Source organism: Panthera onca, chromosome F2 (assembly GCF_046562875.1).
Source record: "Panthera onca isolate mPanOnc1 chromosome F2, mPanOnc1 haplotype 2, whole genome shotgun sequence".
In the NCBI taxonomy this organism is placed as follows: Eukaryota; Metazoa; Chordata; class Mammalia; order Carnivora; family Felidae; genus Panthera; species Panthera onca.
Window position 1 is genome coordinate 75,071,252 of NC_138356.1, and position 71,347 is coordinate 75,142,598.

The 71,347-nt window shown below is 50.8% G+C and overlaps 1 long non-coding RNA gene across 1 annotated transcript; it reads left to right on the forward strand.

Annotated features, from left to right (window-relative positions):
• Positions 1-16,411: 16,411 nt before the first annotated feature.
• LOC132664560 (uncharacterized) lies at positions 16,412-52,691 on the forward strand. The gene is made up of 4 exons (XR_009603785.3): positions 16,412-17,023; positions 17,928-18,045; positions 50,709-50,916; positions 51,334-52,691. It is a non-coding gene; the product is annotated as an uncharacterized LOC132664560 (long non-coding RNA).
• The last annotated feature ends 18,656 nt before the right edge of the window (positions 52,692-71,347 follow it).

The window sequence follows — 71,347 nt, forward strand, 5'->3', positions numbered from 1 at the left end:
CTCTGCCCCTCCCCTGCTCACGCTCTGTCTCTCTCCGTCTCTGAAAAATGAATAAACGTTAAATTTTTTTTTTTTTAAGTTGTAAGACATATACAAAAGAATCTCTTTGAAACACTCAACTTAACAGGCCACCCCGCCCCCGGTCAACTCTTCGTGACCTCTCGGGTAAAACCCAAACCCTGAGACAGCAAACATGGCCTCCTGACAGCTGGCCCCTGCCCTTTGGCCCTGCCTCCTCCTGAAACCCTAGGTGAATTCTTCATTGATTCATTTACTTACTTATTCATCCATCACAGTTACTAAGATAGGCACTGGAGATACAGAAATGAGTAAGGCACCTTCTCTTGGCTCAGGGAGCTTACCGCCTAGCAGCAGGGGAGAATGAGTAATCAGGAAATATCTACAGGACGGTAAATGCCGCGATAAAGCGACGCCCCACGGGCCTGCGGCACAGTCTTAACAGCCGGGTGGATTTTTACAGGGCAACAGTGGGGAAGGCCGGTTGAGACTTGATTTGGGTCACAGAGCCAAGAGCTGCTAAACTCCAGCCTCTTCCTATTCCGATCTTTCCAGGAAACTGGCACCGAGGACTCGGGTCCCTGCTCCCCTTTGCTGTCCACGGCTTTAGACTCCTCCGGCTCCAGAAGAGAAAGCGGCGTGGAAGGAGGAATGGCCTCATGGCCACGTCCACCCCCTGCCCCCCTGCACCTGTTCCGGCTCGTGCTGCCCACAGGGCCGGCACCCACCCCCATTTCCTGCGGCCCCTCCCCTCCACGTCGTTGCCCACTAACGTCACTAGGGTTGATGAGACAGTCCTGCTTGCGAACGCTCCTGGGCCGTAATGCCATTGTCAAATTGACATCTCACTTTCCCGGTGGTTGAGTTGCCTTCTGCGTGTGTAATTGCAAAAAGGATCTTTTTCCTGTTGCGTCCACTGCTTATTAAATAATGGAGCCACGGTAGGAAAATGTGTCTAGTCAGTGAAATTAATTACGGAGAGCACTTAATGCCTCTGCCGAGGTGTCTGTGCCCAGGTCGCTCTGATTGTAGCAGAGAAAAGAGGCGTCTGATCCTCAGAAGGACAAGGCGGGGGGGAGAGGGGGGGTGGGGGGGTAGATGATCAGGTTGGGAGTCAGGCAGGTCCCCGGAATCTAGCCAGCATTCGATGGGAGCGTATGTGTGTATACGCATGTGTACGTGTGCGTGCGTCCCTGTCTGGATGCGTGCTCATCTGTGTATCCTCGCCTGCGTGTGTACATCCGTTTACACAGATACTTGTGAGCCCGAGGATGTGCCTGCATGAAGGTGATCGTGCGTCACAGATGTTTAGGCGGGCAAGAATTCATTCATTCATACCTCTGTTCACCAATAGCAAAGTATATTGGATTCCGGCTCTGCCAGGTTCTGAGCTAGCCCTGGGGATTAAAAATGAGGAAGCTGAGATTTCTGCCCTCAAGCAGCCAAGAACAAGGTTTCCCAACTTTGATACAATTGACGTTTGGGGCCAGTTAATTCTTTGTTGGAGGGTGGAGATGTCTGGGATAGTATCAGGTGTTTAGCCACATTCCTGGCCTCACCCAGTAGATGCCAGTAGAAACCCCCACTCCCAGCAGGGACAATGAAAACTGTCTCCCAGCCCACGGCAAATGTCAACTCGGGGGCAAAATCGCCCCCCTGCTGAGAAACACTGTTCTAAAAAACGAAGCAGGTACTTTTGCCAGAGTAAAAGGAGTCTGGAATCGAGATTTACAGCGATGCTTTGGAGCAGGGGAGGGAATGAAATGCTCCCTTCTTGTCTCTGAGGGGGTGAGGAAGGGCGAGGAGAAGGACAGGGGGTTGAGATCCCAGGTGACTTTGACTGGCAAGCTGTGCTCGGGTTACAGACTTTTCCCTAGAAGGCGACCCTGGATGGCCTGTGGAGACCCTGGGTACAAACCCAGCTCCCAGCCAGCTCACTACTTGGTGCCAAGTGCAGGGAGAATCTCATGAGTGACTCAAAGAACCAGTGCTCCCTGCTAGGGCAGGGCCCGGGGCGGGGGTCCGGGGCAGGGGGAGAGAAGATCAACATCACCGGGGTCCTGGGAGAGGGAGCTAGGGAGGAAGGTCACGGAGGGGAGGAAAGCTTGGGTGGCCTGAAACGGATTCAAATACGGATGACTTCGCAGGAAGGGGAGGGCTGCTTTGGGCCATGGTCTGGACGGTGTTTTCAGATAGTGGACTGAGCCCGTGCCCCCTCCTGTAAATTGCAGACGAGTGGAAAACGCGAGGCTCGTAGCAGGTGGCCGTTAAATCAAAGGAGGGCCGCGTACATCCCAACCCTCTCAAGCCCGCTCTGGGACTGGTGGAGGCTCTCCACTTCTGTGAACCCTGAGATGAAGTTGCCCGATGACGGCCATACCTGCCCTCCATTCCTTCTATTCTAGGCTCTCTGTCTGCCTCACATCCGGTTTCCACCATTAAGGCCCGGGCGGCTTCCCCTCCCCGCCGTTCCTTTGCTCTGGTGACTCCCATTTTCTGAATGCTTTGCTAATGATGTCGCACCAGGAAAGGCCTCTCAGGCCAGGAGAGGGAAGGTCACCCACTGGCAGACCTGGTCTGTGCCTGGCAGGAGATCGTGGCTTCCTGTCTGTGCCCCGCAGGGACCAGCACCCTGTCGGCCACCCACCAGGTGCTCAGATAACACCGCCATAAACGGACCAAGCTCATCTAGCCCGCCTCATGCCCCTGACTCCCTTCGTGATCTTGGGAACAGCCCACGGCTCCCATCTCCGAAATGGGGGTCTTAATATCAACCTTGGAGCGTTGTGAAGAGTCAGACTTTAAAGGGACACACAAACGAAAGAAGGGAAGGAAGGTTAGGAGGCTGCCTCTCTGTTGCTGCTTCTCGAATATTCCAGACGTGAATGCGGAGGCCCCGAGTGCCAGTTTTCCCTCGGGCATGGTTTGGTTCTAATCGTCAGCTACGCTGCACAAACACGCATGGTCCCCCCTGGGGCCCAGGAGACCTATTTGCATCTTGAGTGAAACAAAAAATGCAGCTTGTAAATAAAATATCTTAATTTTCCCTGAACGGGCCTTTGTGTCAGGGAAGGTTGTTCAGAACTTCCTGGGATGTCGGGACTTGGAGACGGTATTGGGAAAGAGGACACACTGGCCGTGGAACAGAACTTTGTCCTTTGCAAATCAGGTGTTTCCCGACATCTTGTTTTCCGGGCCCGGCCTCCGTGTCCCGGGATGGTTCTCAGCGACCAGGCCCCTCTCATCCCACCCGTCTGGGTGGGGGTCATGCACAGGCCTAATTTGGAATCTTGGGACTGGCTACTCTCATTCTCCACCCCTGCCTGTCCCCCCCACCCCCGCCTGGCCCTTGGCAGTTTCCCATATACTCATCTATTCATATATTTATTCAATGAATATTTAGGACGTGCACTGTTTTGGGGGGAGTACGTTAGTCAACAGAGCAGGTGAATGATAAAAATCTCTACAAGGAGTGTGAATATTGGTGACAGGCCACCCGGAGAGTCCTTCATTCTCCATAATTTCTTTCCCACGGGGCCACACATCCTCTCCTGCACAAACTCAGCTGTCTCCCGTCTAGCCTGCCCACAGAGCTGGCGGAGAGCTCCTTCTGGACCATTAATCTGACCCCCCCCGGGCCTTGCTTCCCATATTCCAAAAGCTCCCCATAGGGGATGATACACAGTCTGCGTTCCTGGTGTGCCATTCAGGGTCACGCATCCCTGGATCTCTGGGTCCGTCCTTATCTCCTCAGTCACGGCTCCTTCCTCTCTGTTCCCGAGACACCCCACAGGCGTCTCTGTTCCTGGGTCCACTCCCAACCAGTGATCTATACAGAGGGCTCCGGGATTGATACGAGTATCTTTGCTGACTTCTGGAGGCAGGTCTCTCCTACCCAGCTGCTGGGCTGTGGGAGGTCTGTTGGGGTTCCGGAACTACATCATGGGCTGGGTTTGTTGGGGAGAAGTAACTGATGCGGTGGGGTCTGGAGGCAGCGACCTGGTACGTAGGACAGATTCCATCGCTTAGTAGCTCTGGTGTGACTACGGAAAAGTCACTTCAACTCCTTCATCTAGAACAAGGGGCTAACGAGTCCCCCAGCCCCTGGAATGAACCTCAGGGACACCGAATCCAATGACTTGGCAAAAGGGCTCAGTTTCGTCATCACTTCAAAGAAAATTTAGTAGGGTTTTGGGGATACGTAGAGTCAATATGTGGTCTTTGGCTCACGGAAGGTGCTCGAAAAATAGGAATTAGCGTTGCATAGCTTTATGTGTTGGTCTCATTAACATGTTGTATTCTGCTATTAGTCTGAGCCTCTACAAGCAACAGGACTCTTTGGGGATCTTCCAGTGTGTCTGACACTCACAAGATCTACCCCGAAAATTGTGTCTGAGGTAACAAGTCTTGGTCCTCATATGCCACAAGTCAGCCCGGGTCGGAGCTAGGCACGTGCGTCTTCTTATATTCTGCAAACTTTGGGTAAAGGGCTGCATTGCTTTCTCTGGCTATATCGAAACCACCACATGGCCCCCAGAATTCGCCCCATCCGAGCTCCTTCCGTAAACGCATCAATCCTCAAGTTCCATTTTGATGTGAACTCAGCTGTGACTCATGGACCCCTCCAGGGCCCTGGGCTCCGTGGGGGGCTTTGCATGCCGTGTGGCTGTAGCGGTCCCGGTCCCGGTCACGACCACTCGCTCACGATCACCCGTGGGTCAGATGTTACCGTCCTCGGCTGAGAAGAAATGCGGCCCCCACCAAGCCGCGCTCCTCAGGGAGGATGCGGGGCCGACACAAGTCGTGGGGACAGTGTGGCGGCCAATCTCTGGGGCAGTCCTGCCCCTGCCCTTGGTCCACAAGCCAGGAGCACACAGAAGGCTGGAGCAGGAGGCAAACTGAGCGTATTTTCTGGGTGGGAATGACTTGGGTCTCTTCATTTCTGTAACCGAATAAAATGCATTGGGTTCCTCAGCCTGGTGATCACGGTTTTCATTTTTTCTTTGAAAATGCTTCTGGAGCAGTAGGCACTTGAAAAGATTTATTGCCTGAAATGAAAACTCCAAGAAGGTGAAATGAGAAAATATCTGTTGAGGAGGAACAGAGTTTCTTGCCGCGGAGCAGGTCTGCTGTTGGGGGGTCGCAGGGGCTGGTGGGTAGAGATGTGGAAGGAGGCGTGGTGCAGACCCCAGCTCCAATGACCCCAGTTTTTGGCAGAGTCTTGGGGCTTTTCCCGGCCTCTCGCACCGCCTTCTACGCACACACGTGGCAGGTGACCCATTTTCTTACCCCTCTCCTCACGTCTTGTCTTGAGAGGGAATGGAAGGCTTGTACAAAACCAGCAGCTGTCTTGAAACAGATACGCCGTATAATCCTGAAAGGAGGAATGTGGTTGACCTGTAGGAGAAGGGGAAAGGCATGAGCAGAGAGAAGCTTCTGGAAAGCGGGGGGGTGGGGGGGGTGGATTGGTGAGTAGGAAACAAGGATGGGGGATGTGGTCTCGAGGTGAAAGGTTCAGGCTCTGGAACCAGGCTACCAGATGGGAGTGCTCTCCCCTCCTTCCTGGAGGCCTGGCCTCAGGAATGTCACCTTCCGGGCCTCGGTTGACGTACCTGTGAAATGGGGAAGCCATAATAGGCTCCGGTTCACCGAGTCATTCTGAGGACTCAGGAAGAAGATGTTTCAAAAACATAACCTGTTAGAGAGAGAGAGAGAGGGGTGGGGGAAGGAGAGAGAGAATCCCAAGCAGGCTCCTCACTGTCAGCTCAGAGCCCAATGCGGGGCTCAAACTCACGACGTGTGAGATCATGACATGAGCCAAAACCAAGCGTCAGACACTGAGTCTGTTGACTGAGCCACCCAGGTGCCCTGAAGTTGGGGGGGGTTTAACTACCAGGATTGTGCTTTATTACACAACCCCACCTAGTCTATGCTGACTGACACCCAGATTCCAGTCGGTCATTTTGTGTGTCTGGCTCTCGACCACATCTTCATTGACCTTGATGATGTCTCTCCTTCTCTCCCTCCCAGGGAACAGTCCCAGCTCAGGGCCTTAAGGTGCTTTACGCACATTTTCCTCCTGTTGCCATCCTAGACGCTGAGGAGAAGCAGGCCCTAAGCTTGGATGTGCTTCCCGTCAGTTCCTTGCCAAGGTCATTGCAAATATCTCTGCTCCGATCCCGTCAGCCCAGACCTCAGTCGCTCCATGGTTATTGCTGACAGTTTTATAGGTGTTGTAAGCATATTCCTGTCGATACACTTGACCTCTAGCATTGAACACAGAGAAGTAACGGTGCATACATTATAATTTCCCACATGGGAGGTTGCGTTTGTAAAGGGATTACTGTGGTTTTTTAACTTCCCGGACACGTGGATTTTCCAGGGACGTGTTGTGTTTCCATAGGCAAGGGTATTCACGTATCTTTTTCAGCATCAAGGTTGCTCTGGTTGAGTCTGGGGCATAGAGAGTTAGCCCAGACAGTGCAGGAAGGGTTAGACCAACACCCGGGACCTTTTTTTTTTTTTTTTTTTAAGTTTTTTTAATGTTTATTTATTTTTGAGAGACAGAGAGAAACAGAGCATGAGCGGGGGAAGGGAAGAGAGAGAGGGAGACACAGAATCCGAGGTAGGCTCCAGGCTCTGAGCTGTCAGCACAGAGCCCGACTTGTGGGGCTCAAACCCACGAGTTGTGAGATCATGACCTGAGCCGAACTGAGACGCTTAACCCATTGAGCCACCCAGGCGCCCCAACACTCGGGACCTTTAACGAGAGGACCTTTAACGAGTTGGTTCTAGAGAGGCTGTCCTAGCTAGGATCCCCCTGAAAGCAGAAGGAGCTGGGATGCGGTTTCTTCAGAAGGTGATCTCAGGGAGCACTCAAGGAGTGAGCACACAGTGGGTAGTGAGACAGGTCGGAAGGAAAAGCCGCTGTGAGGGTGTTCAGAGGTTGCTCCGTGGGCAAAGGGGGCCCCATTCCTCCAGGGCCTTTTGAAGACATACAGGGAGGGCAGGAGTGTTTTGCTTCCCACCTCTCCCCTACCCGAAGGTGCCCCTCAGGGCTGCTCACATGTCCTGTACTCCAGCCAGGGGAGGGTCACTGTGGGCAAAGTGCTCCGACAAAGCAGGGACTGTACGTGTTCGAGGCCAGATCCCGCTCCTTGGAGCGAGCCGAAGGCCCCCAGAAACGACCACGCCAGCTGCAGCGGAGATCTGGGGCGGAGGGGGGTTGAGACTGAGAGTCAGAGTGACAGCTGTGTCTGCGACAACGCTTGGATGTCATTCGCAATAAAAACATAGTGTGCCTCGTATTTTTGTTAATGTTTCTTTTTGAGAGGGAGAGAGAGAGCGAGCAGGGGAGGGGCGGCGAGGGGGCGGGAACAGAGGGTCTGAAGTAGGGTTCCCGCTGACAGCAGAGAGCCTGACACGGGGCTTGAACTCGCGACCCATGAGATCATGACCCGAGCCCAAGTCAGACACTCAACCAGTTGAGCTGCCCAGGTGCCCCCAGTGCCCAGTATTTTTATCCAACGCTGTCTTCCTGGAAAGGCAGGCTCATTGCCAGCCCTGTCTCTGATGGGGCCGAATGTGGGTGACGAGGGCAGTGCGCATACGGCCTAGAAGCTGACAACTCATCAGATCCCAGCCGTTCTCCACGACTGGGGAAACTGAGGCAATATGGCAGCCTTCCCAGGCACTATCTCCCCGTCCTTTTCCTACCTCCTCACTCCAGCCCCCTCAGACCAATGCCAGCATCTGGTTTCACCCTGGCTTGAAGCCCCTTGCTCCCGCACGACCCCCCGCAGACCGCGTTCTCGCCCAGCACAACCTGGAGGTGAGACCCAGAGGGAGACGGTCTGCTCAAGGGACGCCCCTGGGGCCCTGGGGCCCAAGTCCTCAGGCTCCCTGAGATGCGCACGCGCTCCCGCGGAATGTGCCGCAGCCACGCGGAGACGGATGATCACGACCGCCGCTGGCAGGGGTGACGCTGTGTTCTCGTTTCTTCTCGCAATATGCCATCTGTAGGAGAGAAATTGATTTTTAAAGCAAACAGGCTTTGTGTAAAATGTGTACGTATGTAAGGTGCCATTATTAGGCTTTGCAGACGACTTTCTCCCCCCCCAAAGTGCCATCATAGCTTCTCGGCCGCTGAGATGCAGAGCTTGCGACCGGGGTTCCATGTGAGGGTCACGCCGGGGGCCTGCCAAGCCCCTCTCAGACCCCCTGAGCTCCTCCAGCTCAGGGAGGGCATGGCTCTGGACGCCAGTCCTCCTTCCGAAGCACTTCATCGGGTTTTCCAGGTGGGGGGAGGGCTGTAAGCGCTTTTCTGCTCTTGGGCAAAGGCAGGGATAACATTAGATGTGCATTTTTTAATGTTTTTTTTTTTTTTTTTTACTTTTTTATTTTTTTATTTGAGAGAGAGAGAGAGAGCGAGCATGAGTTGGGGAGGGGCAGAGAAAGAGGGAGACACAGAATCCGAATCAGGCTCCAGGCTCCGAGCCGTTGGCACAGAGACTGATGCGGGGCTCGAACCTGCGAACTATGAGATCGTGACCTGAGCCGACGTCGGACGCTTCACCGACTGAGCCCCCCAGGTGCCCTTAGTTGTGCATTTTGAAGTGTGTACTTGTGGTACCGACAGCAACAGTACAGGACCCACGGGGGTCTTAGGTTTCCCGAGAAGAAGAAAGTCTGCCTCAAGACTGAAGGGTCAACTTACCTGATTTTCCAGCCTGCTGGCCTGTCCTACGGATCTCAGACTTGACGGCCTCTGTAGCTGCGTGAGCCATTTCCTTATACTAAATCTCTTAGCATCTATATATGTATATGTCCAGTTATATCTCAGTCTCTCTCTCCCTCTATTAATATCATCTATTGCTTTGCTTTCTCTGCAGAACTTCAACTGATACAACCTCGATAATCCTTACCCTTCTATAATCTCCTCCCCTTGAGTTTGGGTGGAGCCCGTGGGTACAATGATACGTCACTCCTACGATTACGGCACGAGGCTTTTGCAAATGTAATTAGAGTTCCAAAGTAGTGGACTTTAACATAGGGAGATTCCTGGGGGGGCCTGACTCAATCCCACAGCTCTCTAAAACTTGATCTGAAGGTCAGACACAGGAAGTCAGAGATCTGAGAAGGATTCACTGTGCCCTCACTGGCCTGAAGGAGGAAGGGGGTCATACGGCGAGGAATGCGGGTGCCCTCTTGGAGTTGAGAGTGACCCTTGGCCGACAGCTGGCAAGAGAGTGGGACCTCAGCCCTACAATGGCAAGCTACTGGGTTCTGCCCACAAGATGGAATTTAGAGGCAGATTTTCCCCAGAGCCTCCAGAAAGGATTCAGTCTGACCATCACCTTTGTCTTAGCCTTGTGATACCCCGAGCAGAGAAGCCAGACACACTGGGCCCAGCTTGTGACCTACAGAATCGGGAGCTCACGCAGGGGTGTTGGGCGAGGCCCTAAGGTTGTGGTTCTTTGTCACGCTATCAACAGAAAGCTCATACCAAAGCTAATACCATCCCAGGTGGCATTCATAGAAGCCGGGCACAAGTCAAGAGCGGTGAGAGCCACCTGGGAACTTGGTTTCAGCTCCGGGATCTACGTTTCTGGAGGGTCACGTCCAGATGAGAGGGTGAAGGGGGGGGAGACACGTGCCAGGAGGGGCTAGCTGGGGGATAGTGACTGTTCGTGGTTGAGAGGGGGTACTCAGGGGCACGGTCACGGGCTCACAACGTATGTAGAACTACCCAGTGCAGAAGCCATCCTGTCTTGCGTGCCAGGGCTAATAGCTGCCGGGAGGAGGTATCTATGGGCCGGAGCAGAACCCGCCAAGTTTCTCCAGGCCTGACCCAAAGGCACTGCTTCACTATGCAGGGCCACAGCCCTTATAAAGTGGACCCACATGCTTCTGGGAGCTTCTGGGAATCTCACAAGCCATTCTGTGGCCCGTGTGTTTGCCAGTGTTTGGGCATCTCTAGAAAAATGTCCTCTCACTCTATCTGGATTTAATGCCCACCAGGCACTGCAATCCCCTGCCGTTTCCGAGGCACGGGCATTCTTACCGTGCTGGAGTGGACCGAGGGATGGGTGGAACTTCAAGCCCCTTCCTCTCTGACTCTCCCCGGTCCTCCCGTCCTACCCTCTCTTCTCTCCTTCTTTAATCGGTAGGCGGCCCCAAAGTGTGTTGTCCCCTTACCATACAGCCTTCTGTAATTTATGTCTGCCCTAAGAAATCTAACTCAACTCAATACCCACAGCGAGCCCCCCGCTGCCCTTGTCAAGCCTCACATGTACCAGGCATGTGCTAAACAGGTGACATGTATCGTCCGACCAAGTTCACAGCCTTCCTTTGAAGTGAGAATTATCATTTACCGGTGAGCACACGAGTCACGGGCAATTTGGTGGGTGTGAGACCCTGTGGAGAGAGAAAAGGAATGATTAAATGCACGGTCGACTGCTCTCAAAGGCATATAACCCAACGAGAGTTAAACAAACAAACAAAAAGTCCGGAGAGTAAGACGGACGCTCAGGACAGGGACATAATGTGCCTTAAGCACATGTCCTGCTGTTCCGTCCCCAACCCACTTCCTCTATGGTGCCTCCTTAGGGACATCGTGGGTCTTGCCACTCGGGCGGCCGGTGCTCAAAGAAACCTTCAGTGCCCGTCCTGTACCAGACACATTTGGTAACACAATTGGCTTTCTATCCAGTCTCATTTAGTCCCCGTAAGGCTTTTGAAAACGGGGGCAGACAGAAGTTAATAAATGATTAAACCAATCATCCTGGCATATCCAGTGGCCAGGTATGACCCCTGGCCCATAAAGTGCTCTGGTTCAGTCGAAAAGGCTGGGCCAGAGGACAGAAGTCCGTGCCTGTCACTTCTCAAGGCGGAGGCCTGACAGGTCATTTCACGTTGGCAAGAGGGACCTGGTACTATTTCCCCAGCCACGGTCAGGTGCCTCCCATCGTCTGGAATGTGGCTTGTTTTCCGGTAGGGTTACGGCCCCCGCAATGATCGTTTCGTTCCTAGTTTTCACTGAGCCTTGCTCCTCTGGAAAATCTCAGCCAATCGAAGCTCGACGTTAAGTTAATGAAAGCGTGATCGTATTGTAACATTCCCCCCCCCCCCCCTTTCCAGCAAACATCCTATCGAGGGCGAACCGGCTCTGAGCTGTGCGGTAGGAAGCAGCAGCTTCGGTCCCTGCCTGCTGGGTCTCTTTTCTACATCAGACAGACAGACTAAATCAGCAATTAGCTGCTGAGGGTGGCTTTCGATTAGCAAGCAGCTGCTACACTCCCATTAGTTAATGTCACCGTCCCTGCATTCCTTCTGAATGATAATTGCAGTAGGTACCAATGCATATTTTTAACGGTTCCCCTTTTTTCTTTAAAATGGAAAGAATGCCCTTCTCTTTCTACAAAAGCTCAGCTACAGTATTGTTGCTCCTGTAAAGAAAAAAAAAAAAAAAAAAAAAGAAACCCAACCTGGGACCATTCTATCCCAAAGAGTAGCCCCATGAAACCCCAGGCCGTCAGCCTGAAAAGAGGATGTTGCTCGGAACGAGTTTTGTTTGGAACCAGTTTTTTGCTTGGAACCAGTTCCACGTTTGGAACCAGTTTTAGCCGAAGGCAGCGCGTGCGCGTGCGTGCGTAGGGGATGGTGTTTGTGAGGGCCCACACGTTTCGGGAATGATAGCTGTAAATTGTCCACGGTGAGGTGTTCCCTGAACATTCTTCTGGACTGCTTTTATCGGTGGGGGGAACCGTAAGCGGCAAGGGAATTAGGAGGCGTGAGTTGACGAAACCTGTTTATCTTTGTTTTTATTTCGTTTTAAACTTTTGATTCGGGGAAATTTTGGATTTACGAAAACGTTGCAAAGATAGTGAAGTGCGTTCTTCCCCCAGCTTCCCTGAAGGCATGGACAACTAGGCATACGTAACCATCGTGCAGTTAGCAGAACTAAGAAACTGATACGGGTGCAGCGCTCTTAACGGACAGACTAGATTTGGAGGGTGCCTGTGTTTCCGCTCATGTCCCTTTTCTGCTCCGGGATCCAGTCCAGACCCCTGCATTGCATTTAGCTGTCATGACTCTTCAGGGTCCCGTGATCTAAGACAGGTTCCTGAGTTTTTTCTCTCGTGCCCTGGACAGTTTTGAAGAACACGAAGCAGGCATCCATTTAAATCCAGCTGATTAGGTTGGGGTTGTAGGATTTTGAGACGCTGTCACAGAGATGAAGGGCTGCGTGATGTCAGAGGGTATGTGATATCAGCATACGTTATCACCGGTGATGGGAACGTGGGTCGGGACGCTGTCTGCCAGCTTTCTCCAACAGAAAGCTATAACATTCCCTTTCCCTTACCTTACTCTTCGGGAACAGATCGCTAAATAAAGCACCAAATCAAGAGGAGAGGAGTTAAGTCCCACCTCCCAGTGATACATCATTTGGAATTCTCCTAGAGTGAAGATTTGGGGAGTGTGCCTTATTTTAAATTTATATTTATTTGAGAGAGAGACAGAGAGAGAGAGGGACAGAGAGAGAGCACTAGTAGGGGAGAGGGGCTGAGGGAAAGGGAGAATCCCAAGCAGGCCCCACGCTCAGCGTGGAGCCAGACATGGGGCTCAGTGCCGTGACCCTGGGATCGTGACGTGAACCCAAATTAAGAGTCAGACACTCAACTGACTGGGCCACCCAGGGACCCTGGGGATTGTGGCTTTAATGGAAGACCTGTCACCGTGCGCTTTTGGTCCAGTAACCCAAGCTCTCTCAGCCTCAGAATTTCTTTCCATGAAACGAGAGGCTGCACAAGACCCATTGAGGGGTTCCAGCTAGCTCCACTCTACCAATATGGCCTTAGATAAGTTTCTTAAACTCCATAACCTTCAGTTGTCTTGTCTATAAACTGCTGTGGTTGGGAGACTGAGACAGCAGCCATAAGGCATTTTGCGCAGAGCTTGTGCATGGGGACATGTAATGAATTTCAGCTCTTGTTTGGACCAAATGGAGACTCAGTAACAGGCTAGTCAAAGTTACTCAGTAATGGCATCAGAAAGGGTTCGTAGAATTAATTCCCTGCCACGTGCTTGAAAAGAATGTCTCCCATCCTTCCCGGCTTTCTTGAAACATGAGACCTATAACGGCAGCTTGAGGACATTGCACACATCCAGGCTTGCCGCGCAATTGTGCACAAGTACAGTTTCGGTGAAGAAAATAGAGCGCTGAACGTCAGGTGGAAAATGGCTCCGGACCGTCTTGCCCGCTACGTGGCGAACCGTCAGCCGGTGCCTCCGTTTCCCTATCTGTTAAAGAAACACGGCCATCGCGGCTCCCGGCGCAGGGAAGACCACACGGCAGACGTTCGGTTCCTAAGCTAGGTGGATGGCTTACCCGTCATAAACTGCTGGTTTCAACGGAATAGACGGGCAGAAAGCCATTGATTAAGTCCTCAGAGGCATGAAGCGGCATGACATCCAAAATGGGTAGCTGAGATCATAGCGGTGGTTTGATTTCAGGTGATAGAGTTGGGCCCCATACTAGTGATAGTGAACATTTTATTTATTTATTTATCTATTTATTTATTTAGATAAAGTTTTTTCCCTTTAGGTAATCTCTACACCCCACGTGGGGCTCGAACTCACGACCCCGAGATCAAGAGTCACATGCTCCTCTGACTGAGCCAGCCAAGTGTTAAAGGGTGAAGGTCTTCAAGGGTGATTAGCGTCTCCCTGTAAGAATTAAGTCAATGTACAGATACGAAGACCAGTCGGGAAGCTCATCGCGTAGGTGTATACGTGTTCTTTGGTGTTGGTAAAGCGGTGGCAAAATTGGCACGTGCTGTTTTCTTAAACTTTCATTCCAGTGTAGACGGGATACAGCGTTGTGTCAGTTTCAGGTGTACAATATAGGGACTCAACGTTTCCGTACGTCACCCGGTGCTCATCACGACAAGGGCACCCCTTAATCCCCATCACCCATTTCACCCGTCTCCCTCCCTGCCTCCCCTCCGGTAACCTTCAGTTTGTTCTCTATAGTTGAAGCGTTTGTTTCTTGGTTTGTCTCTCTTGTTTTCCTTTGCTCACTGTTCTGTTTCTTGGATTCCACATAGGAGTGAAATCTTGTCTCTCTCTGATTTCGCATAGCATTGTGCTCTCTAGATCCACACGGGTGGTTGCAAATGGAAAGATTTCATTCTTTTTTATGGCCAAATAATATTCCGTCGTGTATACATCTTCTTTATCCATTCATCTGTCATTGGATGTTTGGGTTGCTTCCATAGTTTGGCTATTGTAAATAATGCTCCAATGAACATAGGGGTGCGTATATCCCTTTGAATCGATATTCTCCTATTCTTTGGGCAAATATCCAGTAGTGCGATTTCTGGATCATAGGGTACTTCTATTTTTAATTTTTTGAGGAACCTTCATACTGTCTTCCACGGTGGCTAAAACTGCTACACTCTCACACGCTGATGTGTTATAAATGGCTAAGCTCTATTTAGAAAAAAAGCGCACACTTGCATATAGACAGGAGTCATGAGACTGCTCTCAGACTTTGACCCAGTGAGCCCGTCCAGGGGGCTCAAACCTAAAATAGCTGAACTGAAGAAAATAGCGACATGCATGGAGATATCTATTGTTGCCTTCTAGATAGTTGTGAGGAGAAAGGCCATCATCTAACGGGGACGGATAAGAAGTGGGAATACCCTACATCACTCAGTAACAAGAAGTTAATTACAAGAACACAGGAAGTACTTAGGATGGATTGTGTAGTAAAAATAATAGTAAGAACGCGACACACACATCGCGTTGGAGCTGTGAAAATACTTGAGTGTGTGGACAGACACTAGAAGGAAATGTGCCCAAGTGAAAACGTGGTTCTGTTAAGAGAAAAAAAGCAGTTAGGGGCACCTGCGTGGCTCAGTCACTTACGCGTCCGACTCCAGCTCGAGTCATGATCTCATACTTCATGTGTTCGAGCCCTGCGTTGGTGTCTCTGCTGTTAGCACAGACCCTGCTTTGGATCCTCTGTCTCCCTCTCTCTCTCTCTGTCCCTCCCCCGCTCATTCTCTCTCTCTCTCTCAAAATAAATCAACTTATAAAAAAGCCATTAGGTAAGAGTGAAACAAATATTCTTTTATGTTAAGCGTTCCAGCAAATATGTCAAGTTCAGCAAAACAGAGGTGCTCAAATCGGTCAATGGTTTGGAATAAATACACATGGGCTCCCATGAACACCTTTTGCTGCACATAAATATTTCCCCAACCTCCCCTTTCCCTTATGTGCCCCTTAAAGCTCCTAAATAAAATTAATAGAGTCAACAGAATCATTTTTAAAGGACGAAGAGAAACAATTTCAGGACTCTATCTAAAGAGGGAAAGAAAGAGCTTTTTTCTCTTCATTCTTCAGTGGCTTGTTAGAGGTGCTCAGAGCCTGTGTTATTGAAACCCGAGGGTGACAGGCATTAAGGTGAATCTATTGCCGAGCCTGGGTCTTTAATGAGTGCATTGATCAGAGAAGAGACGCAAGAAAGCACAGTCCGGTGACACATGAATGAATATAAATTTAGCCTCGACTGAAGATCTTCCACAGTCGGACTGTTCCCCGCTGACAGTGTGAACAGGAGGAGAGGAAAGCGATTTCGGTCCTCAGTCTTGATTCTCTTCATGCTGTTGGCAGTTTTTAAGAGCAAGTTATGACTATTTTACCTTTAAAAGCAACGGGAACTTGTCAAAGATTCCCTCCCTGGAAGTGATGATCGAGCACGACTCTACTTGGTACCGATTTTGAATCTGAAATCAATCCGTTTGCCTGGAGGAGGAACTACTTTTCAACCATTGGATTTGTCCAGAAATTGGGACTGGCTGCCTTGGCAGAGAGCGAGTGCCCCGTCCTCGGAAGAATGCAAAGGAGGGCAGGTTGGCCGGTTGGTGAGGAGTTTCAGAGGGCCTGGGGAGACCTGGGGAGAGGAGAGCTTGATATTGGGTCACCTTTCAGATTAATCCAACGTTGGCTGTCTACCCTTCTAGGAAACCACCCAGTGGAATGATAAGGACCACAGCATTTTGGAAATAGACAGATGGAGTTTTGGATTCTGGCTTCGTGAGTTATTGTATGACATTGGGCAATTCCCCATCCTAGTTCACCTATTTCTCAGTTTCTTTATTAATCAAGTGGAGATGCGAATAGGACCTGAGTCACAGGTTCGCCAAGAGTTCGATAACGCACAAGCGTCATGGGTAGTGTGTTCCCCACAGTGGCCACGGTGTAACACGTTCTCAGTAAGTGTCATCACTATTACAATTAATTTTTCATTACATTCAGTGACGACACATCGAACCCTTCCTAGGTGCTTGGTCTTTTTACCCATGACATCTCACCTAAACTCCTGAGAAGGGGTGAATCGTGTCCCCTAGATTGACGTGCAGAAGCCCTAACCTACAGGAGCTCAGAATGTGACAGCGTCTGGAGACAAAGACTTTCAAGAGATAATTCAGATAAAATGAGGTCGCGTGGGTGAGACCCGATCCAATACGAGTGGCGTCCTCGTAAGAAGAGATTAAGACACAGATAATATGCAGAGGGAAGGCCATGTGAGGGTACAGGAAGGTGGCCGTCTTGCAAGCCCAGGAGAGAGACCCCAGGAGACCCCAGCCCTGGTGACTCCCTGCTCTCAGACTTCCAACTTCTAGAACTGTGAGAAAATTAAGGTCTGTTGTTATAGCTACCCACCCTGTGGGACTCTTACCACAGACCTGGCAAACCGACCTACGTCTCAACCACCCTGGGACGTATGGATGATTACCTACGTTTTCCAGAAGAAGACACTGAGGTTCAGAGAGGGGCAATGACATCTTAGGGGTTACACAGCCCCCTCAAGCAACTATCGTTTTTGCCTGAGTGTCAAGGGAAGGTGACGAGGTCGATATTTAGCACATCGTAGGAGCTCCATAAAAGGGAGGGCCTCCCTCGCGACAGAGCGGGGACACACACGTTGCCGCCATGAGTCCCCTTCTTCCCGCCATCGGCCCCTCTCCCAACTTACTCCGAAGTGCACTCTTGCTTACCTGTTGGCCCTTACGTGTTAAGACTCCCAACTTTTCTTTCTCCCCTTTATCAGTCTCCCGACTTTGGCACATCAGCACCTTTTGATTTCTGCAGCCTCTTCAGAAGTATTTTTGACACAAACAATAGTCCCGGTTTTTGCCTTTTCAAGAGGCATCAGCACAATCCGAGCAGACACTGGTGACTCATTTTGATCATCGCCTTAAAGCAATCCCCTCTGTGAGCCGGGACCTGACAGGCCTCACTCTGCCGTGGAATCTTACACTATTTTTATGCCTTTTAATCTATCTTTTAACAGCCTCCTTGTTTAGAACTCTAGGCCCTGGAGTCTCAGAAAGCACGTTTTCCAGAGCGGGGAGAACAAACTTGGCCTGTCTTAATCAAAGTCTCAGGGAGCCCCAGTCTGGGGTCCGTATCCAATCTTTAGCTTTTCTAGTGCATTCCCCCATGGTTTCCTTTTATAATAGCCTCAGCGGGGACTCCTTGCCCGCTTGGCAGGGCTGCTGGCTGCCGTCTTAATAACTGCTGAGCTTCTCCAAGGCAGGAGACTGTCAAAACGTTTCTAAAGGGCCTGAGTTGCTCAACTGAGTCACTGTTATTGGAAGGTCATTACGAAAGTGACATGTCAGGGTGAACATCAGGGATGGGGTCAGTCATTACCTTCGGAACACCTCCCCATTACCCTTGGGCCAGGTAGAGCCGTGGGCTTCTCCCCGGGCTTCTTAAGAACTTGGTACGTCTCCTTGTTTTGTGTTCCATTTGATGTAACAAGCACTCATGGAGATTTGATAGGATGCACGCCAATGTAGTGACGTCAGCATCTTTCTATTGACCTATACAGTGAGTTCCTGCACCTCATGAGGAGTTTAAGGTGGGGACACAGTACTCTGACCCTAAGACTCATTTCTCCTGCCCTCTGAAGATCCAGGCCAAGAGAACCGCATATGCAAGAAAGAGAGCCAGGTGGGAGACAAACCCGTTTTATTCACAGAATAGTCGGGCAAACAACTTGTATCCTTTACTGCTGGGTCACTGGGAAAATTGAGCTGGAGAAACGGATGGGGTCTGGGTCTCCTGTGGGCCCCCGGTACGCTATTCTGGAAACCAAACGCTTCATCCAAGCCCCAAGATTGGCCCTGAGACCTGAACACCACCAGCAGTGTGGATGAAGGTTCAGCAAGGCCCCACAGGACAATCCTACCCCAAATGGCCGCAGCATAAGGGAGAATATGAAAGAGAGACAAATCCTGGCTTTGGGGCTTGATGGCCTTGAGCTCGTGGCCTATCAGCTCAGCATGAACTCCTCCAGTGATTTGGGAGGTTGTCAGGAAAATCTCCTTTCCCCTACAATACAAAAATAGTCGGAGTAGGGGAAGCTGAGGCAGAGAAAGTAAAGAGCTCAAAACCCATCACAGACACCACAGGTGGATGGATTCTCCAAGGGCACCAGGCCCAAGTCACCATCGCTCAGCTGGCAACACAAGAGTGAAGGGACCTGCCGAAAGCCACGTGGTCACTCCTGAGCAGAGGAGTGGTTCGAGAGTGAGTGTCTTGATTCCCTCTCCATCCTCTCTGCCCTGGAAGAGTTTGGGGACGGAGGTTCCTTGGCTGGTGATTATGGTCCAGCCACTTTGCAGCCCATGCCGTAATGAGGAGGGAGCTGTGCTCTTCCTGAGTTCCTTTTTGTCCCTCTGACTTTCAAATGAAAATGCGTCTTAGAGGAACAGGAGGTCTCTGAATGCTGTGCAGGAACCTCCTTCCTTAGCAAGTCTTTCTGCCTCCACCACTAACAAACTGTGTTCTTGCAATGTCTCAAAACATTGAATTTCCCTTCCCTCCACTGGCCCTGTCTTTACAGCCTGAGGTCAAGCTGAGAAATGCAGTGGAATGTTGCCTTCCAGTCGAACAAACAGAAAGATAGCAGATGAATTTGATGTGACGAACTAACTATATATGGGGCTTTGTGTAGATTATTTAATATATCAATCTTATGAGAGAGTATCCCTTTTACAGAGAGGAAAACCGAGGCATAGGAAGTTTAAATAAGCTGCCCAAGTTGACCCAGTAGGGTGGTGGTGAAGCCAGTATTTGAGCCAGACCTACCTGAATGTAGAACCCATACTCTTGGCTTTATACAATAGCTCCCTTACATATCTTTCCACACTCACATCCCTTAATAAGATTTATCCACAATTTTTGGTTAAGCTGGTAAGTAACGTTTATAGAATTATGACTATGTAAATATTGGTCCCCACCAGGCAAAAGAGTATGCAGTTATGTAGACTTCAACGTTTTGTTTTACCTGGAGTTAATAATTGCCTTGATTTGGGGCGCCTGGGTGGCTCAGTCGGTGAAGCGGCCGACTTCGGCTCAGGTCATGATCTCGCGGTCTGTGAGTTCGAGCCCCGCGTCGGGCTCTGGGCTGACAGCTCAGAGCCTGGAGCCTGTTTAAATTCTGTGTCTCCCTCTCTCTGACCCTCCCCCGTTCATGCTCTGTCTCTCTCCATCTCAAAAATAAATAAACATTAAAAAAAATTTTTTTTTAAAATAATTGCCTTGATTTTCTATGGGTTATTTTCTGTGTACCCACTGCTTTCTTTTCCGGTGTTCTTACCTTCTGTCATACGCTTGTCAGTAGTTCTCCAAAAACTTAAACAGTTCTACACTCTCAGTTTTATATTTTTTTTATAGTTACTGGAAACCTGTCTCCTGCATCACCAGAGCTTTCTCTTTCAATCTGAACAGATCACTTTCTCAGGCTGGCACACAATGGCTGTCCTGGGATTTCCAGTTGATCATCTTACGCTTCTGAGTTGAATTCTCTGTCTTTGGATCCTGTGTTTTCTTTGTCTATTTTTTTTTCATTTTACTAAGTGCCTCTTCCAGCATTTTTCTAGGAAAGGACTGTAGATGTAGTCCTACTGAGCTAAAGAAATAGAGATCAGAGTTCAGGGATTGAGGCAGGTAGAATCCCCAGGGTGGGGATTTGGAGAGCAACCTATGTAGAAAACGAGTCCTGTCAGTTGTAGGAGTCCCTGAGAGTCTCAGGCTGAACTTGGGCTGTATGTGCACAGGGCAAAGCACTTAAACCTTATCATGGAGCAGCTGTTATGGCACTGAGAACAGAGCAGAGCTACTAGAGGTCAAGCAGGGCTAGAGAAATTGGAGTTCTCGCCCTGCAGGGTAGGGAAATCCCCTTGACATCCTAGCCTCTAGCCTTGACGTCAGACAGACCATGATTTAAGAGTAAGGACCATGCCATGGACCTGCCTTGTCTGAGTCCCGCCAAGTTAGAGGGGCTTGGAAAATGCCTTGGAGCTTTCCACAGATCTGAGCAAACAAGGTGTGAAAACAAGCCCTTGCAAGTTCAAATGATTAACCCGTAATTGCATGGTTTGGGATTTCAGAGGGTGATAACTGAAGCCAGAGTTTGTACAATGTCCTTTGCTCAATGTTCAATATTCAATAAAATTTTCAGTGGACATTAAAAAAAAAAAAAAACCCAGGAAAATGTAAGCCATAGTAAAAAACGAAACAAAACAAAACACAGTTAAGAGATACCCAAACCCAAGATAGTGTATGAGGTATGCTTAGCAAAGACTTTCAAATGATCCCTGTAAATACGTTGATGTAAAGGAAAAGTAGATTTTAATGAGTGAGCAGGCGGAAAGTTTTAACAAAAAAACGTAAACCCTGAAGAATTGAGTGGAAATTCTAGAACTGAAAAGAATGAATAGAAACCAAAGTTCCCCGAAGAGACTAATTTTCTTTATTGTTTTAAAGTGTACTTATTTTGAGAGAGAGAGCGAGTGGGGGAGGGTCAGAGAGAGAGAGAGAGAAAGAGAGAGAAAATCCCAAACAGGCTCCCTGCTGTCAGCCCAGAGCCCGACGCGGGGCTCGAACCCACAAACCGTGAGATCATGACCTGAGCTGAGATTAGGAGCCCGATGCTTAACAGAGCCACCCAGGCGCCACCCAGGCACCCCAAAAGTTCACTGGATAGAGTTAACAACAGACTGGAGATGGCAGAAGAAAGCATCAGTGAACGAGAAGACAGAAGGACACAAATGGCCCAATTGGAGGACACGGAGAGGAAGGTCCAAAGACCCAAGGCTCTGGTGGTCTGTGGGGCTGTGCAGGGGTGGACGGGGCATCGGTCTGCGTGTGCAGACTTCCCAGAAGTCCCAACCTGCAGCCTTGCTCCCGCCTCGCAAGTCCCCGGTGCTCTGCGTGTGGCACCTTTTGGAGGCTCTGCAGGGTACCTTGACTCACGTCTCAGAGTTCTGCTCCGCTGCTGGCCCGTGTTCCCGCTGTTTGCCTCACTCTCCCCTCTATAACCCCGAGTTCACGACAAGCTTGCTTCACGGGAAGCCCCGAAAGGACTAAGTGGGCTGGAGCCGGTGAGGGGCCTGGCTCGATGTTTGGCACACAGATCGCTGATGCCAAATGCTACCCATTTTCACTCTCTCCCGCCTTCCCGCCCCCTCTTCCTCTTCCTTTTCCCTTCCCCTCCCAAGCATTATGCATTCATGTATTTCAGCCCCGTCAGGCTGCTTTCAGGACAGCGGGTTTGTAATTACTGCAGCATGGTGTATAACGTCTGTGGCAAATTTATTTCGTCTCATATTTCTTGTAAGTGTTGCTGATGCAGAGTGAACGCCTCAAATCACTCGGAGGCAAACAAATGAGACAGAAAACCCGCCGGTAATAAGGCTGGATCGGGAGGCACGTATATTTTTCAGAAACGGCTCTCTTCTTTGTCTTTCACCGTGTGGCCAGTTACAGTCTCATCTGGGGAGACGACAGTCTGGCCCTGTCCTTGCCAGCAGGCCTGACCCTGAGCTCAGAAGGAAGGTGGGGGTTTCACAGCCTGATCTTAGTCGACGCAACGGCCTTTGTGCACGGAGTGCGTCAGATGCGAGCTTGGAATGATCCGGGGCAGCCCTACGCAGGGGAGGGAGGCCGTGATCCAGGCCAAGGTGCGGGGCTGACTTCTGCGAGGGCCAAGCGGTGGGAGGCTGGGCCTGGGCTGGAACGCAGGCGTCCCCCGGTCCAGGGTTCCTCCTGGCCCACCGGGTCCAGGAAATCGCCCGCTTCCTGTTCCCTCTCCTTCCTGCTTCAGTCCATGACTGTCCTGAACCCCCGGCCCGTTGGCGCTGATTCTGTTTTTAGTTTTAAGTAATTAGCTCGGCAAATATGTGCGGCACACTTTGTGGTTTCAGGAGTCGGTCCAGGCACTGGAGACACAGACGAATAAACCCCTGTCCCTCCCTGCAAGGTGCCCACAGGTGGTCAGGAAGACGGACATTGAACAGGCTCTTTCAATTCTGTGTGGCTGGTGGCCGTTTGGGGACAGCAGAGAAAGCAGCCCACCAGCCTGCTTGGAGGGGTCTCCATGAGTTTCTGGGTGAAGCTGCTTGAACTGGATTCTTTAAAACAGAGGGAGGGGCGCCTGGGTGGCTCAGTCGGTCGAGTGCCCGAGTCTTGATTTCAGCTCAGGTCATGGTCCCAGGGCTGTGAGATCGAACCCCATGTTGGCCGATCGCAGAGCCTGCTTGACATTCTCTCTTTGACTCCCTCTGCCCCTCTGCCCCACTTGTGAGTGCTCTCTCTCTCTAAACCTATATATATATATAAAGAGAGGGACACAGAACTCATCAAAGAAGAATCAGAGATGAGGAGATAGAAGGAGCCCATCCAAGTGGGAAAAGAACCTGAGTCTTGTGGTGGGACTTGAATTTGAACTTGGGTCTGCTTGGGTCCAAAGGCCAAGCCGATGGGCTGTTTGGCGTGAGATGCAGCCCGAAAGCTCACACCTCAAGTCCCAAAGCCCTTCACCTTTGGAAGCTTTGGCTTCCTTGCTTGCGTGCAAGACTAGGCACGAGCACAAAACCACGTAGCTCTCTCAGTGTCCCCACGGACTCCGTCGCGGGCGGCTCACCAGGGCCCGGGGTCCAAGCTCCTCGCCTACCTCCCGCTCACTTTCCTCAGGGAGACCACGCTGGGGCAGTGGCGTCCAGAAGGGCAAGGCTTACGGAGCTTGGCAAAGTATTTTCACACGCCCGCAATCCTCTCCAGGAGATCACACACGGGATAATGACAGCCTTTGGGTGGTCACTCGCCCCGAGCCCGGCAAGGCGGAAAGTCCTTCAGAGACTGTGCCTTCATTGACCGAACCCTCAGAGCGTTCACAAAACAAGTAGATGTTAAGTTGAGGAAATGGAGGCTCAGACAGTCGAAGAAAGCTTCCCGAGGTCACCCAGCCACTAAACTGCAACAAGCCGTAAAGCCAGGTCCGTCTGACTCCCGCCGCACGCGGCACCACGGGAGTGGGGTGGCCATTCTCTTTGGGAATCCCAAACCCTCTCTCTGCGGCCTCCGTCTGTCTGTCAACGGACAGCCCCAAAGAAGAGCAAAAACAAACTCCGTGAACAAGAACGTCCCCGGGATTTCACAGGGATCAATGTCAAACCCCATATGCGGGCTTAAAAAAAAAAAAGGTCTATTGCCCTTATAACAGATGGGAGAGGCCTGGCTGGGAGACGGATCAGGCACCCACCGTCTGAGGCTTTGTTTGTGGAAGGACAGGCGTGACCCGGGCCCTCGCAGCCACACTCGGAGCCCTCGGGGAAGACGTGGCCGTGGAGGGAATGGAGATCGTACTGTGCCGACCTCTGCTCAGCGTGCACCCCTGGAGGCCGCAGCTTTAGAGACCTCCCGTGATGGAACAGGCCGCCGGTGAGCAAGGGAGCGCCCTGTCCCTGCGCGTGCGCCAGCAGAGGCAGAAAGGGCGCGTGCCGGGGCGATTGTGGACGGGACGCCTACCTTGGATAGGAAGTGGCTGGGCAGGTAGAGAGAAACCCAGGGGGAGGAAGAGGCTGTCCGGAGGCCTCACAGAGCTCCGAGGTCAGCATCCGGGTTAGGTGTCCCCGTGCAGGGTCCGAGTGGCACAAGGAACTTGGAGGGAGGTGGCACGCGGGACACTTCGAGTCCAGAGGGCACAAGGCAGAGCCACCGCTCAGACCAAGAAGCTTCGCTGCTGGGCCTTCTGCACGCTGGGCCGCAGGGCCCTCGAGCGTTTGCCTCAGAAAACCTGGATCTCCAGCGACGATGAGCCCTGAGCTTAGAAACAGAAGGGCGCGAGGCCCACGGCTCATCTGCTTCCCCCGGGGGATTGCACCAGACCCTGGTTATCCAGGAAAGCCGCTGTTGCTGTTAGCCTTGACTGATGGACCGGGCGGCGATAAGAGGCACATTCCTGGGACTAGGAATGTGCACGGCCTGGCAGGAATAGCTGGAGGGCATTGCCAGAAAGGGGACTCAGATATGAAGCAGACGCTGTATGCACAGGGAGACTCAGCAGATAAGTCAACAGACGCCTCTGTGTCCAAGCTGAGAGGGGGCAAAGATTGGCTGTACCTACTGTAGGGAAGGGCAGTCTGGAAGGGTCAGGAGTGGAAGCCAGATTTGTCCATTCTGTTGCAATAATTAAAAACAATTCTTTTGAAATGTTTACTCATTTTTCAGAGAGAGAGAGACAGAGCACAAATCGGGGAGGGGCGGAGAGAGAGGGAGACACAGAACTGAAAGCAGGCTCCAGGCTCTGAGCTGTCAGCACAGAGCCCGACGCGGGCCTCGAACTCACGGACCGCGAGACCGTGACCCGAGCCGAAGTCGGACGCTCAACCGACTGAGCCACTCAGGCGCGCCTTTAGTAATCTTTTTATTTTAACGGTCACGTTGGCTGACAGCGAACTGAATTCCTTTTTGGAAAACACTTCCTCATTTGGAGACTGTACATTGAGATGCCCTCCGTCCCCCCTGCAAAGCGTGGGCTCATACGTGATACTGGTCCTATGGGGTCATCACTCAGGGCTGCATCTCAAAGAGTAAGACAAGGTCAAAGGCAACAGCAAGGAGACAATCAGCCAACAGTCGGTCTCATCCAGGTGAGAAGCGTCCGCCTGCCGCCTCGGAGCCGGTTCGGGCTGCAAGAAACAGAAAACGCAACTCTTCTCTGGCTTGAAAAAGAAGTGTATTGACTCAAATGACTGAAGTGTCCAGGTATAGATACTGGCTGCTGGGGTTTGGCTTGTGGGCAGCTTGAGTCAAATGAATTAAGAATACGGGATTTGGGGGCGCCCGGGTGGCTGTCAATGGAGCGTCTGATTTTGATTTGGGCTTGGGGCATCGTCCCAGGATTGTGGGATCAAGACCCATGGCGAGGTCCACGCTGATCATAGAGCCTGCTTGAGATTCTTTCTCTCTCTCTCTCTCTCTGCCCCTCTCTTCCAGTCATGCACGCTCTCACTCTCTCTCCAAAAAAAATATAAATAAGAAAAGAATATGGGATGTTAATCTTTTACCCCAGTAACCACTACGTTTCATTCGCAGACGGTCACTCGTTCCCTGTCCTCCCCCACGCTGCTCCCCATCTGTCTTGCACACGCATCATCGTCCTCAGTCGCGTGGCTCCCGGGGACTCGGGTCGTGGGACTGGACGCGAGTCTGCCTGCGTTTGTCCAGCTCAGCTGAAGTGAGGGGCGCTGCAGCTGGGAACCCCATCCCGAGGTCCGTCTCCTCGGGGATTTCGGGCAGAATCGTCTCCTCGGGGATTTCGGACAGAATCCAGGAGCGTCACAAACGTGCTTGATGCTGGGAAAACACAGATTCTGGTCCGGACGAAGCCAGCGTTTTCTCAGGGAAGACGGGGCCTCCAAGCTGCCTCCTGGAGGAGGTTGGGAGGTTTTCACAGCTGCGGGGAAGGAACGCTACCTTCCCGGGCCGCGCCGCTTTGGTCCTGCTCGGGGCTTCCCTTCCTCATGGCTGGAACCTCCGGCAGAGCAGAAGGTAGCTTCCCGCCATTCGTTCCACAAAGGCCCATCGAGTGCCAAATACGCTGTGGTTCTTGTTCTAGGGCCCCAGGGATACGAGGGGGACAAAGCAGCCACAATCACTACCCACAGGGGCACATTTTCCAGAGTCCTCTCTTTGGCGATAATCTGCTGGTGTTGCGAGACCCGCCTCGGAGATGCATCCTGAGTGCGGGCAGCGTTCTGTCAGTGAGAATGTGGAGGAGCTCTTCGTACATTTGTTTCAGGACAGCAAGCGAGGGACAAGGACACAAACACGCCTGGCAAATATTCTCTGCAAAAGACCTTCTCCGGTGCTACACGCTACGTACGGTCTCCTGAAAAGGACATGGCGGGGTTGTGTCTGGGACTCTAGCCCTTGATTCAGAGCTCGGACTCACGCAGGAAGTCAATGTGGGATTTTGAATTATGGAACCGGTGGGCAATACCTGAATAAATTAAAGGGGGACCCACATGTGAATGAACCTCGTTGCGCTCTTCTCCTCTGACCGCTGATCTCATCCTCCTCCACGGCTCTCACCCTCATCTTTGTGGAGGAAACGCTTCTACCCGTGCTTGCCAGGTACGGTTGCTCGGTCTGCACGCTGCACAAGGTTGCCAGCCCTAAAGGGGCACCATTCACACTGCAGACGTGCGCTAGCTTGTAGGAGAGTGTGGGCAGGGGTAGAGCTTGTGGGTCTCACCGCCGAGCCTGGAGCAGGGGAAAGGAGACTCCTCGTACACGCGGCCACGTGCATGCGGGAGCCAGGTCCTGCTTTGAGCATGTTCTGGGGTTCCTCTGAAGTCCCTGCTCCCACCAAGGCCCACATCTCATCCTTGCCTAAGGATCCTGCCTCTGATGAGGGTGGCCTCATCAGGGAGGCAGTGGGACGTGCAGGGGGTGCGTGCTGCTGGTGTTGGAGTCGATGGGATCTGATGCGCGTTCGCTGCTGCTTCCAGTGGCCTCTGGACGCCCCCCCCCCACCCCTCCCCCACCAGCCGAGCTAAGCTGAGGCCACAGGGAGTCTCTTCTTCTGAGAAGAACTCTTGCCCGGCCCCTCCCCTTTACAGGAGTTACCTGATGTGGCCAGAAAGGGTATCTATTCACACTCCTGCTTTGCCCCAGGCCAGCTTGTGCCATAATGTATTCCAACTTGCCAAAAGGTAGTGAAGAAAGGGATGCCTTGAAAAATCATTTCCCAAACGTTTAGTGCCAACCTGTATAGGCCTCAAGGAGCAGATCTGAATGCCCGCAGCCCCCTTCTGGAATCCTGCATGCAGTTAGGAAAGATTCCGCAGAGCACCTGTGACTGCTCTGGGCCAGCGACACGGCCGAGGTCACCCCCACCTCACCCCCCGTGGAGTGTCCCGGGGTAGAGGAGTGACCTTGTTCTACGGGAGACCATGCGGTTACAAAGCGGCCGAGTGGGAACCAGGGGAGAGCGGTGACGGCTGAGGCTGGTGAGAAGCTGCCTGCCACAGTCACCCCCGTGAGGACAATGGTCACAGTCGAACCGCAAAGCAGCTCCCCGTCGACCCCTGTTTGTTCCAGGAACCGCTCCCACAGGACCCCGTCTCCAGCATTCAGCAGATCCTGCCTCGTTCGGAGCATCCCCCACTGCTTGCTTGCCGCTCACAGCTGGGGACGGCCACATCTCCCTGCAGACCCGCGACCAAGTGTCTCCCACCCCCAAACCCGCCTTCGCGGGGTGCTGGTCCACGCGAGAGTGTTCGGCGTTTCTTGTTTACCAACCGTCTCCTTTCCGGCACCTTAGCCCTGATGGAGCAAAAGTGATCCCAGATGGGTTCGCCGCTGCAGGTTTATGAATAAACGGCCTCCATGCATTATGGTTTTACGTGTGTATTGATTTCGTTCGCTCAAAATATCTTACGAACGGGTAGTACCACCTTCATCACCGTCATCTTTTTAAAATTTCATTAAAATTTTTTTTCTTTATTTATTTTTGAGAGAGAGAGAGCGAGAGCAGGGGAGGGGCAGAGAGGGAGACGCAGAATCCGAAACAGGCTCCAGGCTCCGAGCCGTCAGCACAGAGCCCGACGCGGGACTCGAACTCACGAACCGCGAGATCACGACCTGAACCGAAGTCGGACGCTTAACGGACTGAGCCCCCCAGGCGCCCCCGTCACCGTCATCTTATAGGTGTGTGAACTATGACACAGAGAGGCTGATAAACTTGCCCCGAATCACACTGTGGGTGAGCAATGGAGCTGGGATTTGAACCCGGGCAGCCTGGCTCCAAATTCTATCGTTTTACCCCTTCGGGCTATGTGCTTCTAACATCAAGGAGGGGTCCTTGTTCAGATTCTGAGAGCAAGGGGGGCTGGTGGCATTTTTGAGTAGGAAAATGAAGGATGTGCTGGAAATTCAAGCTCCGGTGGTTTGCCTTGGCGTTCCTGAGGGGTTCCGGGCGGGGACTTTGGGAAGGAGTGGTCTGGACCCTGAGCCCTGACAAGCGTCCCTGGACCAGACAGTGGCGGCTGGAAGGGAAGCAAGTGTCAGCCTCAGGAGACCTCAGGAAGCTTGCGGCCACCTCTCCAGGCTCGAGTCCTTGACTGCAACCACGGACCTTGCAGGCACACAGGCCAGACAGCTTTCGTTCTATGGGGGAAGAAGCCACCAGCTGGAGGGAAGGAAAGTCGTCTGCCGGGAGTCGGGCAGCAAGCCTGTGGCAGAACCAGGTTCCGGGAAGGCTGGATCGCACTCGCTTCTGGACACAGAGAGATGTCAGCTGCCGCACGAAGCCGGGATCCCAGGAGCGCACCCGTCCCCCGGCCTGTGCCGTGTTAGGACAGCTCACGTTCCGTCTCTCCTGCGGCTCTTACAGAAAGGGACGCCCTGCTTAGAGTCTGGGAGGCACACGTATGCACAGCGTCCCTTTGTCCTCAGGACAGATGTGAGCCAGAGTTGTCGCCTCAGTTCCGTGGGCGTGACTCAGGAGGTTGGGTGACTCACCCAAGGCAATGCAGCCGGCAGGCAGAGAGGCAGGAGGACGGCACAAGGTGCCTCCAACCTCCGAGAGCCTCGCGAGAACCTGAGCGAGACGGTGACACCGACCCTAAGCATGCGTGTGTTGTCTGAAAAGAGGAATCAAGGAATGAGTTGGAAGAATCAAGATGTTCTGGAAAGCGGAGGTGAGCTCTGACATGGCCTTTCTCGGGGACTGCTTAACTCCCGTCTGCCCTGCTTCCAGGCTCTTCGAGGCACCGGCTCGTGCCCGCTGGCTGCCCTCGAGTTTATGACAACGACAGCATTACTGGGATCCACTGGCCATCGCTGGGTGGCCTGGAATCCGAAAGGTGCGGAGGATGTCGTTTCTCCTTGGAGAAGGTGCCTCAGGCCCCAGGAGGGTGTTATCTGCAGAAGAGAAAGAAATCACCCAGGCCCGGTTATCTGTCTCCGGGTGATTTTTTATCAAAGGGGTCGAAAGGAGAGGCTGATCAGCACAATTCCTCGGACGCAGCTAATTGCACGCAGAGAAGGGGCCTTGCCTTGGGAAGCTCTGAGCATCAGATTGTGGAGCAAAATATTATATTATGGCCTGAGGACGAGAGGGGGAAGGAATCATTTTCAGGAAGCGAGGCACTTAAACCCGGCTTGGTCTCCAGCCTGCTGTGTGATATCAGAAAAGCTCATTGCCCTCTCTGAGCTTTATTTTCCACACACGTGAAGCTGTTAAGCCCAAACTCCTTGCTGTGGTGTCTGAGCCTCCCGCAGAAGCAAGTCACTGTCCCCCAGCTGCCGGGAGTGCTGGCAGCTTGTGGCTCAGCCGTGGCCACACTCCCCTCCCTGGGATCAGTCAGCAGCTGGCAGCTGGTCCGTGCAGGACATCAGCCCTGGCCACCTGGCCTGGAGACACAACAACTCCGCGGGTGCGTCCCAGCTCCAGAGCTCCCTACAGGGCCCACTGTGGCCTTTTGGGATTTAGGCCCCTCTCCTAAAATCCCGCTTCCCTTCCAAGCTGTGGTCCCAGTAACCCTGCCGTGTGCTAATCCCCACGTCAGCATCCATTAGGACCCAGACTAAGGCCCAGTGATCTTCCCCTGCCCTGCTCTCCAGCCCAGCTGTTCAGTCCTTCTCCTCATTATTAAACTTACCAAGCTTGTCCCAGCCTCAGGGCCTTTGCACATTCCTTCTGTGGGAACGTGCCTCCCTCCACCTTTGTCCTTGGCTTCTTATCATTTAAATCTCGGCTGAATTGTCATCTTTTTGGCAAGGCCTCCCCTGACCACCCAGTCTAGAGTACTTCCTTAGTTACTTGTCATGCATCACCCTGTTTCATTTTCTCCGAGGCGCTTATAACTCGCCGACATTATGTTTATCAAACATTCCGTTGTTTATTTTCTGGGGCCCACTGTGCTTCCCACTTCGGAATGCAAGCTCCCTGAGGGCAGGGACTGAGGCAGTGTTAACCGGTGTGCCTGTCCCACGGGAATGTGGTAGATGAATGCATGCCGGAGCTATATGAGAGAGGGGGTCCTTCTAGAAACCACATGTCCATGACCTTAGATGGCATCTCGGTTTCCTAGAACTGCGGTAACAGACTACCACGCACTGGCTGGCACACAACTTCTCACATGGTCCTGGGCCGAGAAGCCTGGAATCCGGGTGCGGTGTGCCCGTGGCTCTCCCCCCAAGGGCCTGGTGGCTTCGGGTGTTCCTTGGCTGGCGGCCACACCACTTCCCTCGCCGTCACACCGCCTCCCTCTTGACGCGGTCGCCCCCTTTCTCCACTGTTGTCCTCTGTCTGTCTCAATGACACATGTCACTGGGTCTAGGGCCCCACCCACGTGATCCCGGACGGTCTCATCTTGAGATCCCTAGCTTAACTGCGTCTGCAAAGACTCTTTATCCAAACAAGGTCACCGGCACCGGGTCCCGACATTGGGACGTGGATGTATCTCTTTGGGGGTCACCGCTCAGCCCATACGGATGGGAACAGAAATGCATCTTTATTTTCATTTTGTAAATGCATTTCATGCATTTTATATTTCACCTTTATTTTATTTCAGTGCATCTTTTATTTTTGCGGGCAGTGCCCGGGACTCTCTCACCGCTTGGTAATCCAGTCCTTCAAGGAGGCGGTCCTTCCCAGACGCCCCCCGCCGGCCCTGGTTGTAGAATACGGTGCCGGGGGAGCCCCTGTATTACTGTTTGTTGGTAAACTACTTTGACAGCTGTATTGCAATATAATTGGCCTCTCTTTGATCCTGTGCATTTTATTTTATGGGAAGGGGTCCTCAGGTGTTTCAGGCAGTGGACGGGGGTCCATGGCATGCACGGGGGCCGAGAGCCTCTGGACGAATGGTTTCTGAGGTGTCTGTTGTCTTTGACCTTCACAGGCTGGCCATATGTTTTGGTCACGCGTGTAACAGTGTAAAGAAAGGAAGCTCCCGACACTCTCCCCTGAGGGTCTGAGACCCAAGAGGGAGAGCAGGTGCGGAGAGAGAGAAAGTGCTCGGCCCCTGTGGTGGTTTTCATTTCCCCGTCACGCCTGGTGGTGATGGAGGGGAGGGCAGTGGCTGGTGTGGGAAGGGGCTCAGGGCTTGGGGATCCTCCAGAAGAGGACGCTCAGATTCGCCATCAGAGCCCGGAACGCACAGCTGGCCGGTGAATGCCCCCAGAACGAGCGGACGCATTAAGGACGGTCCATTTAATGGGCCGACATTGGCAGAGCTCCTGTTCAAGAAACCCCGCCCCCCCCCCCCCCCCCCCCCAGTGGACAACTTAAATCTGTCCTCCGAAAAGCGCCTTCCCTAATTCCAGGTACAAGGCAGGGCTGAGCCAACTCTTCAGACGCAGAATTGCTTTTCTTGGAACCAGATCGCCTTGGGCAGCTCCGGGGCTCCCTAGATCTGGCAGCCGTGGTCCATTAACGGGGGAGATGAATATTCCACAATCCGAGCTGGAGGGAGCCATGGGCTCCTGCTTGATTTCCCAGCCACCGGCCGCTGCGATGGGCTCCCCTCACCATTGACTGTGCAGGTTACGTCGAGCCGCAGAACAGGTCAGATGACTCTCACCACCTATGCCCATCCGCCCAGAATGTATTGCTCACCCTAAATGGTTGGAAGTCAAATGACGTGAAGCCTAAACGCAGAGATGAACGCACACAATTTCAGATAAGAATCTGATACCTGTTGCCCTGGCGGGGGCACGCAAGCCTGACTCAGAACACCTTGTGTTTTGGGTGTGCCTGCCTGTCTGAAGCCGCCCCCTTTCCAGCATCGGGCCCCGGGGCGAACTGCCTCTGGCCGGGTAGGACCCCGCTAAGATTGCACGGAGTCTCAGCTTGCTCGTGTGGGATGGGCGGAAAGAATCCCTGATTCTTCCTACCTTACGGGGTCCTGAGGGGCTGGAAGGAGACCGTGACTGAGTCCCCTTGTGATGTTGAAGGGGTGGGGATGTGGGAGAGATGGTTTCTATGGTGCTTCTCGTGGATCTGAGCTTATAAACTGTGAAACACGAGAGCGACGTTGCAGTTTTGGCGGTGGCCACACGCTGTCCCGGGCAGGGCCGGTCGGATGGTGTTCCCGGACCGGTCTTCCCCAAAGTGCTGTCATGTGGCTGTTACTGTGCTCATTGGATAGGAAATGAGAGCGAATTCAGGTGCCCGAAGGCCCACATTCTGATCGGAAATCAACACAGGCAGGACATAACCTCTGGAATCCTCCCTGGTCTAACGGCTTCGAATGGAGTTTTGCAGATGGAATCATCCATTTTGGGTTTACTCCAGTCCTTGGATTAGTCTGGTACAAGAAAGAAACATCAGGGGCGCCTGGGTGGCTCAGTCAGTTAAGCGGCCGACTTCGGCTCAGGTCATGATCTCATGGTCCGTGAGTTCGAGCCCTACGTCAGGCTCTGTGCTGACAGCTTGGAGCCCGGAGCCTGTTTCAGATTCTGTGTCTCCCTCTCTCTCTGACCCTCCCCTGCTCATGCTCTGTCTCTCTCTGTCTCAAAAATAAATAAACATTAAAAAAAATAAAAAAAAAAAAGAAAGAAAGAAAGAAACATCAATCTTGGCGTCAAGGACCCAGGATCGAATCCTAGTCTTTCCACTGAGGTGGGGGGGGGTGGGATGGTTGTCATGACTTTGGGCGATTTTCTTTTCTCAGTCTGTTTTTTTTCTCTCTCTCTCTGTTTTTTTTCATCTCTGAAAGGGATGCTCGCGCTTAACCTTCACGCAGTTAATTGTCAAGGGGAGTAACAAATGTGAAATCGTCCAGGCCGTAAGGGTTGCCAACTAATTATTTTTAGCTTCTTCGTTCACTCGCTCGCTCGCTCGCTCACTCACTCATCCATTAGATGGGCTTCTGGTCTGCAAGATGGGTTAAAACCATAGTATTGTAGCCGAGCAGAAATGTAGGCTTCGCCACCTGCCCGCTGTAAAACGGCGGTAATTCAATCAGCCCTTGTCAGGCTCGCTCTCCCCTCCGTGACAAAAACTCGCCCTCTGTACCTGCCGCGCGTGCCTTAACTCACTTGATCTTTGCAATAGTCTTCAGCGTTGGCGTGTTATTATTCCCTTACTACAGATGAGACAACTGAGGCACGGGGAGGTTACAGACTTGGCCAGTGGTACATGCCTCATGAGTGCTGGAACTGGAAACTGGTCCCGTGAAGCGGGACCGCAACTCACGAGGCTGTACTGCTACTTTCCCTCCTAGAGGGACCTTGAAGAGGGTACGTGCGGAAGTGTGGTTGGCACAGAACGAGCGTTCTGTAAACGTAAACGTCAGCTTGCCATGTAGTGGGAAAGCCCACTGATCACAGAAACAGGCCCCGGGGCTGGGTTCCCTGGGTCCCACCTCAGCTCCATCACCGAGACCTCCAAAATCTCAGATAAGAGTCTCATTTTCCTGAGCAGCAAAAAAAGGGTGGAAATAACATTCCGCTGCACGCTGGTGCGAGGCAAAGCATCAGAACAGGAACCGAATCGTTTTACGCCCATTACGAGCATTGGCTTTTGTTACGAAACCTCTTGCCGCTTGCTTCCCGCGTCCTAGTTATGGGTCCACGCATTCCAGATCTTCGACTGGGCTGCAGGATCCGGGAGGACAGGGGAGATGTGTTATTCACCACCGCCTCACTGCAGCCCCCAGCCTGACAGTCAGCACAGAGTCGGGCCGGGGTGTTCCTTAGAAACAGGTCGATTTGAATACGTGCGTGGCCCGGGGTGCTTCGGGTCGCGTGATCTCTTCGTGGGACGAGAAGGTCAGAGGACCTATGCGTTACTAAAACCCCTTCTAAGCAGTTTGCTCACACCACGGGCTCCCGGGCAACAGATAAATGCCAAGCTGCCGGGTGTGAGCAGGCAAGGGGGCTCGGTGGGGAAGCCTGGGACCCGGTGCCCTTTAATATCGTTTTTAGCTCTGACACTGAAGCACCTGTAACTCGTCTCTCCATTCGTGCAGTCACCCACGCTTGGGTGCGTCCATTTCTATTGATTTCCGAGAGAGAGAGAGAGAGAGAGAGAGGCAAAGCTGCACGTTTGATTACTCCTTCCTTCCGTCCTCTCCGAAAGCAGAGAACCTCAGTCACAGGGGCACAGAGCACGCGGCCTTTGCCTCCAGGAGAGACCAGGCTGCTTGCCCTCCGACCCCCAGAGATCTCTCTAAAACAGCCCTGCCCTTGCGCACACCCACTGCCCAAGTCCGCCCCGACGAGCAGCACTTTCTCTGCCTGCCTCATTGCCGGCAGTGTGGACTCTTGTAACCCACCCTCCACCCTGTGGGCAGAGCCCCCTTTCCAGCTGGGACCGGTTCTCTTTCCCGCGTGAAATGCTTCAGCGGCTGCTACCTGCCGCGTGCCAGGCCTTGGAAAGGAAGCACCGGGCACACGACTGTGACCCTTTCCACCAGATGCCTGCGGGGCTTGGCGTGTGGGCCCGGGGGCCCCTGGCAGAGGCGAGGTGCAACCGCAAGGTGCCCGGGCACTGCCTCGTGAGCCCCGGGCACTGCCCCGTGAGCTGGTGGGGAGGAAAGCCCTGACTCTGCTGGGCACGTGCTGGAACAGTGCGGGCGCACGGTCACCCTGGAAGATCGTCTCCTGCTGAGTTGTGGCATCTGGGTCCCCATCGTCCCAAGAGCTCCCCGAGGGCAGAGGCTTTGTCTTCTCTTACTCTGCACCCCCAGGGTATGGTGGGCGTTCAACGAATATCGATGTAGGCAGAGGACTGCAGGAGTGAGCGGACGGCCACTTGCCCTTTCCCATCTCTGTCCCGTGCATGCAGCTGCCCTCCCTTCCTGGCTCGCGCCTCCCCTGCTCAGAGACCGACTGAGCCCCCTGCTTCTCCCCTGGCCCAGGACGCACCTGTTCGGAGTCAGACACAGGGATTCAGAGGGGGAGCACCTGTAGGTGAACACAGAGGTCTGCAAATGCCACCGTTTAAACATGAGATGCCTGGACACCCTGTCCGGTCTGCCTCTCAAGAAGACGTGAGTTAGAGACTTCCGGGAAGCGGCAGATGTGCGCGCGCATGTGCGAACGTGATGTATGCAGCGTGTGTGTGTGTGTGGGGGGGTGCGATGTGTGTCTGTGTGTGCATGTGCTGTGTGGTGTGGGTGCCTACATAGTATATGGTGTGGCGTGTGTGTGTGCATGTGATTCAACGTGGTTGAGTGGTGGTTATGTTATAGGCGTTGGATTAAGGCTGTCGGTTCTAACTACCCACACTGTCATTTATTGTTATGGCCTCACCTGGCCTCCAGGATCCTCAGTTTTTTTTTATCAATAAAACGGTCATAAATGGCCCCTCCGAAGGTTGCTTTGAGGACCAGCGATGCTGCATTTAAAGCACCCGGCATCTAAGGTTTGGATAAATTCCGCCTCCGAGCTTTCTTGCTGCCATGCTCGGGGGTCCAGCCCTTCCCAGTGAAGGACACTGCAAGCATCAGGGTTGAGCCCATCAGCCAGCCCCTTTGAGCCAACACCAGGGCAGGCCAGAGCTAAGGGCTGTTGAGCCAACAGTGGCCTCACAAAGATGCAGTGCCCGTCTCGGTTTTTTCTTAACAGGCCTTGGGGAGGACCTGGCAGAATTTGGCCTTAACGGAAAGCCACGGTGGGTGGTCGAATCCACTTGTCTCCACTGGGTCTGGAGTCATCCAGGGTCTGGAGTCATCTGGGCTAGCAGTGAGGCTTCTATAGCCGAAGGCCCGAAGGAGCCCCCTCAGGCAGGCTGGGCAGCTCCTGATTAAACACACACTTCCCTCCAGGCCCTGCCTAGCATCCCGGGGAAGGATAATCGTCAAAATAGCCTACTTTCCACTGTGTGTCTATTATGTCCCAGATGGTGGAGTAGACAGTGGGCGCCCTAACAATGAATTCTCACCGTTGTCTTCGGAGGCACTGGTTCTCAGTTGGGGTTGATTTCTGCCCCCTGCCCCTCCGGGGACATTTGTCAACATCTGGAGACAATTTGGTGGACAAAACCCACGCAGTCATCTTTAATAGATGCAGAAAAAGCATTTGACAAAAGCCCAAACCCCTTCATTATCAAAACACTCAACAAACTGGAAATAGACTTTTGTCATCTACAAAAAAACCCAGAGCGAACATACTTAATGGTGAAAGGTGAAAGTGTTCCCCTCACGACCAGAAACAAGACAAGGGTGTCTATTTGTACCATTTCTATTCAACATAGTATTGGAGGCTCTAGCAAGGATAATTAGGAGAAAAAAAAAAAAAAAAGAAAAAGGAAAAGATTGCAAAGAAAGATAGAAAACCATCTCTTTTGGCAGATGACATGACTTGGAAATAAAAATCCTAATTAATCCACTAAAAAACTATAAGAAGTAATAAAGGGCTTCAGGTTTGCCTAGTGTATGATTAATATAAAAGATTGATTGCACAGGTATCCCTCGCTTTTCAAAAGCTCACAGTACACCACTTTGCTTTCATGAAAGACCTACATTGGTACGGATTTTGGTAACGGAAAGAAAGCTCAAGAGGATTTTCACTTTTATGAAAAAGCAGCAAGCCGCTATGGAGGCAGGCCACCCCGAACTCTGAGAGCGGCACCAGCCAGCACTGTTCCCGGGAACTACACTAAGTATTTCTGCATCAAGCCCCAGAGCTTTGACCTGTGTCTGTATCAGTGCTTCATCTCCATTTACTTTGGGCTTTCTTTAGCAACATGGGTCCTAAGTGATCAGAAAAGCCCAGGAGGGTTGTTTTTGGGGTCTGGGGATGCTCTGAAGTTTTTCCATATAAATTAATGGTGATCGCTTCCTTGCTTTGCACCATTTTGGCTTACTGAAGGTTTTCATTGGAACACTCTGCTTGCAGATAGTGGGGGAAGCCTGCGTTTCTCTACACTAGCCATGAGCATTCCAGAAATGAAATTAGGAAAGCAATTCCATGTACGATAGCATCAAAAAGGATAAACTACCTAGGAATAAATTTGACAAAATCAGTACAAAACTTACACTCCGAGAACTACAAAATATTGTTGAAAGGAATCAAAGAAAACCTAAACATATGGGAAGAGAATCTACATTCAAGGATCAGAAGAGTTAATATTGTTAACATGGCAACGCACCTCAAATCAATCTATACATTCAACACAATCCCAGCTGACTTTGCTACAGACATTGACAAGCTGATGGTAAAATCGATATGGAAATTCAAGGGATCCAACACAGCCAAAACAAAGTAGAAAAAAAAAAAAAAAAGAACAAAGTTAGATAACTCACATTTCTCAATTTCAAAGGTTGCTGCCGTTGAAAGATAAACTGAGGCACATTAAAATTTTCAAGAGTTTCTTTGAGCAAACATCAATTCCAATTGGGTGGGGCACCCCACAGAAAGTGGTTGGACAGGAGCTAAGGGAGGGGTTTTTACAGAGAAGACATGGAAGAGAGCAAGCAAGTTATGTGACTGGCAATAGCTTGAGCAGTTGCCGCATTTGGGAACGTCTAGTGGACTGCGATCAGTTGTTCTTTGGTTTCATTTTCTTGGACTTGAGTGTACTGGCTGTACCATAGGTTTTGGTTTGCACATTGGAGGCTCCCAAGTCATTTGAGACACCTCAGCCTACTGGGCTTGTCTAATTCCTCAACACTACAAACCTGTAGAATTTAAGACAAAGTGGTTCTGGTACAAAGATAAACAAGGATAGAAGTGAGAGCCCACAGTTAAATCCTCACATTTTTGGTCAACGGATTGTCAACAAGTGTTCTAAGATGCTTTGGTGAGGAAAGAATTTTCTTTTCAATGAAAGATGCTGGGGCAAGTGGATGTCGACACGCAAAGGTAGGAAGTTGTATCCCATTGTTCACATCCTACATAAGAATTGTCTCAAAGTGGATGATAGACTTAAATATAAGAGTTGGAACTCTAAAAGTCTTAGAATGAAATATAGGAGTAAATCTTCATGACCTTAGTTTAAGCAAAGCTTGCTTGCTTGCTTGCTTGCTTGCTTGCTTGCTTTCTCTTTCTTTCTCTCTCTTTCTCTCTCTCTGTCTCTTCCTTCCTTCCTTCCTTCCTTCCTTCCTTCCTTCCTTCCTTTTTTAAAATTTAAATCCAAGTTAGTTAACATATAGTATAATAATGATTTCAGGAGTAGAATTTAGTGATTCATCACGTACATTTGACACCCAGTGCTCATCCCCACAAATGCCCTTGTTAATGCCCATCACCCGTTTAGCCCATCCCCCCACCCAACACCCTGCCAGCAACCCTCAGTTTGTTTTCTGTATTTAAGAGTCTCTGACGGTTTGTCTTCCTCTCTGTTTTTCTATTATTTTTGCTTCCCTTCCCTTATGTTCATCTGTTTTGTATCTTAATGCCACATATGAGTGAAATCATGTGATTATTTGTCTTTCTCTGACTTATTTTGCTTAGCATAGTACACTCTAGTTCCATCCATGTTGTTGCAAATGGCAAGATTTCATTTCATTTCATATATATATAATGAAGTGTGTGTGTGTTCCATATATATACGCACACACCACATTTTCTTTATCCATTCATCAGTCGATGGACATTTGGGCTCTTTCCATACTTTGGCTATTGTCAATAATGCTGCTATAACATTGGGGCGCATGTGCCCCTTTGAATCAGCACTCCTGTATCCTTCGGATAAATACCTAGTAGTGCAATTGTTGGGTCATAGGGTAGTTCTATTTTTAATTTTTTGAGGAACCTCCATACTGTTTTCCAGAGTGGCCGCACCAGTTTGCATTCCCACCAGCAGTGCAAAAGCGTTCCTCTTTCTCTGCATCCTCACCAACATCTGTTGCCTGAGTTGTTAATTTTAGCCATTCTGACAGGTGTGAGGTGGTATTTCATTATGGTTTTGATTTGTATTTCTCTCATGATGAGTGGTGTTGAGCATCTTTTCATGTATCTGTTAGTTATCTGGATATCTTCTTTGGAAAAGTGTCTATTCATGTCTTTGGCTCATTTCTTCACCGAATTATTTGTTTTTTTGGGTGTTGAGTTTGATAAGTTGTTTACAGGTTTTGGATACTAACCCTTTATCTGGTATTTCATTTGAAAATATCCTCTCCCATTCTGTCAGTTGCCTTTTAGTTTTGCTGATTGTTTCCTTCATTGTGCAGAAGCTTTTTATCTTGATGAGGTCCCAGTAGTTCATTTTTTGCTTTTGTGTCCCTAGGCAAAGCATTCTTAGATAGGAAACCAAAAGCACTTTGACTTCTTCAAAATTAAAAACTTTCGCGCTTGGTGAAGGTCATTAAGAAAGTGAAGATAGCCTATGATATGGGAGAACAGATCTGCAAATCATATATATCTTAGAAAGTACTTGCATCTAGAATATATCAAGAACTCTTACAAGTCGACAATAAAAAGACATCTCGCTTTTGGAAGTGGGAAATTCATCCAAACAGATTTTTCTCCAAAGGAGATCTACAAAGGCCAAGAAGCACATGAAAAGACAGTCAACATCTTTTATCATGAGGGTAAAATAAAGCAAACCCTCAACGGGATACTGCGTCACGTCCAGTTGGATTATTATGATAGAAAATACAGACAGTAACAGGTGTGGGCCAGGATAAGGAGAAATGGACGGGGTCACACACAGCCGGTGCGCGCAGCCACCGTGGAAAACGGTGTGGCAGTTCTGCGAAAGGTGAAACAGAGTCACACGTGACTCAGCGATTTCACTCCTGGATGTACACCCAGGAGAAATGAAATTAATATCCACACAAAGACTTGTTCTTGAGTGTTCCTAACAGCATTCTTCGTAATAGTCAAAACGTAAGAGTAACTGAAATGTCCATCGGCTGATGATGGATGCATAAAATGTGGCACGTCCGTGCTGTGGGATATTATCAGGACATGAAGAGGGATGAGGTGCTGACGCCCGCTACAACCGTGTGCATGGCGTGTGCACACAAGGAAGAATCATGAAGACGTGACTCGGAGTGGAAGAAGCCAGTCACGACGGACCACGTATTGTATGAGGCCATTTTTACGAAGTGTCCAGAATGGGCAAATAAATAGGGATGAAAGTAGATTATCCGTTCCCTGAGGTGGGGAGAGATGGGTGGGTGGGAGTGGAGTGATAGCTAAAGCATACCAGTGCTTTTAGGGGTGGCAAAAATGTTCTTAAAACTGATCGTGGTGACGACTGCACAGCTCCGAATACGTTAAAACCTGCTGCGTCGCATAGTTTTCCTGGGTGAAGTATATGGTGTGAAAATTATGTCTTGGTCAAGCTGTTAAAACTAAAACTCAGCCCCCTGGATTCTAAAGTGCATCCTTGGTGCTGGCTGTGGGTGGCTTCTGGGAGCTGGTTTCCCCCGAGACTGTGGTGGGCATCTGGGGACAGGGGCTCTGGGTTAAGTTCAAGTATGGCAACGGCATCTCTGGGGTCCCCTCCTCGGGTGTCCTGTATCACTACATATCTGCCTCCTGAGTTCATTTGTGGTCAGATTCAGGTTTTTCCTGAGGGACTTGGGTTTGAGCACCTACTCTGTGCACACAGTGTGGTGTTCTGAACCCAGTGCTGGGCTTTGGAATGACACAAAATGGCGGCTACCCCAAGTTGGCTTTGAGTTCAGCTCAGCCACGTGGAAGCTCTGAGACACTGGCAAGGCCCTGACTTCTGTGGGCTCTGTGGGATTTGATCATCTTCCTCTGTGCGTTCAGGACACCAAGGTGCAGTGTCGGCGAGTTTGAGAGGGTTCGGCAGGTGGGGCTTTAAAGCTGGAGCTCCACATCTGAGTCCAGAGTGAGTGGCTCGTTCCCTTCTCTTCGTCCTTCCAGAAAATAGTGGAAAGGCTGGCGTGGATCTGGAGAGATCATTCTGAGCACTGAGGCAAGCTCACCCGTTCTTTTATAATAATGCTAATGATGAAAACGACTGCCTCTTATCGAGGGCTTTTCTGTTTTCAAGAAGGTTGCAAATCTGACTTGCTCAGCGCTGGCTCAGCCCTTGCAAGGAGCCTGGGATGAGAAGGCAGGAGGCGGCAGGAGGTTTCGGAGGACTTCGGGACAGCTGAGCCGGCCTGAGACGGCCCAAGTCCTTGGTGCTGGCTGGACCCGGCCCGGGCAGGGTTCCACGTCCTCACTTTGATCTCTGACCTCCCACTGGGTCCAGGCTGCTTCCCCATCTTCCTTGGCACGTTACTCGGGCCGGAATAAGCAATTCTGATAAGTCCGATTGATGCTCAGGGTCCTTGGGAGGTCGAGGAGCCTGGGGCCCAATATCATCTGTCCAGTGATGGAAGCCAGATGCTGTGGAGGAGACAGAGCCAGAGGGAAATCAAGGTCAGCGGAAGGGCCAGGCGCCCAGATCCCTCCCCCACCGCTGGGCAACAGGCAGAGGAAATGCCCTCGGCCCCGCCTGGACCTGCTGTATCTCCATCGCTTCCTTCAGGTCTGAATTCTGAGGAGAACGCTCAGGCAGCGCTAAGCACCTCCTGCATGCATCCCGGCTGTGCCCGGGAAGGACCTGGGGCAGGGCAGGCCGAGGACTAGGGGATCTGCGTCTGGTGCAAGCCCCTTATCTTATTGCAGATGGGAAATGGAGTTTGGGGGTTGGTGGCAGCCCGTGGGCCCCACTGAGGAGCGCTCCTCTCAACCATCCCTGCCCCCAAGGACAGAGCGACAGCACGTTTTGGTGAAGGCGCATGGCACTCTCGTGTATTAAGCTCCTATGCATGCCAGATACTGACCTAGTGTTTTCTTTTTTAATTTTTTCACCTTTATTTATTATTTTTGAGGGAGAGAGGAGGAGAGAGAGAGGGCAGGGGAGGGGCACAGAGAGAGGGAGACACAGAACCCGACGCGGGCTCCAGGCTCCAAGCTGTCAGCCCAGAGCCAGGCACGGGGCTCGAACCCACGAACCACGAGATCACGACCTGAGCCGAAGTCGGATGCTTAGCCGACTGAGCCACCCAGGCGCCCCGACCTGGTGTTTTCTGTACATAAACTCATTGAATCCTTAAGCCAAGCCAAAGTAATGTTAACTTTTTTTTTTTTTCCCCAAAGAGGACATTGAGGCTCTGTGTAGCCAGTGATCTGTTAGCTGGTCACACAGCAGGAACTGGGGTTCGTCCTGGCCTCTCATTTTGATCCTGCCTGCTGCCCACGGTAGCTGCTAATTGTCCCGTGGAGACAAAGCCCGGTCTTCTGTGAGGAGTAGGGCCGAGGGGTCAGCTTGGTAGCTCCAGTCCAGGGGGCTGAGCCCAGGGCCTCGAGGGTTAACCAGGGCAGATGCGGGGAGCAGGGTCAGGCATGGCCTCAAGGCATCGTGGTAACTGGGGGCCCGGAGCCTGTTCTGCGAGGCCTGTGTCAGCCTTCCCTTTGACCAGCGTCCAGTGTGGCCCGGGCTGCGGGTCCCGGAGGTTTGGGGTCGGACCCCAACTCCGTCCCTTGCGGGCCAGTGGTGTGACCTGGGCGTGTCCTTTCTCCGCCTTGTGCTCTTTCGTCCGTTGGTAAATTGGAGTCTAGTCTCGTCCACTTCTCCAGGGTCGTGAGGGAGGCTGGGAAGTGCAGTTATTTTATTTTATAAAAATTCTTACTGGGAAGGCAAGGTTTACCTGGGAGGGAACGGTCAAGGGGGTAGAGAGGGTGTAGAGAAGACCTTGGACAAGCACAAAAGATAAAAATGGACAGCTGGGAAGTAACTAAGCAGGGTCAGGACCCACTTTCCCCTCCCTCCCACTCCCTGTCAACCCTCAGTTTGTTCTCAGTTTTTAAGAGTCTCTTATGGTTTGGCTCCCTCCCTCTCTAACTTTTTTCCCCCCCTCCCCCTCCCCCATGGTTGTCTTTGGAGTTGCCAGACAGGGGAGGGGAAGCTCGGCTGGCTCCAGATCCCTTAGAAGCTCTCACACGTCTCCCTCCATCCCCGTCCCACCCGGGAGACTTTGGGGTACACGGGCCCGGCAAGTCAGTTGGGGAACCACTTACCTAAACATTCGTTCCTTTGATTTGGAGACGCTTGGCTCCTTCCTCTCTCCAGACTCTGTGCTGGGGCCTTTAGGGACGTGGTGCTTGCCCTGGAGGAGTGCCCTGAAGGAGAAAGAAACTGAACAAACCAGAGCAAGTCCAGTGCTGTCCATGATGGAAGTGTGAAAAAGGAAGGCTTCCTGGAGGAGAAGGCAGTTAAGAGGAGCCTAAAGATACACGTCTGTTAACCAGGCAGACAGCGATAACGAAGGTGTGGAAAATATTATAGCTGTTCATTCAAAGATTGCTGGCTGGCTGCTCTCTGGGCGAGGGCAGGGCATTCCCAGCCCCTTGACTTGCTCTGGCCTATGAGATAAGAGCTGAATGGAAAAGTGTCAAAAGGCAATCGCAGTTTGCCACGTTCTCCGCCCCCTGCTGCTGTGGTCACAGGGGCACCAGCTGAGATGAGGCCTCTGACAGCCTGGCTTGCAGACTAATGACAGCGAGCGGACGTCCCCCACCTCTCCTCCCGAGACGACGTTGAACGTGCGGAACGGGATCTAGGGGATGCTTGTTACTGCGGAGTAACTTCACTCGCCTTGGCCGATGCCTACAGGCACCAGTGGCCACAGGCAGAGAAAACAGCGCGGGAAAATGCCTGGAGGTGGAAAATAGCATCTCGTGTGTGGTGAACCCGAGAAGTTGAGTATGGCTGCTGTGTGAAGTATGACACAGAAGGGTGGAGACATGGGCAGGCTGAGCCCTGAAGGCTCTGCTGGGCTTTGATGCAGGAACTGAGCGGTTTTCTTCCTTGTGAGCAAAGGGGAGTCATTCAGAGTTGCATTAAAAAAAGCGCTACCTACAATGGGTTGGAGGCGGGGCCACCTTGATGCTGGGACACAAGGGAGGAGCCTGTTTGAATAGTACCGGTGAAAGGCGGGGTAGGCCCTCGTCAGACCATGGCACGGGGAAGGGAGAGAGGATTCGTTCAAGTGCAATCTGCAAGATGGGATGATGGCTGTGCCTGGGATGAGGGTCAAGAGGGCGGTCTCATCGCTCATGTTGCCTCATTGCCTTTTTTTTAAAGTTTATTTATTTATTTTGAGAGAAAGTAACAGCATGCATGAGTGGGGGGGGGGGAGAGAGAGAGAGAGAGAGAGAGAGAGAGAGAGCATGAACAGGAGAAAGGCAGAGAGAGAGAGGGAGAGAGAGAATCCCAAGCAGGCTCTGTGCTGTCAGCACGGAGCCCGACGCGGGGCTCGATCCCACGATCCGTGAGATCGTGACCCGAGCCGACACCGAGAGCTGGATGCTTAACTGACTGAGCCACCCAGGCGCCCCCGGCTCGTTGTCTTTTGATCAAGACTTTTGCATTTGCCATCTGTTTCGATCCTCAGCATTGCCCTCTAAATTCAGCTGAGCAAATAATATTTCCATGTGATAGATGAAGAAATGGAGGCTAAGAGAAAGGACAGGTTGAACTGCTTAAAAATCCAAGAGCTAGAATTCAGGTCTCCTGCCAGCCGATCTGGTCTCCTTTCTCAAAACCTCCCTGGCCTCTCTCACTTGGATATTTCCGGGGTGGAAGTAGATGTTTTGGGGGCAGGAACGGGGAGCACCTAGGGAAGAGGAAACCAATCGCTGCTTTCCAGCCATACTTACCCAGCTGATTTATCTGTGAGTGTTCAAGCATATGCTACATACATAAAACGCAATAGGCTCGAAGGAAGCCCCATATACCACAGTCTAGATTTATAAGACTCAAATGAGTGATTTTTATTCCATTGTTAAAGGCTTTTTTTTTCTTCTTACTCTATCAAACTATTCCTTATAGGGTTTCTTAAAAGAGCCATCTCCGTCTCCCATGATGCTTTTAAAATGCAATTTATTGCACACATTTTATTAGCATTCCACTGCTTAGTAATGCAGTCCACGATGAACACGACACACATCCACTCCTTGAGTTATGCCCGCTTGAGGCGTCATTAGTTTGGTATTTCCAGTGGTGTTCGTGGTTGTTTTGGACAGGGAGACAGCGAGCCCAGTCAACTGGGTGTTTTAAAAATGGCTTCACTTCTCCAACTCAAACTCGGGGTAAAATTGTCCATGGGACTTCATGGGCAGAGAGGCTGGGTGGGACTTCGAGGGATGGCAGCTGGGAGCCCGGGATCCGGGTGCTGTGCCTGATATCACACGTCAAGCAGCACTGAGACCCAGGCCAGCTTGTCTCTTCCCCGAGCCTCAATCTCCTCTTCTGTGAGGCGAGAAGGATGGGAGAGGCCAGTAGCTCTGCACCTATGTGTTTATTCCTTTAATTATTTGTTTGTTTGCTTAAACCTTTCCAGCTGCTGAACCCCTTCCCCCCAAAACAAAAAGCTATGCAGAAGCCCAAATTGTAAAGCAAATGAAAGCAAGTGGTCTTACCCTCCTGGCCACTGTCTTCCTTCCCATGGGAGACGTCGTGAAAGCAGGCTGGGGGCAGGGGGCCGAGGCTTAGATGATCACTCAGGAACATTCTAGTTGTGGGGACGTCTGGAAGGTTCTCCAACCTATTTCAGCCACTCACTAGCTCAGAGAGCTCTGGAAGGTCACACGGATGCTTCGGGGGGGGGGTGTGTCCCCAACTGTAAAGCAGGGCATTCAAATTGAACAGTTTTGACATAAGCAAAATACAGCACATGGTTCAGAGCACACATGTATTGTGTGTGTGTGTGTGTGTGTGTGTGTGTGTGTGTGTGTGTGTGTGAATGCTAATACTTCTTAAGCACTAAATCCACACTAGGACTAATGAAAGCATTTTCACGTATTTACTCATTTACACCTTACGACATAACAAACAAAGTACCTCTACTCCCGCTCAGTTTACAGATGCAGAAACTGAACCTCAGACACACTGGGTAACTTGTTCAAGGTCAAAGAGCTAGGAAGTGATAGATAAAGACCTGGCAGTTTTATACAGATTTGGTTCAGATCTTGTCTGAACCCCTAATCCAAACTCTTGATAATCTGGAAGCTCAATTTTGCGCTCGTTGCTCATGTAGTCTGACGCAGTGACTGGCCAATATGGCGGGCAGATTCTAGAGTGGCCCCCATGATTCCCACCTGCTGGTGTTCGTTCCCCAGGGGGGCCAGGACCTATGAGCTGCTTCAAATGATAGGGTAAGGCAAAGGTGACAGAATGCACGTGACTACATTACAGAATGTTACAGCTCCTGTCCCCCTCTCGCTTGACGAGCCAGCAGCTGTGTGGGGGTCCACGAGACAAGGAACTGAGGGCAAATGACGATGGTCTCAGGTTCCAGCTGACAGCCAGCAAGAAACAGGGCTGTGTCCCTCAGCCGCGAGGAGCTTAATGCTGTCCGAAACCATGTGAGCTTGGTAGCGAGTCTTTCCCCAGTTCAGTCTGCAGATGAGAACACAGTCCTGACCGACACCTGGTTCACAGAGGGTCCAGATAACCCGTGTCCAGACTCCGGATCCACAGATACTGGGAAATAATACGCGTGTGCCGCCTTGAGCCGGTCAGTTTGGGGTAACCTCATTGCACAGCGACAGATAACTAATGCCGCGAAGCTTTTCGTGTTTTTCCTTTCTGTTTTCATAGTAATAGCTATTTTCCAAAATATCCTTCTATTAAGCTAAATGCTTTTATGGGCAATGGTTAAAGATGCAAAACTTTAAGAAAAAAAATTAGAGACAAAGGATTTTCAGAAGGCAAGAGGGGTATTACCTGATGTCCTGAATCCAGTTCTGGCATGCCCGGTGCCTTCAGCCCTACCTTCCGAGGACTGGCTTCCAGCTTTCTCCTGGACGCAGCTGTCTCACGGAGAGCCCCACTCTCTAGACCCTTCTGAAATGCTGTGGCGGACTGAATGCACCCTCCACGGAGTGGATGTTTCCTGATGACCCACATTCGTCCTTCATCTGTGAGCCGTAGCTCTAATTTCTTTGAGGACCTCCCCCACTCCCCGCTCCTGTGGGCTAAGTGGGGTCTAGAAGTCAGCACGAAGTCCTCATCATGCTGGACACTCTGTTTCTTCAGCCACAGGATGGGCCCAAGGATGAACACCTGACCCAAGCAGACCAACGGGGTCTGTCTCCGGAACTTCCGCTGAGGCTACTTAGGAGAGTGATCTTTCTAGAAGGACCGCTGTCCTCTGTGAGGCCCTCGTCCGTGTAGGTAGGGTCTAGTGTTTCCCCCACTTTGCAGAGGAGGAAATTGAAGCACACAGAGAAATTTAGTAATTGATCTCAAGTTTTCATCTGGTCAGTGTGGAGCTGACATTTGAGCTCAGGTCTCTTGGGTTCCGAAGTGAGCTTGGGGCTAGCGCTTGGCAGCACTAAGGGAAACAAAGCCGTCCGGTCATTGCTGCGATTGCTCGGCAGAAGGCAGAAGTCGTACCTACTGGGCCCCACTAAGGTTTCATTACGGCAGAGGCAGAGGGGTGAGCCGGCACCGGTCGGACTCCCCGGGGCCTCCTGTCTAGAGGCAGAGACGGAATACGCAGAATCGCAGTAGTGGTGTTAAATAGGGACCTTTGGCGTTATGTAGAGGCTCACCTCCCCATTATACAGGTCGGGAAGTTGAGGTCCAGAAGGAGCTGCCTAAGGCCCGCAGACGGTGGGTCCCGAAAAGGTCATATGATAACCGGAGCTGGGACAAGACTGAGGCAGCAGAGGGCCCTGGGCGCCAAGTTTAAGGACGCTCCCAAACTCAGACGTGGCCGTGCGCTCGCACTCCCCTCACCCTTTGTAGCGTAGACCTCTCCCCCTGCCTCACCCGAGTCCTGGCCTGACTGCCGGCCAAGCCTCTGACCTCAGGATTCCACCAGAAAGCCCATCTTGCTGCCTTCCTGCAGCCTGAGCCCTTGCTGAGTGTTTACTCCTTCTTATCGTGTGTTTCCCAACAGACTTTTATAGGAATTTTATCAGGTGAGCTATAAAACACCGTATGGGGTTTTAAAGTCGGTTATCACCAGCTCAGAAGCTCTAGGATGGGGGCTCTAGGCTCACCCAGTTTTCCTGGACTTTGTTTCTTTCATACGGTATCTGAATCAATCTGAGACACCTGGGATTTGAAGACTGATTCTACTCTTGGAGAAATTAAAAAAAAAATTAATGTTTATTTATTTTTGAGAGAGAGACAGAGACGCAGCAAGAGTACACAAAGGTGGAAGGGCAGGGGCGGGGGGACAGAGGATCCAAAGCAGGCTCCGAGCTATCAGCACGGAGCCTGGTGTGGGGCTCAAACTCATGAACCAAGAGATCATGACCTGAGTCAAAGTCAAGAATCAGCCTCTTTTAAAAAAAAAAAAATTTTTTTTTAATGTTTAATTATTTTTAAGAGAGAGAGAGACAGAGCATGAGCAGGGAAGGGGCAGAGAGAGAGGGAGACACAGAATCTGAAACAGGCTCCGGGCTCTGAGCTGTCAGCACACAGCCCGCTGCGGGGCCCGAACCTGTGAACCATGAGATCAGGACCTCAGCCGAAGTTGGATGCTTAACCGACTGAGCCACCCATGTGCCCCAAGAGTTTGACTCTTAATTGACTCAGCCACCCAGGGGCCTCTCCCCCTGCTTTTTTTTCTAGCTTTGTCTTACTTTTGTTGTTTTCCTTCCCTTGGGGACTGTGGGGTTGTCTGTCACCAGGAGGACAAGGCTGCACAAGAAAGAAAGCACAACCAGGCCTCCCTCAGACCCTCAGGCTCAGGTCACACAGCCCTCCCAGGGCAGCGTGCGGGCCGCTTGGCTCTCAGCCATGTCTCAGTGGCCCCTGCCCTAGATTTATTTGCAGGATGAGCCCAAAAAGTAAACAAAAGGAAGCCTTACATGTGTCCTTAGGAGATGTATGTTCACAAGTCAGCAAAAATCAAATAAGTTGTGCAAATATTTGGTGAGGGACTCATCCCTGTCTTTAGAAATGGGCGAAGTCATAGCTGAGAGATGTGTGGTGACGTTTATTCTAAACTGTCCAAATATTATCACCGTACTCCCGCTGAGGAGGGCAGAGAGATGAATAAATGCCCATTCCTATGGCCTCATCATTACAATGAACTGTGAATCTCCTGATGGAACGTTCTGGTCGATGTGGTGTAGGGGAGAGAACGTGGGGTGTGGAGTCAGGCAGAGGGCGGTTTGAGTCCTGTCCGAATCATCAGCCATCTGCAACCTGAATGAGGCATTCCAGCCCTTGGGGCCTCAATTTCCTCCCCTATAAAATGGGGATGTTAAATTTAGCCCGAAGCCATCTGGAATTCAATGAGCTGGCCTGCGTGATTGTTCCTGACGCAGCACAGGTCCCCTGGACAGCGGATTCCTCTTTCTTCCTCCTTCTTCTAGCTAAAACCCTGTTCCCACTCACCGCGCCCATTTGGGCCCTGTGACGGTCCCCAGACGCAGTGACTGAGGGAAGCCCTGGGTGCCAAGAGTTCATTTTAGAGCTGGCTTCAGGAAGCAAGAGGGATAGAACAGAGAAGGGGACAGAGGGAACAGGAGGCACCCAGGAGGGTCTGCCATGGAGGAGGCTTTGGTTTTGCCGGGCCCCCTGAGATGTGTCCAGAATGCTTTCCAGAGGTGCCCCTCTGAGAACGGAAGGTCGGCGCACTGACGCACGGATGGAGGGTCACTCCAGGGACGCATCCTCCACACCCACACCCGGTTTTGGACTCTGCACGGACAAGAGGAAATACAGCAGCTCTCTTGAGTTCGGTGGTTGTTGTTCCACCATCGGCCACCGCAGCTGTGGCTGCGATCAGACACGCGTCAGGGGAGGTCTGACACCAGGCACTCAAGTCGTCTGCCCCGTGAGACCTGGGACTGACTTCACACGGCGCATCCAGCGTCCCCCGGCTGTGGAGACTGAGGTCTGAACCCCGGCCGCGTTCGTCATCGGCTGAAATACCCGTCGTGACCTTTCAAGCTTCAGTTTCCTCCATCCCCACACTGGAAGGAATTAGCGTAGAGACTGAATAGAGTTCACGACTCTGCAAGCATCAGGACAGTGCCCGGGAGCGGTGAGAAGTGCCACGTGCCATTGTCGCCACCTCTGGGCCGTGGCGATGCGGCTGCAGCCGTGGCGATGTCGGGAGCACTGGGGTTCCGGAGAGCACGGAGATTTGCCCACAGTGCAGCCTGGCTCTGCGAAGTGAGGGTCGCAGACCAGCAGAAGCAGCCTCGCCTGGAGCCTGCTAACCGTTCAGAATCTCCAGGCCTGGGGTTGGGGGGTGGGGGTGGTCAGGCTCCGTGAGGTGGCAAGATCCCCCGGTGACTGGCAGGCGCATTAGGCTGGTGAGGATTAGAAATGAGGGCTTGACGATGGTTCGGCCCCGGGCAGTGGGGAGAAAAGAGGGAAAGGCCGGAGGTGCTGGCCTGTCGTCATCTTTTCTCTTTCCTTCCAGGATCTGTGCAGCCGGGTGAAACTCTCGAGGGAGAGGTGAACTCAATGCGTCCGGCACTCAGGTCAGGCCGGAGGCTGGGGGTTTGTGAGTCATCGGCACACGGTGGTAGCAGCCAGCGTTTATGGAACACGCTTCTTTGACGTGGTGGTAACGGGCAGGCCCTTGGCATGCACCGGCTCCTTCAATCTGCAAAACACCCGTGAGCGTGGTATGGTCATTACCCCATTTCACAGATGAGAAGACCGTGATGCGGAGAAGTTTTGTGGTTTTTTTTTTAATTTTTTAAGTGTTTATTTATTTATGAAGGAGAGAGAGACAGAGCATGAGCGGGGGAGGCGCAGAGAGAGAGGGAGACACAGAATCCGAAGCGGGCTCCAGGCTCTGAGCGGTCAGCACAGAGCCCGATGCGGGGCTCGAACTCACGAACCGCCAGATCGCGACCTGATCTGAAGTCGGTCGCTTAACCGACTGAGCCATCCAGGCGCCCCTGGAGAAGTTATTTTTTTGACCCTGATCGCTCAGGTAACAGGTGAGGGAGAGAGAATTCAAAGCCAAGGAGGCTGAGAGGAGAGCATCGGCTCTGCCCAGTGATGTGATATTCCTCTTGTTCTAACCTCCCTTTTAGATAGAAGTGCTTTGGTAACGGATGTGATAGCTGGACTGACAGCAGCCATTTTGCAACCATGAAGCAGCTGGCAAAAATAGCAAAGAAAACAACTAGCGGAGCTTTGATCTTCCTATGATCGCCAAAGAGCCCAACCAACACTGGGAACTCTCTACCTCCAGACTTCTCGTGCCCAACGAAAAACCTCCAATTTTTTAAAGCCACTCTTAGTCTAGTTTTCTATGATTTGTCTGAGAACATATTCCTAACTAACACATCCTTCTAAAAGTAAGAGTAGTGGCTGTATTGATTCAATGGTGCTTATGTGAAAACAGTGCAGAGCATACACTCAGCGCTCAATAGCGGTGGCCATTATCACCTCCCTTGTGGCTCTGACTGAGGCGTGAGAAGCTTTCCACATTCCGCAGGCTTATCGCACCACAGGGCAATGGCCTTCTGCTTCGGTCTCCTCCAGTCAGAGTTTATCCCAAGCCAATTAGCCCTCAGCTTTTGAACCCATTTCTTTCCTGTCTGACATTCATCATCTTGTCAGCCTGTCCCCAAGGCTCTGCCAGATGAGGGTGGGAATGCCCTAGAAAGAAAGGTTCCCAGAGAATGCATAATGGATGTCTCTTTCCTTCACAGCCCTTCCTGGTGCCTCTGAATGGGCTGGTCCTGGCGAATCTCAGACCCAGAATCCATTTCCAGAGTGATGTCAACCCAGTCTTTCTCCTTTGGGGGAGGAGGGGGGCGGTGAGGAGGGGTCCCACATGGGCAGAGCTGGACAGAGGTCTCCACTTCCATACCCCCATCTATAGTGCAGAGTGATAACCTGTTCCTCCAAATATCCGGTGACTGCTCGGTTTTGAAACCTCATTTGTACTCAAGACATGTTTACCATATGATTGAGGGAATGAAGGAGTGAATCTTCAACTGCTTTTTCAATTATCTATAAAAATCTCCCCACAGAACCCTCAGAAGCTTTTTACACACACCATGCCCAGACTCTAGCTCATTATCCTTTTCCTTAAACTGCAGATGTTGGAAAAGAATGTTCTTCCTTGGGCTATAACGTTGCCCAGGTTAGTACAGTGGCCAATTAGGAACACTACTGGTAGCCAGAAGTGGAGCGGCTTGAACAGGTGGAATCAGCTTTCTCTGCAGCATATATATCACCCCTGTGCAGAGAGATCAACTATCCCTTCGAATATCGTTGGGAGGTGTAAAAGAACAACAACAACAACAAAATAACATGGAATCAGGTAGGCAAAGAGAGAAGGGGAAGCCAGAAAGGAGAGATTGGACAGTGTCTCTAGCTCACCAGACTGGCAGTGTTACCACCTCCCTAATGAGAAGAGATTTGAGTTAAGAAACATAAAATTTCAGAGGGTATTACATGCTGACTATACTATGGGATTCAAGTTAACTTTGTATGGTTTATTTATTTATTTATATTTATTGTACAGTTTTTTTTTTTTTTTAAATTTTTTTTAACGTTTTTTTATTTATTTTTGAGACAGAGAGAGACAGAGCATGAACGGGGGAGGGGCAGAGAGAGAGGGAGACACAGAATCGGAAGCAGGCTCCAGGCTCTGAGCCACCAGCCCAGAGCCCGATGCGGGGCTCGAACCCACAGACCGTGAGATCATGACCTGAGCTGAAGTCGGACGCTTAACCGACTGAGCCACCCAGGCGCCCCTATTGTACAGTTTTAATCCAATCTCAACTCACCTTTTGACGTCTTTATAAAACCCTAAGTAAAAGGAGCCTCTAGGTGGTAGATGATATGAATTGATTAACCTAACACTGAATAATGCCTTAAAAATCCAAGTGCCTGTGTTTGGAGAACCCGCTAATAAATCCATGCTACCCAAAGATACCGGAGTTAGGTTTATTCAGGGAAGGGGTACCATGACCATCTCCACTATTCGTGTTGGGCCACACGCACAGCATGGTGGATGGAAAGTGGGATAAACCCCAGACCTTGCCCTCAGCGAGATTACAGTCTGGGAGGGTAAGGCAGACACACACTAGCATTAGCCCAGTGACATAAATGTCGCAGAAGCTTTGTGCCTGACTCTTTCAGTGGATCTGGAGATGACGACAGTTGGGAAAATCCCCATAGAGTTGGGCCCTTTTCAACGGAGTCTGGAAGGAATGGAGCATGGTAGGGACCACTCTGTAGCCTTTGAAGGAGAATGAGCCTGTCATTTTGGTAGCTGGCCAGGCTGTCAAGTGCACGGGGACATCCTAGGTATTACATTAGAGGTTGTGCCCTTGAAGAGTTGAGTTTTCTTGGAGTGCAGGAGAGAAGGATTAGGGATGAGGCTCAGGAGAGGGTACAATGATTGTTCCTAAAAGGTCTTGTATGCCTCATGAAGGGGACCTTCTCTTGTTTCTAAAGGCTATCAACATGGCAAGATTTGTATTTGGAGATTTGTATGAGGCAGTTGACCTCATGGAGGGTGGACCGGAGGAAGAAGACCAGGGAGGCGGTCGCGCTCTGATTGCCTTGGGGTTGATGAGCCTATGCTCCTTGACGTGGGGCTCTGATTCTCTAGGGCTGTCAATCCGGTGGATGGGGTTGACAAGACCTTCTCCACTCCAGCCTTTTAGAAGAGGTTGGGCCTCAGCCCCCATTGCGATGTGCCGTTCAGCCGATCGTTACACGTTATCACGTGTAACATTACACGTTACCATTACACGATCATCACACGTTAGCAATGTGTGTACAGCTCTGTGCCAGGGGCCCTGATATGGATTCTTGAGAAAGGGAAAGAGAAAACGGGTGCTCAAGGGTCACACGTAGGGGATAAAGAGCTGAGGAATAAATCAGGTCTTCTGACCTCAATGTTGCACGCTCTTTCCGCAGACAGACATTGCCTGATACGTTTTCCTTCCCTTCTTTTTCTCCTTCTCCCTCCTCCCCTTCCTTTTTTCCTCCCCTCTATTTTTTTTTTCATTCATTCATTCATCACACATTCACGGAACCACACGAGCCCCCGCCTTAGTCCTCCAGGGTATCAACTACCTGATGCAAATCCTCCAAACTCTGAGTTGAGGTCAGCAAATATTTCTTGGGCAGCATCTATGTACCTGGCATTGTATAAGCCCTGGGGATCCCATGATTGATGAGGTATGGGTCTTGCTCCCAAGATCTCTGTCTAATGCAAGAAATAGATGCACAAACCAGAAGTTATAGTACGCCAAGATGTGTGTTAAAGCGAGCTCTGCACATAACCCCCCCAGGACCTCATTTCCCCCATATAGCCAAGTAGATCATTTATTTCCACACTCATTTCCAGTTCTGACACCCCTGTGCACCGTGCTGTCGGAATGAAGGGTCAGAGCAAGCTGGGCTGAGTCTGCCCGCCTGTGTTAATGCCCAAGTTGGGCACTCCCTTTCTTCACTGTCCGCCTTCCGGAATTCCTCATTAAATAAGGGGGGAAAATTGTGGAAAGTTTATGTTTTCAGTTGTAATGCCGTATGAAATAATAATGGACCCTGCACAGAAAATTCCATTTGGAATTATAGAGCTCTCTGCACCAATGTATCAAAGGATGTTTCCCGGACGTGCTCAGTGCCTCGCAGGACTGAATAATAAAACATTTCGAGAGAGGTGGTGAGTATTTACACAAGGTAGTAAGAGTCTGATTCACTCGTGAAAGAATTTGAGGAAGAGAAAATTAAAATGTGTTGACATATGCCTAGGAAAAAATAAAATAAACAGGAGATCAACTGAGATGTTATATGAGACGTTATAGTGGTTGTCTCCGGGAGGGGGAAGTTTTACCTGATATTTATTTCCTCTTGCATATCTTTATGTATTTTCCAAAACTTCTGCAATGAACACGCATTGCTTATATTTTTATAAAATATGCATTACTTTAAAAAAAAAAACAAAAACAAAAAAACTCTGGGTGATTTAAAGATAAAATTCTGTTAGTGGGGAGTCCTCTGTCCAGACCTTTCCTGGAGGGGATTCTGAATTGTTTAGTTTGAAGCTCTTTTGTTTCTCTAGTGAAAAGCAAGTAGATTTGAAATAATTTTCAAAAAAATGTTTAATGTTTATTTATTTTTGAGAGAGAGAGAGGAGCAGAGAGAGAGGGAGACACAGAATCCAAAGCAGGCTCCAGGCTCTGAGCTGTCAGCACAGAGCCCGACGCGGGGTTCCAACCTACTAATGAGATCATGACCTGAGCTCAACCAACTGAGCCACCAGGCACCCCAGGTTTGAAATAAATGCATGAGCAGGCCTCCTAAGTAGACAGAGATGCTTTTGCCTGTGATAGCTGAGCAGAGGGGCTGAAACGCCAGGCTTCTGTAGAAGAATTCCCCCCCAGGACCTGAGGTCCGCCAGCTGCGTAAGCCTTCACAGGGACTCTACACCCGCTTGGACCAAGTAGTCAGTCCGCACTCGCTACCACGGGTGCCAATAAGGAAAATGAACGGCGACAGGTGTCTATTTCCTCCCCCTGTTTGTTCCACACCCTGCTCTGGTCTATGTTCCTCGAGGGTCAATTTATCTTGACGATGGTTAGCCGCATGAACCGGGGGAACGGGTTCAGAAATCGTCGGGTCTCATCACTTCAGTTCTCTGGGCTCCCTTCTTTATTCTGTAACAGACACACACTGCTGTTTTGTGATGAGTTCACCAGAGGCGGCTCAGTGGGTGAACCGAACTCCCTCACCGACTCGTTTGTTCACGCCACAAACAGTACCTTGTATTCAGCTTCATCCTAACTTTAAAGAGCGTCTGGCATTCTTTTGGGGGGATGGTGACCTGTAGTTCCCCTTGTTCACAGCGATCCTGCAAGGCTCCCCCTGAGGGATGTGTCCCAAGCCTGGCCGATTAGACACTTCTGGGAAGACCTTTGGGCCGCGGTCTCCTCCCCTGGGATCGCAGATGTGTGTCTGTGGCTCACCTCGCCAAGCCGACGTCTGGGCAGGAGGCACAGCAGGCTGGCAAATGTTGGCAAAGAAAAGAGACGCCGGGGGCCGACACTGTGGGGACCGGCGAGCTTGCGTGTCCTCCCCCCGGACCCTCGGGGCATTTGGTTTTGACCCGTGACCACTGGAACTGCAAACAACTATTTTATGCTGTGAAATGAGAGCCCCAAGGGAAAACACCAAAATAGGAGCATTGGAGACAAGGTGACTTTCATTTCCTTCTTCATTTTTTCCCCTGCATTTTAAAAAGCACTTTATAGACTGCATTCTCCTTTTATGATTAGAAGAAATAAAAGATCAGTGCTCTCAAGGCTGCCCTAAAAAAGCCGCCTTGGGCAGTGCCATGCCTGGGTATTGCCAGCACCCCAGGGTAAGTGCTGGGGGCTTTGTCGCCTGGTCTGGTGTGGCACCAGCTGCGGGACTTCAGTGTGGCTCTTTCTCCCTCCCGATCCCACTTAGGGACTCGAGCTCTGCCCGTTCCATTCTCAGATCCCGCTGGCAGTCCCCAGGGTCCACGTTTGCACTGCCCTTCCCGTTTCTAACTCACTCGGTGCCTTGCGTTTGACTTGTTTGTTTGTGTCTCTCCTGCCTGAAACCTCCCAGGGTCCCCAGCCCACGGTGCAGGCCATTGGAGGCCGCCGGCCCCTGTCTGCTAAAATTCGGAAGGACAAATCCCACAGGATGGCTCACAAGGCACCTTTCCAACCACCTTTTCCTTTGCCTTCTCTTGTATGGGCAGGAACGTCAACTGTTTTGTTTCCCAGCTTCCTGTGAAGCTAGGAGGGGTCAGGATACACAGCCCTAACCAGTCAGATGTTGGTGGAAATCCTGGGAAGGGCTGCGTTCCCAGGTGAAAGAGTAAAATCTGAAGAAGAGGAGATGATTTGCAGTTCTGCTCTGCCCCCCGTCTGCCGGCCAGGATTGCTAATCTTTGCCCACAGTGCGCGTGTGGCAGCCATCTTGAAAGGATGAGGCTCCACCTTGTCTTGTCCAAGGAGAAGAGTCAGCACACTGGAATGGCAGAGCAGTAGTGGAGAGGAGACTGGGTCCTTGCTGGCATCGCTGAGAACTCATACTGGCCCTAGCCGCCTACCACTGGGTTTATGGTGCTGAGACACACAGAAATTCTATTTGTTTTCACTGCCATGGTCAGATTTCTGTTACAGGCGCCTCTCCTATCGGATGCTATGAGTGAATGCTCGCTTAGGCGAACAGATGGGGGTGTAGAAAGGGCATTGGGAGGGCATCTGTGCTGAATCTGGCCCAATGCCCCAGGTCAAAGCCAATATTCCTGGTGTTCTTGGACCTACTCCATGACAAGACCGACTGGGATTTCCTGTCAATTCAGTGTCTGACCTTTTCTCTACAAGACGCTTTTGTTTCTGTGTCAGCAAATGGTACTTTAAAAGGATGCTAAGGGTAAATCTTGATACCACCCTCACTGATGAATGAAATGTTGGTATTTGGAATTGAAGAAATGACCCACATCCGCTTGAACAAAATTACCCCAACTGTATCAGTGGGGAAATTGTAGCCCAGAGAAGGAATACTTACTTGGAGTGACACAGCAACTCATGGTGGAGGGGAGCAGGGGTCCTGATGCTCGGATACCAAATGCTCTCTGGCCCCATCTTTTGCCCCAACAGTCCACTGACTAGTCAAGAGGGGCAGATAATGAATTGAGGAAGCAAAGAACTTACCAAAAAGATAACCTTTAGCTTTCAAGACAAGGAGAGTCTTTGTACATCTGTCAGTATACCTACGGATGGGAAGAAAGAAAGACAGCCATTTGGGTTGCAAATAATCAAAACAATTCCCCTTGCATGGCTAGATCTTGAGGGTTTCCTAAGTGCTGCCCCACTTCAAATTTCACTGGGTCCTCATACGACCATGCGTGTTGAGGAGAATCAGGTCTCCTTCTTTACAGGCAGAGAAAGGGTCACTGATCCAGTGTTCATTTGTGCTGAGCCAACATACTGGGAAGAGCCCCAAGAATGGTGTAACAAGTCTTAGGATCCAACACAGAAAAGCCAGACAAACCAAGTGGCTTTGGAATGCTGGTATACTCTGAAAAGTGTGTGATTAGGTTTTCTATACATTTATTTGTTGATTTATTTTGAAAGAGAGTGAGAGCATGAGTGGGGGCAGGAGCGGAGAGAGAGGGAGGGCGAGAATCCCAGGAAAGTGCAGCGCTGTTAGCACAGAGCCCGACACGGGGCTCAAACCCACGAGTTGTGACATCATGACCTGAGCCGAAACCGGGACTTGGACCCTCAACCGACTGAGCCACTCAAGTGTCCTTATGTGATTAGATTTTTTAAATCAAAATCTTTTTATCCTATTCAGCTATGGTTTAATTCCAGAGTGGCTCCGTCTGTCTTCCTTTCCAGTTGAACTTGAAAGAGCTGAGCTCTCTATTTCTGTTGTTCTTGTTATTTGTTCGTCCTCTCCTTCCTTTCCTCTCTCATCAAGGATAATACACTATAAACAGCCACTTGTCTAAGGGAAACTACAAAATCCCAAATCCTTTTTGTAAAATGGACAGAGTGTTTTGTGAGTGCTTCAACAACTAGGCCAAGGTGTTCCTTTGTCTAAATCTGAAACTCCAGAGGCTGAAGAGGGAGAAAACAGAGATCGCTAACTGGGCACCGATAGGGGTTCATTACGTATCTCCACAAAGCCTCTTTTATGATTATGAATCTGGGCGATGTGCTGGCCCTATGGAACATGTTAACTTCCTTGCCTGCTTACATAATTATAGCGGAAATCAGATAAGCATTGCTTTATTGGGAAGTTGCCCTTCTCTTCTTCCGGGTGGCCACCACACGATCTAATACACCCCAAGAGACTTTATCCAAATGCAACACATTCCCTTTCTTTCTGTCTCACCCTCCCATTTCCTGGACATCACCAGGCTTATTGATTCTTGGACCAGTGCAAATGTTGATGGGATGTGTCACACTCTAAGGAAATGTCATTGGGGGAAACAGATCGATGAGGTTGATTAGTCACATTACAGAGAAACCTGGGATAGTGCGCTGGAATAACTGGGTTTAGAGATGCCCATAGTGAACGGACGGACTATAGGGAGGTGATGTGGCAGGGAACGTTCCGGGCTTCTGTCTCACTGTTCGGGGGGATCTCTCCAGTCTCTGCTTGTGATAGAAATGGCAGGAGTAGGTGTGAGAGCAGGAATGGTAACAATGACAGTAACGATGATGACGGCGTCAACTGAACCTTATGGAATTGTTTTGTGAACTATTTGAAATAAGTTTTTTTTGTTTTTTTTTTTAAAAAGCCTAAACCTAGAGGACTGCTAGACCACTCCTCTTATGGAAGTAAGTGTTAGCTATTATGATTCTAGTGATGGGAGACTTTCAAACAAGAAGAAAGAGCAAGTGCTTTCAAGAATAGTTGGAGATGATCTGGAAAGAACTTCGTCTCGAGCAAGAGCAAGGAAACACTCGGCGAAGAGTACTGGGCTTGGAAACCTCTTGTCTGTAAGGTCAGACCCAGGCTCTGCCCAACTTCCCTCCCTTTGGACACTGTCCCTTTACCCCTTGCACAGGGCCTTTGAGTCATCCTGTTGTGGTCAGGGAAGGCTCTACTATTTTTTTTTTCTTTTTTTTCTCTACATCCAAGTTAATTAACATGTAGTGCAATAAGGATTTCAGAGGTAGATTCCAGCGACCCATCCCCTACGTATAAGACCCAGTGCTCATCCCAACAAGTGTCCTCCTTAATGTCCCTTGCCCCTTTCGCCCCTTCCCCCACCCACAACCCCTCTGGCAACCCTCAGATCGTTCTCTATTTGAGTCTCTTACGGTTTGTCTCCCTCTCTGTTTTTATATTATTTGGGGGGAAGGCTCTTCTTTTCTCAGGGACATGCAGAGGACATGCTGAGATTGTGGTTCTCTGAAAGTCTGGGGGCCAAGGGGTATTTTGCATTGAATGAGCAGAGAGCCAGTAGCACTCAAATATACTTCCTTCTTGGCGCATTTGGTCAGGAGGCCACTGAGAGTAAGGGCACTTGGACTGTCATTGTCACAGGAGCAGGAACCACACCTGCATTCCCAGCAAAGTGGCTAACAGATAGATGTTGCTCAGGATTTATGGAAGAAATAGAGGGAGGAAGGAGGCATGGAGGGAAGGAACTTCAGGTGGTGGGAACAGGAAATGACTGCGACCCCCAGACCCATTGACTACGTCGTGACCTTGGCCAAGTCACCTTCCTGTTCAGAATGCGGTTACTTTGGAATTGGCCCTGGGGCATAAAAAGAAACAAAGTAGATGTGACAGATGAGCTCATTTTCTGTTCCAGGTACAGATGTCTCGTAATGTGACCTCACACTGATATCAACATTTTCTCTTAAGTGGCCTCTGAAATTGACAAAAGTTGACATGGAAAAAGGGCCCCCCCCCCCCACACACACACACCAAATCATTCAGGGGCTAGACGCATAGACTTCCCAATCTTCCCTGATTAGCTCTCTGTCAGGAAAGTCAATGAAAGGCCTCGAACCAAAGCTCTACCAGTTGGGGGAAGTAGGAAGGTAAGGAAATCCCTCCTTGTCCGAAGATCTGAGTGTAGAGCCTGAGAAGTCGGGCCTGGTCTGATCCAGATCCCTCTGGCTCTGGAGGCCACAGTGTGTGCCCCAGTCTGGAAACCCCAAGGGTGCGTGTCCCCCTGGGGAGCTGGGGACTGGACCGTCTCCTGCAGCCAGGGAGAGGTTTGCAGGACTTGGAGGAAGCTGCCCAGGGTTTGGCTGGTACACATCCAGGCTACGGTCCTAGCTCAGCCCCTTAACGACTCAGAGACCCCGAGCACCCCGTGTGGCCAATCTGAGCCTCCGTTCTCTCCTTTGTGAGGCGGGATGAAAACGGTGCTCTCCCAGAGCGGCTGTAGTCTTGAGCAGGATAAAGCGGGTGAAGTGCATTGGCAAGGCACCCGCAAAGGGCCAGAAGGCTTCCAGTGAGGCCCGCTGCCTCTCCCGCCTCTCCTGCTATCGCTGCACGACGTCCCCACCGTCTCCCTGGCCCCTTCCCATGCCTTCCTGAAGGACCCAGCCACCTCTCAAGGATGGGATGTTTTTCTATTTAACGTTTTTCTCTCCCACCGGAGTACCAGCTCTATGGGGTCAGGGACCACACCTGCAGGGCCTGGCGTGCCGTGAGGCCTCCATGCACTTTTCGTATAAAAGATATAAGTGAAGGCCCGTAGGCATGCATGCATAAATAAATAACTCCTTGTAGTATGCTGCAGTAAAGGTAAGATTAGGAGAGTGGGGAGGAACAGGAAATAAGGAAAAGCAGAACGTAGATGGAGGAAGGATACAGAAGCTTCCTCGGGACTGGGGTGCCTGGCTGTGGAGGCTGCCGGTGGCACCGAAGAAGGAGGGTCCCCACGTGGAGTGGCCGGCCGCAGTGGCTGATATCATCTTGGTTATGCCTCTTCTGCCCTGTTGAGAAACCCTTTCGCATTTATTCAGCGCCCAGGAACTGGCAGGGGGTTGGGGAGCCGGGCACAGAAGTACCTCCCAGCTGTGGGGAGATAGGCAGGAAGACGAAGGGGAGCCCAGGGTGCGGTCAGACCGGCCGTGGGGCACCCGACCCGTGACGCAAACGTCAGGGAAGCTGTTCAGAAGAGAGTCACTGAACTGAGTCTTTAGGGTGGGTTGGAACGCTCTTGTTACAGAGGAAGTGACCCAGACTCAGGCTTGCTCAGGACCGGCCGGCACACTGCTCACACCGTGGTCACCCCACTGTGCCCACACGGCCCAGCCAATGCAGTTTCTGCTTTGTCGGTCACGCGGGAAGCCCAGCCCCGTTTCCCCAGCAGGGTGTGAGGGCTCTGAGTGAGCCTGGCCGGGTGTTGAGCCGGACAGACACTGGATGCAATCTTGTCTACACCAGCACAGGTGTACCCCTGAACATGACTTGACCCGTCTGCATTCGGTCTTTTCATTTGCTGCACTGGACACACCCAAGTACTGCTGGGTTTTTCATGAGCAATGAGCTGATAATGCACGAATGTGCCCTTGTGGCTGCTGTTGTTATCATTTTGGCTTTATTACAATTTTACGTTCTCTCTGCTTATGCCTCGGGCAGCTGTTGGACATCTTTCTTCCTCTCCGCGTTCAGCGTGTGTTTGCAGCTTTTTGTTTCTCAGCTCGCAGGGCAGAAACCAAACAGATGAGACCCCTTCTCTGTGAGGCCTCAGAGAGGTCGTCTGAGTTGCCCTCCTTGCCAGCTTCTTGCCCGGGCAGTGCCAGCTTCTAGAAGGACTGTGTAGTGGGCCCCTGGGCTCTGTGATTCTACAACAGCCAGTGATTATCAGCAGTCCCTACCATGAGCAGGAAGCCCGAAGCAGGATAAGGCCTGGCCTGTCGGCCTGTTTACGGACTTGGCGGATTACATCTTCTACCTTGTTAGCCACCCTGCTGCACCCAGGAGCCTCCAGGATGCTGGCTCCAGTCGGGGGTTAGATACCTGGGGCCCCAGATGGGCTGGGGAACTGGAGGCCTCTGGGGGCCTTGCAGACTCAGGGGGCATCTGTGGAAAGAGAACTGGCCCCAGCAAATGGGGCACGGAGTGCCGGAGCTTTCTCTCACACACTTTATTGGAAGGGAAGCTCCTGCCACCTGGGCACGAGGCTGTACAGGTTTCTTTTCTTCTCTGAGTCATGGCTTTTTCATCTACGAAGAGCAACTTCCCCCCCTGTTGTGATGTACATGCTCGCAGATGACGTACACGAGTGCAGTTCGTGAACTCCAAAGTCAAATGCAGTGGGGATGGGCGGTGAAGGGGAGTGAAGCTCATTATGTCCCATCCCAGCCTCCTGAATCCATCCTGGGAAAGAGGACCACAGTGCCACAATTCTCTGTGCCTCAGTTTATCCATCTACAAAATGGAGGGATAACATCTACTTCTACAGGTGCTGTGGGATGGGACACGTGCAAACCTTCGAGTACGTTCTCCGGCACCTGCAAGGTGCTTAGTCGTTGCCCCCATCTCTGCGTCTCTGAGCCTTGGTTCTCCTTGTTTATCAAATGATGAGGTTGAATTATAAGGTAAGAAGAATAGAGAAAGTCACCTTTTCTTACACCTGATTTTATCAAGATAGTAGTCCAGAATAGCTTCCATTTGGCCTCTGCAAGGTTCTCTGGGGGCTGATCTTTAACGGGTATTGGGATGAGGTGAATGATAGCTAACACTTTTGAAGCACTTTCTAGAATCCAGGCCTCATGGGCTCAGTGTGATACCCGACTCGCTCCTATAAAGGTGAGGCAAGGTGGATGTTTGGTCATCCCATTTTACAGACAAGGAAATTGAGATGCAGAAAGGTGGAGTACCTTGCACACTTTCACATCTCTAGGAAGTGACTCAGTTGAGATCTGGTCTTTGAGATCATGAGATCTCATGATGAATTGAGATCATGCCCTCACGCTCTGCCCTGAATCGTCAGTAGAGGTTGACCTGGACCCATGGTCCTACAAGTTCTTCCATGGAAAGCTCTTATCACTCAGAAACTCCTGAGGGCTGACCCTGTCCAGCAGTCTCCAGGCTGAGCACGCTCTCCTTTGGGGTACTCGGAAACATTCAAGGGCACAGGGCACTGAAGGAAGCTGCTTCCGCCTTCCCGATGTCTTCAGTGCTCTTTGAAGAGTGAGCCAACCGAAATGTGTCTAAGCTCTGTCACTTTCCCTTTCCCACATCACCTTTATAGCACTTCTGTTCCCATTCGTGAAAGAAAGCCATCTTTCTCCTTCATCCTGAAACTAGTATCTGGGGCATCAAACAAAGAAAGGAATTCTTTGAATGCCAAGAAAAAGAGTCTCTGTGAGAAATATTAGAGCAGCGGGCATCTTGTTCATTAAGGTAGCAAATGCATGCAGAGGCAATTCTCATTCTCTTTTGTTTTTACCTATTTATCATCTATCTATCTATCTACCTACTTATCTGTCTATCATCTATCTATCATCTATCGAATCTGTCTTTCTGTCCATCCATCCATCCATCCGTCCATTCATCTGTCCATCCATACGTCCATCCGTCTGTCCATCCATCCTTCCATCCATCCATCCATCCATCCATCCATCCATCTATCCATCCACCCATCCACATATCCAATTTCCCATCTCTCTTAAAATTTGAGTTCAGGAAAGAGAAGGTTAACAGGGCTTGTGCATTAACACACTATTTGAATTTTAAAATAAAATCAGACTTCCCCATTGAACGGCAAGTCAGATTTGGATGATGGGTTTGACAATAAGCACTGGCTTTGTCAATTAGGCTGCATGGCAGGTATTTCCCATAAATTAAATCTGTTAAATGAGAACCACCAAGGTTTTGACAGATCAGATTTAAAGCTCTTGTACGATATCCCAGAACTGCACTGTTCAATTTGGTAGCCACTAGCCCCACGTGCTTACCGAGCACTTGAAAGGTAGGTAGTCCCAAACTGAGATGTGCTTGAGTATGAAATACACACTGAATTTCCAAGACCTAGTATGGAAAACAGCATGTAAAGTGTTTCATTCATAGTCTGTATATTGACTACATGTTCAAATGGTAATGTTTTGAATATATGGAGCTAAATAAAATCTGTTGTTACAATTAATTTCACCTGCTTCTCTTTTAATTGTAGAATCTCGAAAATTTTAAATGGCACGTGAGGTTTTCATTATATTTCTGTTGGGCAGTGCTACTTTAGAAAATATATGCCTTGGCATTACTTTAATACAATACAAAACTTTTAGATGTCTATCTAAAATGTCAAATCGGTACATGGTCGTGGTTTTCAAAATTCTCTTAAAATGTGCACAAACAAAAACTTTTTTAAAAAGTTTGTTTATTTATTTTGAGAGAGAGAGAGAGACAGCCTAAGCAGGGGAAGGACAAAGAGAGAGGGAGAAAGTGAATCCCAAGCAGGCTCCGCACTGTCAGCACAGAGCTGGATGAGGGACTCAAGTTCGCCACCTGTGAGGTCATGACCCGACCTAAAATCTAGAGTCAGAAGCTCAACCGACTGAGCCACCCAGGCATCCTGAAATCTTTTTTTTTTTTTAACAGGTGGGAACATTGTAACCCAGAGAAAGAACATGACTTGCCCAATTTTGTGGCTGTGTAAGTATCCTATAAGGGTCACAGAAGATTCACTTGCAACCTATAGATCTTGACAAATACAAGGATATTGACCTTAACGAAGTTTCCACAAAGGTGGAAAGAAGGCTTTTCCTTGGAGAGCGCCCCTTCCGGGTGCACTCCGAGACCTTCCAGCATTCGCCAACTGGTGCCATTTCCAATTACTAACTTGCTGAGTGGCCTTGAGAAGTCCCTTCCCCACTGAATCGTGGTTAGATTATCTGCAAAGGACAATAATAAGCCCCACTGATCAACAGGATCCCTAAGGACCCTTCCAGCAGTGACATTCTGTGACTTGTCTCCTCAGTTTCCTCATTTGTGTGATGGCCATGACACTCCCTCCCACCTCCTGGGGCTGTTGGGAGGACTGATTTGTCCACACTCCTTTTGCTTACAATAGAGGGTGTCTCACAGTGTTAAAACATGTTGCTCTTTTGTGAGATCCTCTCAAGTCTGTGAAGGCACAATTGTCCCATTTCCTAGATGAAGGGGCTGAGCTCAGCCTCAGGGAGATACATGCCCACCCAGGATGTTAATACCCAAACTGGTCAGGTTTCAACCTTGGGACCAAAGCTCTACCCCACAGGATCTGTTCATATTATTATTATTGTGGTGAAATATACACACTATAAAATTTGCCATTTTTACCCTTTTTAAATGTGCGGTCGAGTGACATTAAGTGCATTCATACTGTTGTGCAGTGCTCACCACCATCCATCTCCAGAGCTTTTTGTCTTCCCAAACTAAACTAAACTTTGCCCCATTAAACAATAAAGCCCCTCTTGGCCTCCCTCCCAGCCTCTGACAACCACCATTCAATTCTCTGCCCCAGTGAGTCTGGCCACTCTAACTACCTCATAGGAGTAGAGTCAAACATCACGTGTCTTTTTGTGCCTGCTTCTTTCACTTAGCGTGTTGTCTTCAAGGTTCATCCATGTTGGAGCAGGTATCAGAATTTCCTCCCTTTTAAGGCTGGTGAACATTCCATTGTATGGATGGACCACGTTTTGTTTATCCATTCATTTCCTGATGGACACTTGGATCGTTTCCACCTTCTAGCTACTGGGACTAATGCTGCTATGAACACGGGGTACAAGGACCTGTGGAAGCCATTGCCTTGGGATTTTGTGTGTACACACAGAAATGGAGTTTCTGGATCCTATGGCAGTTCTATGTTTAAGCCTTGGAGGAACTGCCATAGTATTTTCCATAAGAGGTGTGCCATTTTACTTTCCCACCAGCAGTGCCCAAAGGCTCTTGTTCCTCCACATCCTCATCAATGATTTGTTCACAGGCTCCTTTTTAAACCCAGCCAAGGGTCTATCCATGTGAGTGCAAAGTATAAGCTCAACAAGCTGGCTGCCCAACAAGTGATGGATCATTATGGCCACTGAAGGGACCCAAGAGCCCCTGTGGTGGCCCATCCGGGCCACAGGGATGACTGGTGCGCAGAGCCACATGTGACCATTGAGACTGACAAGTCTGGAAACTCCAGACCCATTTATAACGTCAAGTGAGTGCCTGCCTCTTCGGTTCACACATAGAGGCTTTGGTCCTTCCTCCAGAAAGCCCTAGAATCTGAGAGATTTAGCTTCAAGGCAACTTGGAAATTCATGACCTTTCCCCAAAGCCTCACATTTCCACAGCCTTCCTGTGTGGGTATGGCATCTTTATTTACCCAGGAGATCAGGTCAAAGTTTTAGAGTCTTCTTGACTTATCTATTTTGCTCACTTTCTGTGCCTAATCCATTGACAACCCATCGGTTCCACCTTGAGCATCTACCAAGGATGCCATGGCTCTTAACCTCCTCCCCCAGGCTGCCTGGCCCAGGTCACCTTTCTTCCTCACCACCTTTTAGCAATCACTCCTAACTGTCTCCCTAATTCAGCCCTTCGCACACCAGGCTAGAGGGGTCCTCTCAAACTCTGGGGCAGCTTAGAGTGTCTGTCTGTTCAGACCCGCCTCAGCTGCCCATGAAACTGGGGTAAATGGCAGAGGAAGCCCTTACCATGGCCCACAGCCATGCAGGGTCTCATCCCTGGCCTGGCAACTTCCCATAACTCAGCTTCCTCTGCTCTCTCTCTTGCCCTCCTCTGGGACCTTTGCAGTGGTTCTTCCTTCCACAAGAATGCCCTTTTCTGGGCCTGGCTCTCTCCTCTAGCAACTGCTTGGATGCACCTGCTGGGGAGGACTTCCCCACCTCCCTCCACAACAGAGTACTACCCTGCCCTGCGCTCCAGTCACCCTACTACCCTCAGTTGTCAGTTTCTGTGGTCCCTCTAACAACTTACCATAAGCTTGGTGACTTAAGAGAAAAGGTTTTTATTCTCTCTTTTATTCTCTCTTTTTAAAATCTCTTTATACTCTCTCTTTGTTCTCTCTTTATTCTCTCAGATTCTGGAGGCCTGAAGTCCAAAATCAAGGTGTCAGCAGGGCCCAGCACCCTGCAGAGGGGAAGACCCTCGTTCTCCTCTTCCAGCCTCTGGTGCCTCCCAACGTTCCTTGGCTTGTGGCCGCATCACCATGGGCTCTGCCCCCATCCCCATGTGGCCTCCTCCTCTGTGTCACTATGTGTCCGCTTCAGTATCATGTAAAGACATTGTCCTTACAGCTGGGGTTCACTTTCAACGAGTAAGACCTCATCTCGACTCTTACCTTAATTACATCTCTAAAGATCGTATTTCCAAATAAGGTTATGTTCTCTGCTTCCAGGTAGACATGAACTTTGGGGGCACATTTCACCCCATCCTTCTTTTTCTTCCTTGCATTGATGGCTGTCTGATAGACTCTCTTGTGGTGGTGCTTGTTTTTGGACTCCAGGTATAAGAATGCAAGCTCCAAACGGCAGGGATTTGAGTCTGCTTCTCCCTGCTACTGCTCCCAGTGGGTCCTGGGACAGAGACTCAGTCATGACACGCCTCCTGGAAGATGGAGTCCAGGTGACCCTCAGGGGCTGCATCTCTGTCCGTGATGGTCCCAGTGATATCAGCAGTGCCCCATTAGGCTGGGGATTCCCTCGTTCCTTGGAGCCGGAACCCCTGTCCCTGTGGACGCTGTCCCTGGAGAACAGCTGAGAGAGAACCCCCTGTGTCCCTTACCCACCTCCCCTGTCCCCACCCCAGCCAGCCCAGCCCAGCAGGCAGAGTGGGACTCCTTCTGCACAGCAGTTTTAAATGCATTACCTTCTCACCAACTAAGGGTTGCTGGAGGGAGGTGGGTGGGGGAGGGGCTAGATGGGTGATGGGTACTAAGGAGGGCACTTGTTGGGATGACCACTGGGTATTGTATGTTAAGTGAGAAATCACTGGGTTCTACTCCTGAAGCCAAGACTGCACTGTATGCTAATTAAATTTGAAATTAAAAAAAAAAAATAAATGAATTGCCTTCTCTATGTTTGTTTGTTCTGATGAAAATAGGAAAGCATGGGGTGGATTGACCAGGCGGGTGGACAATTAGGAATGCCTTTGGCTGTATTATACGATTTGTTACTTGTTTTCACATCCTTCTTGGGGTTGGAAGGAGCTATCCAAATTACGTGAAAAGGTGGTGCATGCTTACCGAGAAGAAGAAAGCCACAGACGGAACAGTGAAATGTGAAGAAGGAAAAAAAGAAATCACCTGTTAGCCCACGACCCACAGACAACCGTCTTTGGCTTATTCTCGATCAGTTTTCCAAGCAGCACGAATCCTGGTTGAAATCATATCCTATATCCAATTTAAAACTCTGCTCTCTTTCCCTTAAAATTAGACCATGAGCATTTTCCACGTCATCAGAAACTAATAACAGTTCCCACGTGTGGACTGCTTCTGCTGCGGCAGGGCCAGGCCAAGCTCTGCTCTATTCCAGGGCCATGTTTGCCATTGCGATGAAGCATTTCTTCCATCCTTCCACCAGCCCAGCGAGGAAGTGGTGCCTGAGAAGTGCCGAGAGATGCTTGGGGCCCTTCAACCCAGGACAAACAGCTGCCGACATCTGGGGTTGCTGGAGAGATACCGGGGAGGCTGCAACGGACCGTGTACCCCTGAACCCCCCCGACAGAGTTAAGTCTGCAGAGAGGCGTGTAACCCATGGTGAAAGATTATTGGGGAAAGCATCAGGATGCTTTGCTTCACGTGATGAAAACGTAGCCTAGGGAACATGACACGAAGGAGCCTGTGCTGTCACACAGTCACAAAGCGTACGGCCTCTGCCCTTGCTAACAAAGAGAGCGTCACTGCACACGTGGCTGAGATGTTTTGCAAACCTGGACCAGAGATAGGAACGGCTTCCCCACCACAGTCTCGATGAAACCAGACCAACCGGCACCCAGAAGACAAGTCCGTCTGGAAGTTTACCCAATCCCTGGCCAATCGGAAGAACTCACGACCCTGAACCCTTCACCCTTGATTTTTGCCCTTAAAAGCTCTCACTTGCAAGTCCCCGGGGCAGGGGGGGGGGGGGGGAGGGGGGGAGGGTGGTTCTGGAACTTCCTGTTCTCTTGGGTGGAGCCACACCAGTAAACAGCCTGTCTTTCTTCACGGCAAAGACCCATGTCAGTCTTTTCTTGGCTGGCCGCGCATCGGGTGGATGAATGTTGGACTACACCCCACAAATTTATACATTGAAATCGAACCCCCAATGCTAGAAAGTGGGGCCTTTGGGAGGAGACTAGGTCATGAAGGAGGAGCTCTCATTAATGGCATTGGAGGCCTTATAAAGAGACCCCAGAGAGCCCCTTTGTCCCTTCTGTCATTCAAGTACACAGTGAGAGGACGGCCATGTTGGCACCAGGAGAGGGGCCTCATTAGACATGCAGTCTGCTGGCATGTTGATCTTGGACTTCCAGCCTCCATGACAGTGAGGAACAAATTTCTGTTGTTTATGAGCCACCCAGTGTGTGGTATTTCTGTTACAGTAGCCTGAACCGACTAAGACAGAGGCGTTGCCTTTTTAGGAGATAGAATCAGAGAGTAATCAAGAGAAGAGGCTTTCGCGCCAGGGCTGAGGACTCTTGACCGTAATCCCCAGCTGTGTGGCCCCGAGTGCATCGCTTAAACTCTCTCTCAGGCTCCCTTTCGAGCTCTGACATGGGCCTAGCCATGCCCATCTCACAGGGCAGTGGTGACGCCGAAGCAAGCCCACACGGCGTTCCTAGCCCACTAGGAAGCACGTAGAAAGTGTGCGGAAGGGACGCCTGGGTGGCTCAGTCGGTTGAGCGTCCGCTTCAGCTCAGGTCACGATCTCACGGTCCGTGAGTTCGAGCCCCGCGTCGGGCTCTGTGTTGACGGCTCAGCCTGGAGCCTGCTTCCGATTCTGTGTCTCCTTCTCTCTCTGCCCCCGCCCCACTCATGCTCTGTCTCTGTCTCAGAAATAAATAAAAATTTAAAAAAAAAAAAAAGAAAGTGCACGGAAGATGACAGCTGCTTCTCTTCTGAATTTAAAACCAGTGTCCTGATTTGACATGTCCATTTTGTTTGCTTAAAAAATAGCCCTCGTTTTTCTTTCTGCGGAAGTCATATATGTTCATTATAGAATCGTTAGAACATAGAGATAAGCAAGGAGGAGGTATTAGTCATCTGTTAATGTCACCATCCGGAAATAAAACCTACGAATTACCCTTTTAGCGTTGTGCATGTACATATGTAAATGCACACACGCGTAAAACATACATTTTAATGGGATATTGCTATCTTCTCCTAGCTATATTCAGTGAGCACTTTTTTCATGTAAATATATATTTTTCACTGCATCCAGCAGCTGTTTTGCAGGCTACTGACCGTATCTTTATTTGGACAGCAGGTGGCTTCCTATCTCGTCTTGGCTCATCTCCATAATGCACCCCTCTCCACATTGGCGCCATGGGTCTGGGCTGCAGTGATGAGGCCTCTTCTGGACCCAGCCACGCGGGACGATGGAAATGTCATCAAGGATATGACTGTAAAGGTCGTCACGGTTCCTG